Source organism: Diospyros lotus, chromosome 13 (genome assembly GCF_014633365.1).
Source record: "Diospyros lotus cultivar Yz01 chromosome 13, ASM1463336v1, whole genome shotgun sequence".
NCBI lineage: Eukaryota > Viridiplantae > Streptophyta > Magnoliopsida > Ericales > Ebenaceae > Diospyros > Diospyros lotus.
Window position 1 is genome coordinate 21,660,769 of NC_068350.1, and position 60,948 is coordinate 21,721,716.

Here is a 60,948-nt window from a genome sequence, read left to right on the forward strand (position 1 = left end):
CAATGAACCTCAAGCGTATCTGTCAAAACAAGGCTAAACGGGGGGGGGGGGAAGTTTTTGATAAAAAACAGAAAACTAAACAAGCAAGAACACAAGAAATCGAGATGTAATCAATTGCAAACCAACCTTCTATCCCAGTTTTCATCGCCTTCTCAATAAACAATTTGTTTAGTTTTAATCCTCAAATCAGAAATCACAAAAATCCTTTAACAACCGCCAAAGATTGGAAAGAAAACTGATAAAAAGATTTCAGAAACCTCTTAGTTCAATCTATCAGTTTTGATTCCCCTTATTGCACAGATTTGAGACTGATTGTTCTTGCTTCTAGTTAAAGCCTCAACCGAGCACAAAAACCTTGGATTCTCAAACAAAGACAATGCATGCATTCATCCAACCGGCATCAACACATACACAGATTTAAGAGAGAACAGAAACAAGAGAACAATAAAGTTAAAACTAAAAACTAGATTTCCATTAAAACCAAAGACTCAAATCGGGAACAAGGATGGTATTGCAACTGATTACAGAATACTTAGCCCTCCATCTTGACAAGAACAATGGGGAGAAGGAAATCTGGCTACTGTTCACGCCCTTCGAAAGAATTCCCTCAAAATCGGCCACTTAAGTTGCTTAAGTAGAGCTTAAGGATGAAACCCTAGGTTACTGCCACTTCACAGCCGATTTCGGATAGGTTAACGTGCGGACTGGGCTTCGGCCTCTTCATAAAAATTGTATATCAGGAAGATTAGATGAATTTGGGCTTTTGAATCACTTGATTTGGACATCGGACGCGCCCAAGATATGGCCTTTTAAAGAATCAGCATCTGTGCAGCTTTCCTAATTTGACCCAACTTCCTAGCCCCGACTTTGAAGTGCTATTTGAAGGCCCAAACGGACTCGGATTTGGACAAACCATACCATTCCAGAAAGCCCTAGAAGTTATCTACAATATCTCTGAAGACATCATCTTCATTCTGGAACTTTATCTTGGCCAAAATACTGAAGGAAGTACAAGAGGTTAAATCTGCTAAAATTGCCCTTACTTCTCTTTCTCCAATTTCCAAGATATCTCATTGCCATCAAGACGTTTCATGCCCCATATCATGCTCCCATAGCCCATAAACCTAGAAAAATAAAGTAAAATAGTGTGAAGCCCAATTCCTATAAAATAAAACCAAGATGAATAAAAAGGACACAACTAATGTGCAAAAAAGACTAAATTTGAGGGCTAAATAATATGAGAATATGTGTTCTATCACTGGTCAAATTCCATTGGCCAAACTTTGGCATATTTGCACTTTAGCCCCTTCAATTTTAGCTATTACCCTTTTGCCCATTTTCACTTAGCCCCTCAACTTTCCATAATTGCATTTAAGACCCTCAAGTCCTAAAACTTCCATTTGACCCTCGAAGATTCTTCAAAAAACTGCACTTAGGCCTGAATCTTTGTTTCGGACCTAAACCTTTTCATTTCTTCCTAAAACCACTGAAGGGTTGTTTCTCATGAAAAAACAAAGCCCTTCCAAGCTTCTGTTGACTTCCCGAAAGTCACTTGCAATAATTCAATTTTGCAGCCTAAATGGCAACTACATTTTAGTTGTACCAAAAATCGTTCTCGATCCGATTTCTTTTGATACCATAAATTTTATCTCAGGATGCTCGTTTTCCTTTGGCATCTCAGCTTCAAGGCACTCCCTACAGTCGATTCGATCATTCATACGATAATAAATTACCCCTATACCCTCAATTTATCTGAAATTATATTTTTACCCCAAGATTATTTACTCTTGAGTCCTTTTGAAATTCTCGTGTATTACAGGAATACCGATAAGATCACCCAATCAAGGGTATGAATGGATTGTGAGGAACAAGAGGCTAGAATTGATTAATTGAGATTATGGATCCAATATGAAGTCAAATGATCCTTGAAGTAAGTGCCATGGAGGGTGAGACTTAAGAGATAACATCTAACCTTGAGTTGTGACTACTAAAACATGTGTAGGGATCTCTAAAAGTTGTGATATGAGTTGTGATAAGTTGAATATATGGATGTGGCATAATTATAGAATCTATGAAGGTTTACGGGGGAGTATGGATCCAAAATGTGTCATTGTGTTATAATGTTGGATGAATTTCCAACAGATATAGACTTCCGGTAATGATGGAATTCCAATTGATGAAACTGGATGGACTTCCAATTGATGATGGATCTCCAGTTGATGACACAAGATCAATTGTCAAAACTCGTACCGGCAATAATGGGAGCATGTGGCTTAAGTACTGTGAACGTAAAGCCTTAGTTGATTTCCATGACTGCCACCAACTTGAGAGTTCAGCAAGATCTGGAGATCAAATTGGACGAATTTTGAGAAAGTGATAGTTAGTTAGAATAGCCGAATAGGGATATACGACTCAGATGAATATTACTTCAAGGATGAGGACAAAGGATAAGCAACTCCAATGAAACTTGAAATGACTTCCCCAAGCAAAATTGATTATGAGAAAGCAACTGTTGATGGATTTCATAGAAAAATTACAACCACCGTAAGGTACTCCCTAGCAAAAGCCAATGTAATGGTGAATGCCATGAGTAAGGAAATGAGTCCTATGACATGAAGTGGAATCATGAGTTCCAAAATTATGAAATTTACATTTGAGGCTAAGGTGATTTGAAAGATAATTTAGGCCGCAATTAAACCACCTAGCTATAGCTAGTATATTTAACGATTAGGTTAATGGTTAGTAAGTCTATGGTGATTGTAGAGCCGATGTGGCTACTGACTAAATGATGTAGGCTCAATAGAGGTAAAAGACAATAGGAATTTGAGAAAAGTTGGAGTTCTCTAGGATCACGAAATAATCCAGGATTTGGAGACATAGTACTGACATGATTATGGTCAATTGGTATGAAGATGATTATAGTCAAATAGCATGAGATGATGTCTTGGGGAATATTGTATTTGCAAGTCTAGCAACACAAATCTAAACAAATGTTGAGGACAAACTTGAGGATTCATCAATAAAAGTTCAATGGGTAGATGATCTCCTGATAGTTACGAGCTATCACGATTACGAATTATAGTCAAAACTATGGAGAGGGTGGAATCACTAAGGTAAGTGGAAAAGAGATCTAGAATGAGTTGTGAATTTGGGACTGGGTACAAAGTATTTGAAAGAAATTGCCAATAAGAGTTCATAAGTATGGATTAACAAATAGTGGGGTGTTACACAATTTGAATTGGCCATGGGCCAACGGCCTTTGACGCCTCATGAAATGGCTAGGACGGATGCAATGAGTCGATACCTTGTTGCATACCAATGAGCCAAAGAAAGGTAAGACATACTTGAGGAAGCGCAAGACAGCTTAGACAAAGATGCTCACTTCATGAAAAAGAATGCTGATCAAGGGAAACGACCATTAGAATTTGCTGTGGGGGATAAGGTATGGCTAAAACTTACTCCCCAGATTTGGAAGCAAATCACTAATAAGAAGGTGCATCGTGGGTTGATTTTGAGATTTGATGGACCCTTTAAGATAGTGCAATGAATTGCTGCTGTAACACCCTGCTTTTCCTGAGCGTGTCACTATGCTGGGTCTCAACATATAAATACATATTCTCTTTCCAAAATACATTTCTTAAACCTCAAATAACGTATTTCAAAGAGAAATCCTGCAACATATCATTACAAATGCGGAAGCAATAATCGAAACCTGATATGGTACATAATCAAATTCACTTTAAACATAACATAAGAAACCGTACCATAGTTTAACATCATATCCTCAATACTTAAATACATGGAAACTCGTTTCCCGAGATAATAACTAAACACCTCAAGTGCAATCAAATGATAACTCAACTATACATTGCCATTTCTCAACTCATCTAAAACATATCCGGATCTTCATGAACAAATAAAATACCAGAATAACCTGTTGAATCCATCAGACACGCCACTCCGTGCCATCATATCTCAACCACTTCCTTACCTAAGCTGCAAGTCTCAACTGGAACGTTTGAATGTTCCAGGGGCATAACCCAATTAGAATATAAATCTTCTAGTGAGGGTCTAAAAACATATACATGAATGCATGATGCAATAACATAAACAATCATATGCCCTAGTGTAACTTCTCTGGCCCACCAGCCCGGCACGAAACCCTAGGCAAAATCCCGACCATTTTGCAGGATAATCCTAACGTTATTCCATCAATTGCCCTTGGGGAATTACGGATACACTATCAAGGCGACATCCCAATCCCATGCATGAATATCAATATGCCAATAATATCGTGCCATGCAAATATCACGACTTTCCATGCAATATGACAAAAATGATCATAATAGAATGCATAATATAAGCAATCATATCATATATAAGTTTTTGGGATAAAACCACTCACAAAACCAAGTTTAGGATAAAACTACTCACCTTTACCAAGAAGTTCGAAATACCTCGAAAAACGTGCATCACCTCGATTTGCGTGCTCGACCTCGATTTTCATGCCAAACCTCAAAAGTTACACAAATCACTTTATCTCGAGCACAACAATCATATAAATCATATTTATTCACAAAATATCTCAATACCTCAATTTCTTCATTTTTTTCCTCTATTTTTCTCCCATTTTCCTATCTAAAATTCTAAATAAATACATTCTTAACTATTTTCTCAAATCTTTTTTCACAACAATTCATGATATTCTAAGAACTTCAAAAGAAAATTCCAGAACTTATCTCGAAGCTTTGTTTGCACGCAAAATGAGGCTAGTCATTGGGAAAATCGAGAAACTGGAAAGGCAAACACCAAAACATTTTGCACAATCCTCAAGAGCACATTTTTCTAGAAATTTTAGGATTTTTTTTTATTTTTCCAAGCCTGCACGCTCCCCCACATGCCACGCATGGCTTCTGTGCATGAAGCCCGCTCGTGAAGGTCACGTTTCTACCTTCTTCTCCGGCGATGGTACACTGGCGTTTTGGGATTTTGATGCCATCTTCTTCCCCTATTCCAGTGGATCAACATGGCGTATCTGGATGCTCGAAAGGATGATCGAAAGGCCTCCGATTTGTTGACCAAGGCCTCGATCAAATCGCCCACCTCATTTCTTCGGCGAGCTTCAAAACCCCCTCAAATGGCTACGAAAATGCCTCAAACTCTCCAGAATGGATCCTCAACTCATGAGAAACAAAAGCCCCTTAATTTGGTCCCCCAATTCATTCAAAAATGAGAGCAATTTGAAGCTCCAATCCTTTAAAACCCTCAGCCACTCGAGCTCTATTTATCACCAAAATCGAGCTATGAAACGCACTTGGCCACTCAATCCATTGTCTTAGATGTCTCCACCTCCCCTGGATCGACCTAGAAGCACCCTTATCCGACCACAAATGTGATTTGTAGGCCTCGACAATTCGGCCAACTTTTCGATCGATTTTCTTGAAAATTCAGCCACTCCTATGGCCGTTGTCGGTCCAACCTTGACCCTAAGGCATCCCCGACCATCCATCTCGCAACCCCTGTGGCCGAAATCGACGATCGAAGACTGGTAGTGGCCTCGTCGATTTCCCATTGCCCAATCTTTGCTTTATTGCACTTTTTCCCTACTTGTTTTGTCTCTTATGCTTTGGCCCATTTTCACAAAGCCCCTAAACTTTCCATAATTTCCATTAAGACCCTCAAGTCCTAAAACTTCCATTTCATTCCCGAAGATTCCGAAAAAACATCATTTCTACCTGTGACATCCAGTGTTACCGGTGTTAAGAAGATGAGAAAGGAAGTGAGAAACTTCCAAAAATGCCCTTAAGAAAGTGATGGATCTTGAGTATAATTGTGCTCGATGAGAGAGGCATTTTGGTAATTTGGATAGTGAAGTCCAATAGAAGGGTATTTTGATAATTTTGGAATAAATTTCATAAAGGAATTTAATTATGAAAAATTGGAAAAATGGTGGATATTCAATTATTTGAGAAAATAATTAATTTCCCTAAATTTGGTGAATTAATGTGGTGATGCCACATGGATAGATGAGATGGAACTTGGGAGCCAAGTGTAATACCCGGTATTACATGGTATTGAAAATAAATAATTTTCGACTATTTTGTCAGGATCACGGGTGGTCTGGAAAGCCCAAGAGTCAGTCCCGAGAAATTAATTAATAAAATTGTCGAATTGGCGCTCGGGAGTGCCCCGGGACTTGGGTGTCTAGGGAAGAGGGCAAGAGATTGGTGGGCGTCTTGAGATGAGGCCAATGACGTTGGTGGCAGTCTGACCGAGAATAATTTTTGGAATAAATTCTATATAAGCCCGAATGGGTGTTAATACCGAATGGTTGCAAGGGATCTCCTGGAAGCTAAGGGGACCCTAGGGGTGGTTCAGTTTTCTGAGTAAGGCAACCCTGAAGCGCTTTCGGGTCGAATAGAGTTCCCACGTAGGTGCAGGGACGAAATCGACATTATCAAGTGATCGCTGGCAATTAATTTCGAGAAATCAAGTTGTTGTGCGGATTTAATGTAATTAATTTAAGTCTTGGAGGGTCCAAGTGCAATTATGAAGTTGCCAAATGCAATTATATATATTTTTTTTGAAGTGGAGTATAGAGAAATGGGTGGGGGCATTAATATACAATTTATATATATATAATATATATATCTATGGAGGGATGTGAGCAGAGGCCATTTCAATTTTAAAATTCGAAATCAAAAGCAGAGAGGGAGAAGTGAGATCGCGAGGGAGAGAGCCTGGGAGATCAGTTGAGAGTGAGAGAAATGGAGAGAGAAAGCTTGGGCGATTGAAGGCCAGCTGGGGCTGGCCGAAGGCAGCGGCGGCCATGGAGGTCGATGGCAGCGATGAAGCAGAGAAGAGCAACAACCGGCGACTCTGCGCATGGTGGCGTGAGGCGACCTGTGGTGGTCGCAGTGTCTAGCGGTGTTAGGGGTAGCCAACGCGCAAGGGCTGGAGCAGCAGGAGCATCGGCCGGAGGAGCTACAGCACGCAGTAGTTACGCGCGGGGAGGCCGACTGTTGTGGCTGCTCGTGGCAAAGGCGACCGAAGCCGGCTGTGCGTGGTGGCCAGAGGCAGGCAGCGACGGCGGCAGAGCTAGCCACAGTAGCAGCCGGCGGTCTGGTGTGCAGCAATAGCCGGCAGCAGCGTGCGCAGGTGGCCGCGCGTGGGGAAGAAGAAGTGCAGTGCGCACGGGTGAAGCCAGGGAAGAAGAGAAAGGAAAATAAAAAAAAATAAAAATAAAAGAAATTGGGAAAATGGAGAAAATTGGTGGAAAAAATGTCATAAAAATCCAGAAAATTCGAGAAAAATTCTGGAATTTATTTAGAGACCTGAGAAGCATGCCGGAAGCTTGAGAATGGGATTTCGGGCATGAGATGGCAGTTAATGAGGCAACATCGGCATGGGTGATTGGTCGATTTTCCTTCCAAATTGGATGAGGTAATTAATTATTTCTTTTTGAATTAATTGCTTATGTGAGATGTTGTGGAATATTATAATGTGAAGAATTGTTTGGATTTGAACCCATGGTTGGGGTTGTTTGTAGTTGTTGGCTGGTGGTTCTTACGGTGAATAATAAACGCGTAGGCCCTAATGTGATGTTAATAGAGTTGGGGTTTTGCGTGTTTGCCTCTAGATTCGACCCGGAAGGCCGTAATCCTAGAGGAACTTGAGGTTCAGGCTGGAGTTCGTGCCGAGGCAGAGATGAGGATTCGAGCCAGGTAAGGGATGGCCCCATGTGGAGGTGGCCTTGCAAGTTGGTAAATATGTTTGATAATGTTTTTATTTTATATTGGCATGTAGTGGTTATATCTTCTGTCATGCAAGACCTAGTGGACCTATGGCCATATAGACGACTAGTGTGGTAGAGGCTGATAGGTTGATGCCTCAAACCTTAGTGGGTTGTGAGGATGAGTGGGTCTAGCCTCATTTGCATGCATTTGACATACATAAACATGATTATATTCATATTTACATGCACTGCACCCTTACTAAGTCTTTGTGACTCATGAGGTTTTACCTCATGTGTAGATGTTGCAAGTCCAAATGCAAGCAGGGATGGTGCTGGGAGGCTGTTGTGACAACTAGCTGTGTTGCCCGAGTTGTGTATTTTATTATCTCTTGTACGTAGCCATGTGGTGTTATATATGTATACCCTTGTGAGTAAATGTATGTGTTGATAAGCGTTAAATGTATTTAGTTGTTGTAATCATCATAGTGTGATAAATGATTGGGAGATTGTTCGTTGTATATGGCTTAGTTGGAGAAGCAGAGTTTCGGACCGAGTAAAGATCAACGAGGTATGTTCTCATAAATCCCCAATACTCAGCGAAGTGGTTGTTATGCTAGCTTTGTGCCTGGGTCACCTTTGGCTTGCTATGAGGCGAGCTGAAGAGAGGTGAAGCTCACTTGGGTTTCGGGTCTCGACCGTTGAGTTTTCTTGTTTGAGTTGGGACCGATCCCTGAGTGGAGCGAAGGGAAGGATGAAGCCTAGTTCCTACCTAGGGCATTTCCTGTTGAAACATAGTCCAACCCTTCAGTTGTGGTTTGATGGGTGAGTAATCCGGTCGATTATTTGCCGGAGGCGCCCGTAAGTGGGAGTGGGTCGTTACACCAAGGTTGGTGTCTTGGAGTGATGCATGGTATTATGTGGTCCAAGTAAAATGGAAAGGGAATTAAGTAAATGCAAAAAGAAATGATAAGTAGTCTTTCAAGCATTTAATGTTGAGCATGATTATGGTGAATTAAATAAATCCAAATGAAATGGAAAATTAGTCACCCATTAATGTTTGGAAAATATGAGATTTATTTAAAGGAAAAAGAAATGATTTATGTCATTCATTCTTGATGTGTGAAAATTGTCTCCATTTATTAAATGTTAAAAAATTAATAAATCCAATGGATGGGATTAATCTTTGAGTAGGATTGTGATCCAATGGTGGTGGATGGAAGCTTGTGGTTAGCATGGATTGCCAACTCATTAAAAGTGTGTTTTCTATTAAGGGTGAAGATTAAATCTTCCAAATTGGATGGATGAGATTAAAGCCTCCAAAGCACATGGATTGTGCTTATTATGGAAGGCTAGGATGTATTCTTCCAATTTAAGTGAAATCCTATGACTAAGATTTATTCTTGCCATGGAAATAAAATAAGTGAATTAAGGGGATTATTTTGGAAATAAAAGGGGAGGCAGAGAAGAGGGCTAAGCTTTTTAGCCAAGTGATTGGAGAAGGAAAGAAATAAAGAGAGATAGGAAGAAGTCTCTCATGGAGGAAAGAATGAAGAAGAAGATGAAGGAATCAAGGTAAGTTCCATTTTTCTTCTCTTTATTTTGGTTTACCTTGGGTGCAAAGTAAGTTGTTTGTTGGAATGCCATCTTAGATAGGAGAAGATGTTGAGGGGAGCTCTCTTGAGATGATGATTGGAAGATTTAAAGAATGAGGTAAGGGATAGTCCCATGAGATGGTGGCTTTGCAAGTTGTAAGTATGTATTTAAACTTTAAATGTGTGCATTGACATGTTGTTTTGTGTTCAAGGACCTATGGCCATGAGGTTGTGTGGGGTAGGGTAGTTTAAAGCCTCAAACCAAGGTGGTTGTGAAGATGTGGAAGCCTTAACCAAGGTGGTTGTTTATGTTTTTGTTCATACTTATGTTCATTGCACCCTTACTGAGCTTTGTGGCTCATGAGGTTTTATCCTCCCCTTGTAGATTGTTCTTATGCCAAGAGAAAAAAAAAAAAAAAAGAAAAGTTGCAAGCTTGTGGTTGGAAGCTCATGGTGTATTATTTTCTTTGTTGTAAATTTGTGGCTTAAAGAAGCCTAGGCATGTGATTATTTTATTTGTCGCCTTATGGCTTAGGAAAGCCTATTTGTTGTATTTAATCATATGTTGTATTTTTATTTAGATGTTGTTATGTGAGCAACAATAGGCTTGTGTAAGGCTCATGTGTGAAATGAAAGGAAATTTTGGATGTATGTTGTGTAATCATCAAAGTTGTGGTGTAAGCCTTATTTATGAAAAAATTGGAGGCAAATTTGTATAATTGCTATGTGCATTTAGTGTATGAATATTCTGGAAAATATGGGCTTAAAAGCCCAAGAAGAAAAAAAAAACAAGAAAACGAATGTGAAGGCAGCAGCGGCAGCAGCTGGGGCTCGCGTGTGGCCCGTAGAGGGCCACAACGAGCTGCTGGCAGGCGCGCGTGCACGCACTGGGGCGTGCGGCCGTGCACTGGCGCGTGGGCGCGCGCACGCGCAGGAGTGCGGCCGTGCACGGGGGCGCGGTCGCCCGTGCGAGGGGCAGCGCACTACGGGGCCCCACAAGGGCCCAGGTGCACCAGCAGGCCCCTCTGGCCAATTTTTTTAAAAAAAAATTGAAAATTTTGGGGCATTTCCTAATTGATTTTGGGCCTCGATGGAATTTTCTAAATAAAATAATTTTTTGGTTATTTTTTAGATAAATGCCGAATTTTTGGAAAATGGAATTTTTGAGTTTTTCCTCGAATTTTTTGGAAAATCAATGGGTTGATTAAAATGGTGAAATTTATGGAGCCCGGTGATATTCTTGGATGGAAGAAGAATTAAAATAAATAAGAAAATGACGATTGGGCAAGTGTAGTAAGGTTAAAGCCCAAATCTGCTAGTGGATCCTATGGGTGATGGAAGCGAATGACGAATCTTAGTTCCCACCTAAGGTGTTTCGTGTTGAAACATAGTCTACCCTTCACGTAAGGCCGGGCATGTCAACAATTCGGTTGATTGTTCACAGTGGCACCTTTAAGTGGGAACGGGGCGTCAGACTACCTCCCTCCGGTAATTTTAGGAAATTGTACTTAGGCCCGAATCTTCGTTTTGGCCGTAAACCCTTTTGTTTCTTCTTGAAACCATTGAAGGGTTATTCTACATATCGAATATGAATCTCCTCAAGGTTCCATTGACTTCCCGGAAGTCCCCTATGATTATTTAGTTTCTTAACCTAAATCGTAGCTGTATTTTAGTTGTACTGAAAATCGTTTCTGATCAAATTTCTTTCGGTCTCATAAATCATGTCTCGAGATGCTCATCAATACCATATTGATATCCCTAGACATATTGGCTTCAGGGCACTACTTGCAGTTGATTTGGTCATTCATTCGATAAGAAATTACCCTATGACCTCAATTTATCTGCAAATTTCACTTTTATCCCAAGATAAATTACTCTTAAGTCCTTTTGAAATTCTCGAGTATTACAGGTGCTGTGGCATATAAATTGCTATTACATGTAATGACCCGCTCCCACTTACGGACGCCACCGATAAATAATCGACCGGATTACTCACCTGACGAACCACAACTGAAGGGTTGGACTATGTTTCAACAGGAAACGCCCTAGGTAGGAACTAGACTTCGTCCTTCCCTTCGCTCCACTTAGGAATCGGTCCCAACTCAAACAAGAAAACTCAGTGGACCGAGACTCGAGACCCGAGTGAGCTTCACCTCTCTTCAGCTCGCCTCATAGCAAGCCAAATGTGACCTAGGCACAAAGCTAGCATAACAAACACTTCGTTGAGTATTGGGGTGAGAACATACCTCGCTGATCTCTACTTGGTCCGAACTTGGCTTCAACAACTAAAGCCACATACAACAAATAATCTCACAATCATTTATCACACTATGATGATTACAACAATTAGATACATCTAACGCTCAACAACACATACAATTACTCACAAGGGTATACATACATAACATCACATGGCTACGTACAAGAGATAATAAAATACACAACTCAGGCAACACAGCTAGTTGCCACAATAGCCTCCCGGCACCATCCCTGCTTGCATCTAGACTTACAACATCTACAAATGAGGTGAAACCTCATGAGTCATAAAGACTTTTTAAGGGTGCAATGCATGTAAATATGAATATAATCATGTTTATGTATGTCAAATGCTTGCACATGAGGCTAAGCCCATTCATCCTCACAACCCACCAAGGTTTGAGGCATCAACCTATTAGCCCCCACAACACTAGTCCTCCATATGGCCATAGGTCCACTAGAACTCAAATCATGCAAATGTTTACCATAACATGCAAATGCTACATAAGAAGTTGTAAACCATATTTACTAACTTGTAAGGCCGCCTCCACATGGGGCCATCCCTTACCTGGCTCGAAGCCTCATCTCTACCTTGGCACAAACTTCAGCCTGAACCTCAAGTTCCTCTAGGATCACTACCTTCTCGGTCGAACCTAGAGGCAAACACACAAAACCCCAACTCCATTAATATCTGGCATTCAACCAATGCCCTCAACTATGTTGTATATCGCAAAACAACCCGACAACAACTCAACCAAAACAACCCCAACCATGTCATAAACCAACCAACTATTCACATTTCATTAACTCCCATAGTGAAAATAAGTAGAAAATAATTAAATTAATTTACCTCAACTAATCGGGGGGAGAAAATCAGCTAAACGCCCACACCGACCTTGCCTTCTTGATTGCCATCATGCGCCCAATGCTCTGATTTCAAGCCTCTAGCATGCTCCTCGAGTTCCGAAATAATTTTCATACTTTTCCCCAATTTTTCTGGAATTTTTCGAGATTTTTCCCTATTTTCTCCTTTATTTCCAGATTTCTTTTATTTTTATTTTTTTTCTTCTCTTTTTTTTTTCTTTTCCTTTTTATTCTTCTTCTTCATCACGGCTTCTTCTTCACCTACTTCCTTTGTTCTTCTCTTTCTTCCATGGCGCGCACTAGCGACCGACCGTCGTTGCTGCTCATGGCCAGGCTGCCGATGCCAGCCTCCACCGCGAGTTGCCTTCTGCGCGCGCGCTTCCAACTTGCGCACGACCAACCATCGCTACAACCAACGGCCATAGTCGGCCATTGAAGCTTCCCACGTCGGTGCTAGAACTTCTTCAAGCTATCAAAACCGTCGCTCCAGGTTGCTGCTGCGTCGCCGGCCTCCACTACGGCCCTCGCAGGTCCGCCGCTGCTCTGCCTCGCGTGGCCATGGCCGCCATCACCACGGCTTCTTCTTCCAGCCATTGACTATTTTCGCCCTCTCTCGATCTCAGCTTCTCTCTCGCGCAATGCCTCTCTCGGCCATGCTCTCTTCCTCTGATCTCACGAGCTATCTTCCCCCCTTTGTTTTGATTTCAAAATTTGAAATGTTCCACAGCAACTCACTCACTCACATATATATATATACACACATAAATTACTTATTAATCCCTCCAATTTTCTATAATTACAATTAAGGAAATTTAATTACACTTGGGATTCTAATAATAGCACTTGGACCCTCCAAGGCTTAAATTAATTACATCAAGCCTCCCAACTCTTGATTTCTCCAATAATTAATAACTGGCATTTACTCGTTAAAGTCGATTTCACCCTTGCACTTCCACGGGACCTTCATTGCACTCGAAAATACCTCAGGGTTGCCTCACTTGCAAAACCGGACCACCCCTAGGGTCCCCTTAGCTTCCCGGAGGTCCCCTATGACCATTCGGTACTAGCACCCATTCGGATATATACAGAATTTATTCCAAAAATTATTCCCGATCAAACTGCTTCTAGTGTCATTAACCTTATCTCAAGACACTCATCAATCTCTTGTCCTTTTCCCTGGACATCCAAGTCTCGAGGCACTCCCTGTCGCCAATTCGGTAATTTTAATTAATTAATTTTTTGAAGCCGATCTTAGGCTTCTCGGACCACCCGAGACCCTTTCAAAAATTATTTATTTTCAATACCATATAATACCGGGTATTACATTCCACCCCCTTAAAGAATTTCGTCCTCGAAATTCACTTTACCATTCTCCCTGACCAAGACAATCACTTTCTCGGGCTACATGCCAAATTCCCATGCTCGAGAATTTCATAGCCTAACCATTTTTCACATTTACCTCGGGCTATACCCACCTCGAGGTTCCACCTTGGCTATTAGTCCCCTGGCTCTCGAGGATATTCATCAACCGAATACCTCTTTGGCCTCTAGCCAAACTACGCCATTGGTTGTTGGTCATGCTTACTGCAACGATGTCCATCTTTTGATGGATTTCTACTGCCTCTAAGCGTTGCTTTGCAATTTACTTCCCATTTTCCCATCAATCGAAATAAACCCTCACTAACATTGCATCACCGATCAGTCTACCATGATTTTACGCTGATCCCACACGGCAACGTTTCCCACTGCTAATCACTCATGGCCACGATTTTAAGTTGGTCCAACCAACAACGTCTTAGCACTGATCATCAGTCGCGATGTCTCTTCTAGTGCCCACAACACACTCTGACATCCATTCCACCATGGCATATCGCCATTTATTATGAGCATGCATAGTTTTGAGTCAATCCTCATGGAAACCTCATTACCGATCAACTAACCATGCTAACATTACATGGGAAGCAACCACTTGGCCCACCCTGCCAACTTCGACCATTTCATACATGGTCTTCTACCTTGACCAGCCGACCCTCATTTATCGATACGATTATGTATAATCGACATATCCAACACCATACCAGGCAATTTCATATTTCAATCATATGTGAACTACTCGAGTCCACCACAAACTTGGCGATGCACGCACCATTACATTCTCACCTCGAGCTTAACCATGCTCGGGCCACAACTTCTCCCAACTAGGAGTTCTTCGCATAAGCACACAAAGATACTTAGGCCTTCCTTACTAGCCGATATCACTCGCTAATAGGGGTCCCATACCCATACCAGGGAACTCTTCACTGAGCAACGCTTTTTCAATTCTCTACCCTATTTCATCTTTTACAATCATGTCCCATGCTAGGCCTTACCTTGGTTGTTTAACCTTACCACGAGTCATGGATCCTACCATTGCACTTAAAGGCATGGAACCCTTCATCGACTCTCATCATCACCCACGGTGCGTGGCATAAGTGATCGGCTTATTACCCTCTGCACAATCACTTATTGCACTGCACCTGTAGGATGACTCGTGCCTTTGGTCCACACCATAACAAGCTAACATGGTTACACCCCCACCCTTATAGCGGTCTTCTAGCCAAATTCACTCGCCCAGCTTCAATTTCATTAGGACCTTTCACATTCCACCACTTCTCAACAGAGCCTTATATTCTAGAGGCACGAAACTTTTCGGCCATCTTAAATCAGGTTCATTCTCAATTCGCAATAGGCACCTGACTTATACCATACATGAAGGTTCCCTTTGACCTCCTCGATAAGGACAGTACCATGACCATAATGCATTTCCTTCCACGATCGTTGCACCTCCACTCTTACAAGTCATCTTGACCCATACAACCCTAATCTTGGTTTAGCATTTCTCTACCATCTTGCCATTTCTTGGATGGCTTACTAATCCCTTGAAACTCCGGCTTCTCCTGGATTCTTCTTATATCTTTTGCTTTAACCGGCTCACATCACTCGGTGAGCGACCACATTGGTTGCAATGCCCCCATCATTAGCTAAGACGACCTCCTGCCATTGCTTGCCGCTACATCCAACCGCAACCGCGACTCCAGAGCCACCTACGCCACTAACCGACTGCTTTCACAACACCGCACGAACATGGCCAGCAGCTGCTCGCCGCTGCTGCTATCACCAAATGGCGCCTTCGATCGCCACCTACTACCCCCAACCGATCACCAATCGGCTCCACTAGTTGCTTTCTTTCGTACCAATTAACCCCCAACCACGAGGTTAAATCTCATCAATTGCCCACACTCTAAGGCATCCCTCTAGCTATATCACTCACAGCTATCAGGTGATTTCATTACCCAAACAGCATTCCTGGGAACCAATCTCGTCCCATAAGCTCTTCTTTCGAGCTCTCGTCTCCTATTGGCAACATCTTAAATTCGCCCTCAACTTTCATCTAACTAACTCGATTAACTCTAGCCGGCTCACTAGGCTCACAACTAACACAACCTTTCTCCAGGCACTACACTTGCAATCATCAACTATCAATTTGATATAAACTCCATCCATTGGAAATCACCCCTGCCATTTTTTTGGAATTCACACTTCCACTCAATGCCGTAGGACTCATCTTCCTACTCAAGAACTTGCCATCACGCTGACTTTCACCGAGTGATCTATCCTGTTAGAGTTGTAGTACTTTAGGAGGTTCATCTAGTGTTGTTGCCCCATACCCAACCTTTTTTTTGGAGAACATCTCAAGTTCTTCCCAGGCCACATTTCAACACTACCATCTATATCCTTGGTTACGGAGTAACACTCCTTCAAGCAGCACAATTTTTCCCTGACCAACCATCTTCTATTTCACTTGGATCTCTTGCTCAAAATCTGCTGGGTCTAGCCACCAGGACTCGATGAACCTTTATATACACAAAAATTAATAAGGCTTTACAGCACAGTCCTCGAGTCTCACGCTCTCACGATTGCCATTAGGTGCTACCACCTGGAAACTAATATTGTGTCAACAACTGGAAACCCATCCAGCGTTACATGAGGATACTTCCTCATTTTCGCATCGACACAATCGGGACTAACACTAGATTGTGTAATTGTGAGCCTTCATGGATTTCAAACCATGCCTTATCCACTTGTTCAGCCTGCCACAAGTCATATCATAGGATTAGAGATCCACATACTTGAAACTTTTGCACGCTTCAATAATCTCATCTCATGGTTAGCTTCCAACTCGTGAGTCTCTGTAACACCCGGTGTAACCGGTGTTAAGAGAATGAGAAAAGAAGTAAGAAAACTTCCAAAAATTTCCTTGAGGAGGTGTTAGATCCTTGAGAATATTGGTGCCCTATGAGAGGGGCATTTTAGTAATTTGGATATGAAGTCCAATAAAGGGTATTTTGGTGAATTAAAAATAATTCCTATGTGGAATTAGGTGAGTAAATGAATTAAATCCCAATTTTATATTTATGTGGAGATATGGGATTAAAAATTCATGAGAGGGTATTTTAATAATTTGGAGTGATTCCATAAAAGAATTTAATTATGGAAAATAGGGAAAATGGTGGATATTGAATTATTTGAGAAAATAATTAATTTTTCCTAAAATGGTGAATTAATGTGGTAATGCCACATGGATGACCAAGATAAAGAATTGGAAGCCAAGTTTGTGTCTTAGAGTGACACTTGGCATAATCTAGAGTGACATTTGGCATAATCTTGGAAATTTGAGAGAAAAATATATATTAGAAATGTGGGGCATATATATATATATATATGTGTGTGTGTGTGGAATTATGAGTTGGAGAATGATTTAATTAAATGCAAAAAGAAATGATTTTGGTCTTTCAAGCATTTAATGAGAGGCATGATTATATGGATTAAAGTAAATCCAAAAGAAAATGGTAAATGGTCACCATTAATGCCTTGAAAAATATGATATTTAAATAAATATAAAAAGAAAATGGGAAAATGGTCACCCATTAATGCTTTGGAAAATTGTGGGATTTATTTAAATGTGAAAGAAAGTGATTATGTCATTCAAAGTGGTCTCTCATGTGATGGGGGAAAATGACCAAATTAAATAAATAGAAAAGAAATTCTATTTTTGGGATTTCAAGACAAGATCAAGGGTGGAGATCTAAAAAGACCAAATGGCATGGATTGTGCTTCTTGTGTTTTCTCCAAGAGAGAAGTCTTGTTTACAAAATGGATGGTTGAGATTTAGTTTTCCCTTAAGCACATGGATTGTGCCTTTAGTGAGTGGCTAGGATGCATTCTTGAAATATGGGGGAACTAGTATAAAATGGCAAGAAGGGAAGTCTTCTCTTCCTTTGGCCATTTGGAGAAAAAAATGAAGAAGAGAGGAGATAATGAAGAGGAAAGAAAGAAGATTATGAAGAAATCAAGGCAAGTATACTTTCTTCTCTTTATTTTTTGATACGCTTGTATGCAAAAATTAAGTGGCTTGTTGAAATGCCATTTTAGGTGGGAGAAAATGATGTTGGAAGCTCTCTTGAAATAAAGATTGGAAGGTTCAAGAATGAGGTAAGGGATGGCCCCATGTGGAGGAGGCCTTGCATTGCATTGTAAGTAGGTTGCATAAATTTTTATGTATCTCTTTGCATGCTTTACTTGTACATGAGACCTATGGCTATGGGGGTGGGAAAGAAGTGGTAGGTTGATGCCTCAAACCATGTTGGGTTGTGAGGATGGAATAACCTAACCATGCTTGCATGCATTTGCCATTACATAGACTTGTTATGCTTTTATTTACTTTGCATATGCACCGTTACTGAGCTTTTGAGCTCATGAGGTTTGTTGGACCTCTTTGTAGGTGTTAAAAGCCTCATGGAAAAGGTGAAAATGGGAGAGAAATGACTATGAGTGTTGAAGGCTAAAGTTGTGTAGCCTATGTATTTTGGTTGGTAATGTAAAATAAATTGTATTTTATTTTGGTTTCATGTGTATGAAGCTTCCATGTTGTGTATGGTAGCTAAGAGAGGGAAAAAATTTGATATGTTTGAGGTATGTTGTAATAAATAAAAAAATAGATGGTTTGTTTGTGAAATAAGGCTTTGGAATGAGAAAAGTGGAGGTTTTGATGCAAATTAGGGGTGTTTAAATTTCTGAAAAATTTGGGGTGTAAAAGCCCAAGAAAAAAAAAAAGAAGGAAAAGAAGTGAGGAGGCCAGCAGGGTAACAGGCAGCAGCAGGGGCGGCAGGCAGCAGTAGGGGTGCAGGCAGCAGCGCGCGGGCCCGCTGGGACGTGCGGGGGTGCCGGGGCGCACGCGGGCCTGAGGGGGCGTGCCGGCGGCCGCGCAACCAGCAGCATGGCACGCGGCCTACTGCCAGGGCGTGCTGCCAGCGCACTACTGGGCCCCGTGCAGGCCCCGGGGTGCGCTGTGGGCCCTACCGGCTGAAATTTTTCTAAATTGATTTTTGGCCGGGAAGAATTTTCAAAATAAAGGGATTTTTCGGGCATTTTTGGAGTTAAATGCCGGAATTCAAAAAATGAAAATTTTTGAGTTTTTCCTCCAAAATTTTAGTAATCAATCAATGTATGGATTGAAATGGTGGACTTTGGAGCCCGATGAAATTCTTGGATGGAAAAAGAATTAAATATAAATAAGAAAATGGCAGTTGGGCATTTTCATGAGTTTTCTTTTAAATGCAATGCGGTGTGGTTGAAGCCCAATTCTATTAGTGAATCCTGGGGTTGAGAAAAGGGAAGGAGAAGCCTAGTTCCCACCTAGGGCATTTCGTCTTGAAACATGGTCCACCCTTCACCAAAGGTCGGGCAGGTGGACAATTCGGGTAGTTGTTCATGACTAACACCCGTAAGTGGGAGCAGGCGTTACAGTCTCGCCCTCCACGGCACTCACTTATCATTCTGGAGCCATTTATTGATTCCACCAATCGACCCATTTTCTCATGTTACCGCATGGTCACACTGGGTCTATTATCTCAATTTACCTGATCAATTTCAATCAAATTTAATCATAACCACATTAGCATCCTTTTGCAATGAGCATCGCCACACATCTTGTTTTCACACCATAAGATATCACCCAATCGATTCACGAACGTTCTGCTACCATGACAACAAAAGGCACTACCACGATACTTTAACCCTCACGAAAATTTAGGTCTGGCCTAGACATAACCTATAGCATACCCCAGGTCTTCGGTGTCTAATCGTCTTCACTGCAAACGTGTTACTCCACATAGAGGGCTGCAGTCCCTCCTGTGAACTAACCGTCTATATCCAGTAGTCCTTAGCATTAGACTCGTCAATAGTAGGCATCAACTGTAACGTTATTTCCACGCTAGACCCATTTCTTCTCCATGGGTTTCTTTCTCAACCATCTTGAGATGCTACAACACCTGAACCTTCACTAAGCCGTCTCAACACCGCTTTACCTAAATAAAGGGCTTAACCCCCCACTTGGGTGCAACGCCCTAACATCTCTTATTACTCGCAGCTGAGTTGCGGAACTGACCACAGCTTGCGTCACCCTTACTAAGGGTCTCACAGATCTACAACCCTTGACCATCTGCATAATCACTGTGTTGCCTTGTGCTTTAGGCGAGCCAACACCTGGTCATCATTACCATGTCACTTCCATACACTGGCCCAACACTGGCTCCCCATCGTGTTGCCCTGTGCTTCGGAGAGTCAACACCAATTCATCACTACCGTGTTGCTCCGTTACACTAGCCCAACAACAGTTCCCAACAGCACGGCTTAGGTCCATCATTGATTTGCTTTGCACCCATAGTGTGACTCTAAGACTTTCGGTCCCACCTCTGATATCGAACACGGCAAGGCTACCCCACCACACTCGCAGCCATTATCCTTACCAAGCTTCCTACTCGGCAACAAATCTATCGGATCATTACCGCGTTCCACGATTCTTCCTTAGGATTACTCTAGATGTCCTATCCCTTACAAGAGATTCTCGGTCTCACTTAACCAAATTTCCTAAGGTGCTGCTCTAGATCTTTAGCATCTGACCGTCACCTGCAGTTCACTAAATTGCTCAGGCCCATGGGCCACTTGCCCTCAACGCGAACCAACTCATTAGTTCTCTGCCATACGGTCCATAACATCAGATCCATTACCTCGAGCCTTGCACCTATAGCATCAAAGCTACTTAAGGCCTTCCCGAGCTACGATAGTTCCACCACTATATTATCAAATCCATCTTACTTGGTTATCCTTGCCTTGATAACTTCAAGCTCATACCATGAGCCCCGCTCCTCAGGACTCTACATCTCTTACTGCTTAAGAGACTCTCCAACCACTTCCACCTCTTAAGGCCTCATGATCTTACCCCACGAGATCATACCTCACGGCTTTCACTCAACATTTGAAAGCTCCAACTTTCCATGACATTGGATTCAAATCCATCATGATTCATTTCACCTCCTAGCTCATCACAAAGCTTGATTATCAATGATCTCTCAATCCACAACCGACATGCTGAGCCTACCTCAAGTTCTGGCACCCATAACCATAGAGCACCTACCATTACCCTCTAGGTAAATAGAGACCGCCCGTCTCTCCTTGCACACCCATGAATGCATTCAGTCACTACGCCGGGCCTGGTCCTTCCGCACGCCTCGCTCGGGTTCCCATAACTTGGAACTAAAATTTCGGGGCCTCCACATTGCTCACCATCCCCTGCCCACTTGGCATCCAAAGTTGGCATTTCTTGCATGTGCATAGCCCACGAATGTCCTATTGCCACAATTCACTACCCTCGGCCTACACATCACTCATACCCTTCATTGGGTGACCTCCACGTCTCCCATCAAGGGTCTCGTAACCTTAGGCGTCATCCCAACCCCAAGCATCACAATGGGGGTCTATTCACCTCTCATCTCCCAACCTTAAGCGTCCCACCAAACCCCAAGTGTCACCATGAGAGTTTAATTGGTCCCTCATCCACATGAATAGTCACTTGGCCTTTCACAACCAGGACTTCTAATCCCATGGCTCCCACACGCATATCTACGCATGCCCAACTCCTTTATCCCTAGTCTGGATTCCAACTCGACCCACTAGGGATTTTCCATCTCATATAAACACCCGCTAGGGTCCATTTTCCACCCACCTATCCTTTTTTAGGATAAATCCCATTTCATCATGAAACTAACTAGGGTCCACTCATATCCTGGGCACATCCTCTCTAGGATCATCATAATAATACGATCACATCGCATCACATACATCTAGCATCCTGACTCCCCTCAGAGTCCTTCCGGATTCTGCTTACGTCACGTCTTCACTGGCCATGACATACAGATGCATTACATGCACACTCCCCATAGAGCCTCATTGGGAGCAACATTATCTTACTTCCTTGCTGGAGCTCGTCACACAACCCTTTGATGACTCTTTTCCCTAAGCTCCGACCTAACTCTCACTTTAACTCACTCTACCCCAAGCGCACAAGCCTTACTGCACCACTTCCAAAGGGTAACTATATTCCCTCGAACATGCTCAACAACTCCCTGACATAGGGATGCTCCACTAATCCCCTCCCAGACTAGTTGTGCTTCGACTTCGTGTCCCCACACGAGCCTCAACACTTTAATCTCAAGGAGTTCCCATCCTTAAAACACTATACCATACACCCAAATTCCAATATTCAGGTTTTCTTGATGCCGACACCCACACTTGGGTTTCCGGCTCCTCTTACTTAACTTATATACCCCTTACGGGTATATCATCTCAACCCAAGGTATTTTTTCATTGCTAAAGTAGGAATATCCGAGCATAGCCGCAAAGCCATCACAGGCTTCAACGCTTAGACCCAATCCCTAGGGTCTTTAGACCACATGTCCAACTTTCAAGGTTATCAAATCAACCTTACATTGAAATCTCAAAATTTCAAATCAATCGTTCCCGACCCCAACTCAACAGCGAGGACATTCTGACTTACACCCAAATCATGCCAAACATCCTTTATTCCAAAACTTTGGCAATTACTCACATTAATCACTTAACCGACCATACATGATACCACTAACACGCTAGCTTTCCCCACTCTTATAGCTAGCCATGCTCTGATACCAACTGTAACGACATGCTCCCACTTACAGACGCCACTGGTAAATAATCAACCGGATTACTCACCCGACGAACCACAACTGAAGGGTTGGACTATGTTTCACCTCTTTTCAGCTCGCCTCATAGCAAGTCAAATATGACCTAGGCACAAAGCTAGCATAACAAACACTTCGCTGAGTATTGGAGATTTATGAGAACATACCTCGTTGATATCTACTCGGTTTGAACTTGGCTTCAACAATTAAAGCCACATACAACGAATAATCTCACAATCATTTATCACACTATGATGATTACAACAATTAGATACATCTAATGCTTAACAACACATACAATTACTCACAAGGGTATACATACATAACACCACATGGCTACGTACAAGAGATAATAAAATACACAACTCGGGCAACACAGCTAGTTGCCATAATAACCTCCCGGCGCCATTCCTACTTGCATCTGAACTTGCAACATCTACACATGAGGTGAAACCTCATGAGTCATAAAGACTCAATAAGGGTGCAATGCATGTAAATATGAATATAACCATGTTTATGTATGCCAAATGCATGCACATGAGGTTAAGCCCATTCATCCTCACAACCCATCAAGGTTTGAGGCATCAACCTATCAGCCCCCACAACACTAGTCTTCCATATGGCCATAGGTCCACTAGAACTCAAATCATGCAAATGTTTACCATAACATGCAAATGCTACATAAGAAGTTATAAACCATATTTATCAACTTGCAAGGCCGCCTCCACATGGGGTCATCCTTTACCTGGCTTGAAGCCTCATCTTTGCCTCGGCACGAACTCCAGCCTAAACCTCAAGTTCCTCCAGGATCACTGCCTTCCCGGTCGAACCTAGAGGCAAACACACAAAACCCCAACTTCATTAACATCCGGCATTCAACCAATGCCCTCAACTACATCGTATACCGCAAAATCACCCGACAATAACTCAACAAAAACAACCCCAACCATGGTATAAACCAACCAACTATTCACATTTCATTAACTCCCATAGTGAAAATAACTAGAAAATAATTAAATTAATTTACCTCAACTAATCTCGGGGAGAAAACTAGTCAAACGCCCACACCGGCCTTGCCTTCTTGATTGCCATCATGCGCCCAATGCTCTAATTTCAAGCCTTTGGCATGCTTCTCGAGTTCCAAAATAATTTTTCAGACTTTTCCCCAATTTTTCTAGAATTTTTCAGGATTTTTCCCTATTTTCTCCTTTATTTCCAGATTTCTTTTATATTTTATTTTCTTTAATTTTATTTTTATTTTTTTTCTTTTTTTTCTTTTCCTTTTTATTCTTCTTCTTCCTCGCGGCTTCTTCTTCACCTGCTTCCTCTGTTCTTCTCCTTCTTCCATGGCGCGCACCAGCAACCGACCGTCGTCGCTGCTCATGGCCTAGCCACCGTCGCCAGCCACGACTGGTAGCACCGCAACCACCGCTGATGCCAGCCTCCACTGTGAACCGTCTTCAGCGCACATGCTTCTAGCTTGCGCTTGACCAGCCATCGTTGCAACCAGCGGCCATAGTTGGCCATTGAAGCTTCCCTTGTCGGCGCTAGAGCTTCTTCAAGCTATCGAAACCGTCGCTCTAGGCTGCTGCTGTGTCGTCGACCTCCACTGCGGCCGTCGCAGGTCCACCGCTACTCTGCCTCGCGTCAGCCATGGTCGCCATCACTGCGGTTTCTTCTTCCAACCATCGACTATTTCCGCCCTCTCTCGATCTCAGCTTCTCTCTCGCGCAATGCCTCTCTCGGCCATGCTCTCTTCTCTCTTCCTCTGATCTCACGAGCTATCTTCCCCCCTCTATTTTGATTTCAAAATTTAAAATGTTCCATAGCAACTCACTCCCCGCATATATATATATACACATAAATTACTTATTAATCCCTCCAATTTTCTATAATTACAATTAAGAAAATTTAATTACACTTGGGATTCTAATAATAGCACTTGGACCCTCCAAGGCTTAAATTAATTACATCAAGCCTCCCAACTCTTGATTTCTCCGATAATTAATAACTGGCATTTACTCGACAAAGTCGATTTCACCCTTGAACTTACACGGGACCTTCATTCCACTTGAAAATACCTCAGGGTTGCCTCACTCGCAAAATCGGACCACCCTTAGGGTCCCCTTAGCTTCCCGGAGGTCCCCTACGACCATTCAGTACTAGCACCCATTCGGGTATATACAAAATTTATTCCGAAAATTATTCCCGATCGAACTGCTTCCAATGTCATTAACCTTATCTCGAGACTCTCATCAATCTCTTGTCCTCTTCCCTGGACATCCAAGTCCCGAGGCACTCCCTGCCACCAATTCGGTAATTTTAATTAATTAATTTTTCGAAACCGACTCTTAGACTTCCCGGACCACCCGAGATCCTTTCAAAAATTATTTATTTTCAATACTATGTAATACCGGGTATTACATTACCCAAGAGGCTAAAAATACATCCAATTTTTCATGTGAGTTTCTTGAAGACTTACTATGAAGACAACACACATGGTCGAGTGTAGGCTAAAAGGGCCCATCCAATAATTCGAGTGTAGCATGATCATGAGATTGAGGCAATCTTCGACCATTGCACGTTGGGGGCAAGCAAGAAGAACAAGCGTGTGTAATACTTAGTAAGATGGAATGGAGCTCCAGAAAGGGAAGAAAGTTGGGAAAGGAATACAACTCTATGGTAGTTTGAAGACATCATACAGCAGTACTTGTTTTCACTTCCAACAAGGTTTTCGGAACCTTCTGGTGGTGGTCTGTGATGTCTCTGGAAAGCTCAATGGAAGTTGCCCTGCTCTGGTGAAGTATCGTCGCACAAGAGGTAGTGTGCCATGATGGGTTATGGGCGAATGACAGGCTCAAGTGTTGGATGGCACAAGGTTGTCATGCCAAAGTGGTAACAAGCATGGGAGGGAATGCAACAAACATGCAGTAATGTGCGAGAGAACGGGCCTTGATGGTTGAGGCGCCCGCACACGAAGCGACGGTTGGCATTGCTAGCTTGTACGGATACGGCTAGACTCGATTGAGTGGGGCAAAGGCCACGGGGTAACCACGCAGGTCGAGAAACGCGAGGCACTCTAGCAGGTTGAGCAAGCCGAGATGTGCGAGACACGGGGAAATCCGCATAGCCTTGGTGGGAGGAAAGACCAACATGTGGGAGCAGTTACAACATCATGTAGGCACGACCCCACATACTCCTGCAATATACAGGGCACGTCTGCATGAAGCGCGCCCACGAGGGCCCTGCTCGCGCCCACAACAGAGGCAGTCGTGACAAGTGTCGACCAAGCGAGCCATGCAACCTAACAAATGGTTTTTCCATATCGTGCATGCGACCTTTATGGGTCTGAGGGGACGATTATGGGGTATAACTGCTTGTAATTTTGTACCCTGTATATATGTGGCTAGATGGGCAATTTTAGTAGCTTTTAGGGAGCAAAGCTTAGGCCATTCTTTGTTTTCTTGGATCTGAATATAAAGTTTAGAATTTTCCCGTATTCTTTGTGTGTGCTTCCATTTATATTGTGCATAAACCTCGGAGAGTTGTTGGCTGATCTAAATGAGCGAATTTAGAGTCATCACAAGGTTGTCAACTGGAACTCAAGGCTAGTCTTGTGATATTGGCCCTAGAGAATAGGAAAATTACACATTGTCCCGAAAAGAAATTACATGCTGTTCTAGAAAGAAGTTAGACACTCTCCCCAAGAGAATAGAGAAATTGCACGCTATTCTGAAAAGAATTTAGACACTCTCCCAAAGAGAATAGAGAAATTGCACATTGACCCGGAAAGAAAATTACACAGTGCCCTGAAAGAAATTTAAACACTCTCCCGGAGAAAATAGAGAATTTGCATAGTGTTCCAAAAGAAATTATACTGTGTCCCAAAAGAAATTATCCCAGATAGCACCATGGGTCCCGAAAGAAATTTTTCTCGAAAAAAAATATCTCTTCTTGGAAAGTGTGCCAAAAGTCCTTTATCCTCTTTTCATTGTGCTATTTATAAGGAATAGAGCCACATTTTTCCTTTGACATTTTTACCCTCAAAACCAAGCATATTTACTTTATTGATATTATTAATTATTCCTTTGTCATTTATTCATGATTTCTTCTTTGGGAAAAATATTCCCACTTCGGATTACTCATTGATAAATTCAATAATTGTATTTATTGATTTAAAATACGTCCAATATGAATTTATTATTTAAAAACATTCTTAAGTGGACGCTCGAATATTCAATGGCACCACAATCTTATAAGACAAAAATGTAGAACTTTAAAGGCAAAAATATGCTTTTAGCCTTTAAGAGAAATGTCTTTTAGATAATAGGGAAATTACACATTGTCTCCAAAAGAAATTACATGCTGTTCCAAAAAGAAGTTAGATACTCTCCCCAAGAGAATAGAGAAATTGCAGAGTGTCCCTATACTGTGTCCTGGAAGAAATTATCCCAAAGAGATCACCATGGGTCTCGAAAAAAATTCTTCCCAACATAAAATTCTCTTATTGAAAAACGTGTCAAAGTCATTTCTCTTCTTTTCATTATGTTATTTATAGGGAATAGTGTCACATTTTCCCTTTGACAATTTTATCCTTAAAATCATGCATATTTACTTTATTGATATTATTAATTATTCATTTGTCATTTATTTATGATTTCTTCTTTGAAAAAAATATTCCTACTTCGGATTACTCATTAATAAATTTTACAATTATATTTATTAATTTAAAATACATCAACTTTGAATTTATTAATTAAAAATATTCTTAAGTGAATGCTTGAATATTCTATGGCACAACATATCAGACAAAAACATAGAAGTTTAAAGGCAAAAATATGCTTTTACCCTTTTAAGAGAAATGCCTTTTATCTTGGTATTCCTTCGTCAGAATTACATTAGATTGAAAGCCCCAATTTTGTACCAGAAATTGCAGTTTGTCAAAATAGTGTCTTAGCATCAGAATGGTTGCATTAAAATGTCATAAATTTTAGCTTTTTCAAAATGGTGGGGTCAAATTGGTGTATTAACATAAAAAATAGGAGTATCAACATCCTCACCCTTTGACTTACAGAAAAAAACAAAAAAAAAATCACCCTTTGGACAGATGACCTTTTACCACCATAAGGATAGAATTAGGCATAAAAACGATATATCTCCGAGAGCCTCGTATATGCCCAGACAGCCTTCAGTTTTTGCCTGGCATCCTGACCTGATTGCACCCTCTTTCTAAAATTAGACAAAAAGCTTATTCTACTCTTAAAATGACAAAAATCATACAAAGGATTTTGGAGAGGAAATAACAAACAATTAGAAAGCAAAATCATTCTCCTTCCATACAACTTGTGTCATAGCTGCATGTATCATGCATCATTCACCGGATCAAAACGACAACGTTCTTCCATAAAACTATATATATATATATATTGACAGACAGAAAAGGAAAAACAGGCAACTACAAACTGATTACTACATCAATCCTACCATACCATCTCTATCCTTTAGCCTTGCAATGGTCAAATGAATGAACACTTAAAGCAGGTACTGTGATAGTCTGACCTTCAATTTCAGCCATTCAAATAACTGATGGCTGACAAGAAGCATCTTTTTCCGATGGCACCCAGATTGGTCGCTTGCCATCCCTGGCCATCCACATAACGTTCAACCTGCCATGCCATTGTACGTATTTGGAACAAAACAAAAGATCAGGTGATCGATCATTTTTGCACACCTACAGGAGCGGGTAAACAATGGAATATTAACGTACAGTTTCTATAATGGTTTCGCCTGATTCCACCCCTCCAATCAAGTATATAGATCCCTTCAAAACGGGAGCAGCAAAATATCCCCTAGACTGGTTTATTGGCTCCCCAGTCATCCATGAGCCGACACGAGGATCGAAAATTTCGGTGCTTGGAATCATTGCAGTTCCATCATAACCACCGATAGCATATCTGGAAAAGGTTGTGAGTGATCATCATCATATGTTCCAAAACACTGTACCAGCTTACTTTGGCTTTAGTCTATGTAACAGTCTCGAAAACATATAATTCCTCTTAGGTTATGTAGACAAAAGCAGAAGATGGTAACAACTTAGAAACGCAAAAAAAAAAAAAAACATTTAGGGGCGTTTAATAGATCTTCCAGTTTTTTGTTTTTTGTTTTCAGTTTCCAGTTTTGGTTTTCTCTTCTTTCTTTTTTTTTTTTAGCTCAGTTTTTTTGTTTTTATTTGATGTGTTGTGAGAAAAAATATCAAAAGAAAATAATTAATAAATTAAAAATAAAAAAGTTAGAATCAACTCGCCAACCCAGAAAAGTCAGCCCAAGCCCAGAAGTCGGGCGTGGGAAACTTGCCGCGGGAGACCATGGACCTCCCGGAGACTTGCATGCCACGATTAGTTAGCAACGCAATTAATCCACAGAGAGTAGAGCCCGAGCTTTGTTTAAATCATAAACTTTACATGCATGCTATAATTAAATAATATATGGATATGGAAGACAAGAACAGCTTCCCACAATTAACAATTATATTAAAGCAACCAAGCAGGAAGCAAGCATAGGTGGAAGGCGCGACAGCTCCCATTCCACTATATATCATAGTTGTGAAATTAAGATTCGAATCAAGAATCGAAATCCTTACTACATAAATCGTGAATTGAGAATCGAATCGAATCGTAAGATTCAATACACATTCTCAATTTTAACAATAAATAATATATATCCATGAAAAATAAATAATATGCCCACCATGATCAATTTTTTTAAATATAAATAAATAAATAAACTTCTAAATATATTTGCTAAGTTTAAAGTTATACCAAAAGATAAAAGTATATTCATGTTGCCTTTAAATTCAAATTGCACCAAACCAAATCACTTTTAAAATAACAAGCTAGAAAAAAAAAAAAATCCGCAACTATAAGGTTACTAATAAACTCTATTGTCCATAATCTTCTCTAGTTATCAATCATCTTCATCTTCAAGTTCAAGAGTATCGTCATCTTCATCATTTTCATCATCTTCTTTGTTTTCAAAGATAGCCAAATTGAACGAATATTTGATTAAAGGGCACATACAAACGAAGTCGCATGAATTGGATGAATTAGACGAATCATGCTATTCATGCGATTCACGGTTAATTCGTCCAATTCATAATTGAATCTAAAGGATTTTCGATTCACCCTATAAATTCGATTCGATTTCTATATGAATTGAGTCGAATCGTACGATTCAAATCGTGATTCGTACAATTCTAAGGGATTTTAGATTCACCTTATAGATTCGACTCGATTTCTATATGAATCAAGTCGAATCGTACGATTCAAATCATGAATCGTAAGATTCTAACAACAGTGCTATATATATATTATATAATATGCGTACATATTAGTGGGTTTATATGATTATAATGTAAACCCACTAATATATATATATATATATTTATATATACACACATATATAACAAACAATTAAGAAGTGGTGGGAAGGTAGTGAAGCAACCGTAAGGTGGACATGAGTGGCGCACAAGCAGTAATGGCCGCGGCAGACAGAAACGACTAAGCACGCCAGTTGGCAGCCGATGGCGAACCCGTCACGCACTAGACAGTTGACATAAGACTGTCACGTCCGAGACCGTTGTGCTCGAGACCGACCATAGCATGGGGAGGACATAGAGAATCTACTGCCCCCCTCCGGCGATGACAAGTTCCCCTCTCCCCTCCCGCGCAATGACATTTGACGCGAGAGACCCATATTCTCCCACCCCTCTAAGGGTCCCACGTAACACACAAATTAAGATAATTTTAACATTTAAAGATTCATCTAGAAAGATAAACATCATTTGTAAAAGATTAACATTATTTGTAAAAGTCCTAATTTTGGCAAACTTAAGATTGCTCCATGCACCTCTATAAATAAGCAGACCCTCATTACAGAAAAGATACATCTTTGATACTGGTGTGAATACTGCTCTTGGTTCTTTAACATCTTCAATGTCTGACTTAAGTATCAAAATATTTGCACGAGAACTTTTCTGGATCCTCTGATTATTGTCTTTCTTGCACATTTAGGTGGCCTAAAAACAATGTTTTCAGTCAAATAAATTCATTGTTGTATTTTAGCAATAATTAACACCATATATGGAAACGTACGAAAAGCCAATGAATCAGTTTGCAAAGCCCAAACGAGAAGCGCTACCAACCAGAGTCAGGAAAAAGCAAAGACCTAGTATTTGGGGCACTATCTCAAGATGCGAGATGTCCTCCCTTGCTCCACGAGATTGCCACAGGGTAACCTATTTCATGCCACTCGAGACACCCATTCTCAGGTTCGGCGAGGGACTCATTCTTCGATCTAATGGGAGACTCATTCTCAAGATCAGCTGGAGACTTACTCTTAGGACTGGCTAGGGACTCATTCCTAGGACCGGCTGGAGACCCACTCTTAGGATTGATTGGAGACTTATTCCCACGACTAGCTAGACACGCACTCTTAAGGTCGATAGACCCATCTCAACGATTACACAAACCAACTAAACATGCTCTCTCCATGGCACCATGGGTGGAGTATGAGGCTTTGCAATACCAACATGAAAAAGGAATGCGAGAAGTCCAAGAAGTGGCAAGATTGTTACAAAACATTGCCCTATGAGTGGCATTGTCGCCAACCTTGAAAAAGTTTGTGTCCGACTCAATCCCTCTCCAAGAAGTACAGGAAGAAAGTTCTCAGACAAACGAAACCACAAAGGACTCGATCACAGTCCACTCCTCGGAGGACTTGCGCAAGCAACTCTCCTTCTTATCAGATTCAAGGCCGGGAAAGGGGGAAGCCCGAAAAGGGCCAAGAAACACCCAAAAGGATTCTCAAAAGAAGAAGTATCTTTGACACTATGGGAAGCATGTTCACTGATGAAAACCAAATTCCACCCGGGAGTTTTTGTGAAAAAAAAAAAAATCAATGGAATTGGTGACTCGTCAACATTTAGCGCTAGCGAGATGGTGGATATGAAAAGGATGATCAAGGAAGTCTTGGAGCAGAAAAAGTTGTTGCATGTGTCAAAAGATCAACCTCAAAGGAGAATCCATTTCGCCCCAGCCATCATGGAGAAATCTCTGCCAAAGAAATTCAAAATGCCTCAAATATATGCATATTCAGGCAAGGGCGACTGTAACACCCCGCCTCGATGGGCGTGCCACTATAAGGGAATTCCCGAGAATTTTATTTTTTATATGATTATCACGCACGGTGCAGCAAGAACAACTTTCAACATGCTTGACACATACAACGATCCAACGAACAATCTTATATGCTTAAACAGGCCGGCACCCACGATGATTTCAAGAACAATCTTCACATGTAGATGAAATCCCGGAAACCCCAATCTTGCCCATTTAGCTAACAAGATCCATAGTCTCAAACTAAACGAGTTATAGTATTACGTAGCGGAAAATAATATCATAACATCAAATACCGTGACCTACCACGGGGTTCATACATAGCAAGATACGTATTACAAGGCTACAAAATGATAATAACGTTATCATGTGCCCATCCATACATATATCAAAATAAATATTACTGCCCCAAAACAATACAACAGCTATCACACTAAACTCTGTTGGCCCTCAACTAGCCACGTCCTTGCCCTTGTAGCAATCTCTGGCTAAAACGTTGAATGTTCCAGGGGCATAACCTAGATTAGATGATAAAACATCTAAGTGATGGCATGATACAGTTTACTGAATGCATGAATAACACATGAACATGACATATACAGAAAAATACCACATGTAACACGTCTGACTTGAGAAATCTATCCCACACATCTTTGGGGTTGACCTTGCTGCGACATTCTTAACCCCTGGATGCCCATCCATGTCACCTAATCATTTGGATTAACCTTGCCTTATTCTCAAGAAGACCCCATCCCGATAACAATGACATAAAATCAACACCTCGATGACATGAGAAAACACGTACCATGCACCGACTCTTTCATAAATAAAATAGTTGATGCAATATTCCATATGACCAATATGCATACGATTGCATAATAATGTAAGTAAAACACTTATACGATATATCCCAAGCTCCGGAGGGTATAATCGCTCGTTGGACCTGTTCCAAACACATGCAATCCTAAGCTCAGGAGGGTAGAACCGCTCACCTGAACCCACTACACACACCAAAATACTTTCAAGACAACGGTAAGACTAGAATCGAACCACTCACCTTAATTTTAAAAAAGTCAATTTTTGCCTCGAAAAGCGTGTCACACCTCAAAAATCGTGCAATCCTTTCGTCTAACAGCCAAATTATCTTCTGCTTACCATTATGACTATATAAATTAATATTTCTATTTTTTCCATAATTTTCTCAATTTTCCTTTTTTTTCTATTTTTCCAAACCTTTCTTTCCTTCGAAAATCCAAAATAAATACCTAACACCTAGTTTCTCCAAATATTTTTGCATAAACCTTCCTAAAATAATTTTACAAAAATAATAAAATTAATTTCGGATTTTTCCCGTACCTAACGCGCCAAGAGAGTGGCTGAGAGTGAAGTCCGCGCGTGAGCACACGCGCCCTGTCTTCTTTAGTTGTCTTCTCTAACGACAGCCACCGGCGACGGCCTCCAATGGCCAAACAAACTATATGGCCTTGAAGCTCTTCTTGAGGCAAACCTATAGGTACCCTTAGATGGCCGGAACAACCACCGGAAAACCCTCAAACGCTCGGTTGCAGGCGCGACTCCGGCTAGACCCGATTTTCTGGCCAGCTTCTTAAAACCCTCTAAAACATACACCAAAACCTCCCAAAATCTACAGAAATCCTCCCTAGCACTAAAGAAACAAAAGCCCTCTATTCTTGAGGCTCGATTCTTGCTAAAACGCGATCAATCTACTTCGATTTGATTTGAAACCCTCGGCCATTCAAACCCTATTTATACCCGATTTCTACCAAAATTTCGACCATTCATAAGCTTTCCTATACCTTAAGCCTCGAATATGATCATTACAAGCCTTAAAATCAAGCTAAATGGAAACCAAATTGCCTCGAAATTTCCTACCAGATTTTGATTTTCTTTAAAAATTAATTCTCGTGGACCACACCGTAAATCTCAGCCAATGGCTAGGTTCAATTGAACCATCATGGCCTGGAGATCATTCTAATGCCCTTTGGTAGTTTCGACAATGGCCGCCGCAAAGTTGGCCAGTGATTTGCAGGTTTCACACCTAATTTTCATTATTTGCACTTTCACCCTCCAATTTTTGGTATTTCTCGATTCTTCCCTTATCCTTCAAATCCTGGACTTTCCACTTATTCCATTAGACCCCACAAGATTAGAATGTATCACTACACCCTTAAAAGTCTAGAAAAACCCTCATTTTGACCACCCTCTATCAATTTCTAGATTCTGCACTTTGGCTTGAATGCCCCTAATCGCGTAATTTCGACCCAACACCTTTGTAAATCTCTTGTTTTTAACATCCCATGACTTTTTGAACATTTTTACCCTCCAAGTTTCGTCTTGGTTTGGTCACTTACCTTTTTGTTCAAATTTTGAATATTACACATTGATCCGAAACTTTGATAAATTTTATTTTGACCTCAAAATTTTCAAAAATACATTTGATATTAAATATTGAGTATTACAACGACCCTCACAACCATATTTAGAACTACGAGTTGCTCATGGTGTTGCATGGATAGGAAGAAGAAATTATATGTCGAGTTTTCCCTCTAACTTTGATAGACCATGCTCGAGCTTGATACAATAGTCTGCCTAAGGGCTCTATATCCACTTTCGAACAACTGAGATATGAATTTATCAAAGCATTCGTCATGAAAAATCAAAGGAAGAAAGACATGACTTATCTTTTCAACATCAAGCAAAACAATAAAGAGACCCTTCAACAATACATAGAAAATTTTTACAATGCGAAGCTAGAAATACAGGACTTGCAAGTTGGAATAGCAATGGCAACCGTGTTTCAAGGAACCTAGTCCACCTTACTATAAGAATCTTTGGCCTTAGACTAGCCAACTACCCTAGTAAACCTGCTTGTAAGAGCCAACAAGTGCACACTTCAATCAGAAGTTATAAGAACTATCAGAACAAATGAGGAGACATAAAGAAGAGGCGGGGAGTAGGGACAGATGCACTGATGAAAGGCGGCATGATAATAGTAGAAGAGAAGAAAGGCAAAATTTGTTGCTAGACAATCAATCAACTAATCAAGTTATCTATGTGATATCAGGGGGAGAAACAGTGGCAGGCCACATTTCGTCATCAAAGAAAGCCTATGCACAACAGGTTTATCAAGTTAACTCCATGATGCCTATATAAGACAACGAGAAAGCTATCACCTTTACGCTTGTTGACCAAGGAGAAGTTATAATGCCACATGATAATCCTTTGGTCATCTCAACTGTAATCGCTAAACATCCGATTGGGAGAATACCGATAGACAATATACTCGAATTGTTTTGAAAAGATAAATATCTCCATGGATCGCCTGAAAACTGTCCACTCTCCTCTATTCAGCTTCACAGGAGAATCAATCCCTATAGCTAGAGCAATACAACTAACAATCACATTGGGTATAAAACCCCGGAGTACTACCAGATAAGCTAATTTCATAATAGTCAAAACACCTTCAATGGCATACAATGTTATAATGGGACATCCACTCCTAAATGAAATGAGAGTCGTAATGTCTCTAGGATATCTTCTAATGAAATTTCTTATAGCTAATGGAGTCAGGAAAGTCCGAGGAAGCCAGAGAAAAGCACAAAACTGTACAAAGAAGAAGGATACAGAGGAAACTCTCAACTAAGACAAATTAGTAGACCTGTCAGAGAAACAATTGGGGGGGATGTAAGAACGGCTGGTGAAGGCAGGTTTGATCTGAAACGGAAGCCAAAAAACTCTTCGAGAGAACGATGGTCTTATCCCAAGTATAAAGGCTAAGAGCTTCAGGAGCTCGTATAATGATGTAAGAAGACCAGAAGATAACAACTTTCTAGAGAGAGATGGAATAGAGAATGGACCTAATGTGAAAATATATTCCGGGATGTCTTTTGGTGAGAAAAGAAGAGACACTGGCTGCTGGTCTTCAATGCAAGATAAAATGGAATGTGGTTATAGGGTAAATGGTAGTTATCGAGAAAGCATTGGCATCAATTGCCTAGGGAACTGGTTTAAATCAAGGAGAATGGCTGAAGATTGACAGCTTTTACACGCAGCGACGGGATTGAAGTAGAATACATGGACAATCATATTTCACTAAGTGTTAATGATAGAATAACAATGGAATCCCTAAAATAAGGTAAGCAGAGCCACTGATAATGGCAGAAAAGAGAAACACTCTTAACACAATGATTTTAGGTTCAACATCGTTTCTCACTTTCAATTTAAGACACTCATAGAAGCTTAGCAAATCAAGTTTGAAGGAGCGATGATCCAAGGCATTGGCGAGAGTCGCCAAAGGCAAATGCATCATATCGGGATAGACCTGTTGAGGCACTTCGATCTTAGAAAAATCCGTCTTAGCTCAAGCCCGAGTCTAAATAGAGCGAAACCACCAACGTAAGCTTATCTGCGCCCGAATGCCCATTCTCTAAAGAATCCAGTGCCCCTGAGCACTCAACATCTAATCTATCTCTGTTTATATCCTTGACCACAGCCCAAAATCTTATCGCAACCATGGCATTTCTAGCTTGTGAGCCATTGGGCTATTCTCCTAACGTTGCGCCGCCAGTAAGGCCCGCGCTTCTTGGAATCCCATTTTGTCGCTCCTTGGAGGCACATTGGTATCCTTCCTTCAAGCAGATCATTCTTTATTCTAGATGCCTCAAGTTGTGCCTTCATATCTTCCACCATCCACTCGACGTAGTGGGTTGTGCCTTTGAATGGCTGTCGAAGCCTTACCTCAATGAATGATCTTGTTTTAGTGTCGGCGCAAGGTCATGAATCCTAAGAGAATAGTTTTCTCCATCGAGGCAGGTAGACACGAGAGTGGCATTAGTCTTCCGTTTGACTTAATAGTCGAAGCAAAAACTAGGGGGCAATTGTTGTGCCATAGAATTCCCGAGCTTCCACCTAAGGGTATTTTAGTCATTAGACGCCTAGGGGTATCTTAGTCAATAAGCCCAAGGCGAGCGAATCCCAAAAGTGGTCCCGAGCAAGGACGCATCTTCCAAGAAGAAGCCAAGGTCAAATAACCAAAAAACCAAGCTAATGGCAAAAGGGTAAATACCCTAAGCTTGAAGGGCAAATTGGTCCAAGGCAAATAAGATATAAATAACAAGTTCAAAGGGTCAAAAGGGAGGCCAAATTCTCTCTCTCACGGCAAAGAAATCAAGCTCTCGTGGGAAGGAGGAAACCCCTCTAGGAGAGCATCTCGCTCTCTCGGCAGCATCTTTGTGAGAGGCTTAAAGCCTCTCGGAGAGGACTCCCCCTCACGGGAACCCCTGTCACTGCAACTCCCTCTCGGTGGTCTCTTCTCAGAAAGGAAGATGGGCTGTTGGTGGTGTTGCGTCCCTCGGAAAGGCCCTGATCTCCCAGAAAGCATCTCCCCGTGCATCCATCCTCGCGACCATCTCCATTCTCGCCTCCGCCCTTCTTTCAGTAAGATCAGGAGTGGATCCATGCATAGCTCACAATTAAAAATAATTTTTTAATATAAAAAATAATAAATTTTAATAATAATTTAGTCAAAAAAAAATTCAGCCCACCCTAAAATTTGTAATGTTTAATTTTATACTTAAAAAAAAAAAATTAGCCTCCCCCCATATAAATTTCTGAATCCGCCCCTGGGTAAAATTCTCTCGACGAGGTCTCTTCGAGAGACCTCTTGACGAGAGGTCCCTCTCGGAAAGCCCTCTTCCCTAGAGGTCCATCCGCGCAAGGAGCTATCTGCCCTCCATTCTGGCCTTCTTCCTTGTCCAGCTGGTTCGCTAGTCTTCTCCCCTGCCGAATTGCATATAATATATATATGTATGTAATACATGTATGCGTGCTGATATATAATAGCAGCCAGATAGAGGGATATATATATATAATATATGGCATATATTTATATATGTATGACATGTATGCTCATGTGATGGCCATAGAGGAGGCTTTACGAGCAGCAATGGCCTTATATAAGATCAGGTCATAAGGCACTTATATAGTAAGTAGGAAACACCCAAGACCGGCCACTTGACTACATACATATTGGATGATACCCTATAACATGCTAATGCGATATGCTATTCATATTTCATAGTAATACGTATGATAAAGCGGGGGACATTTAGCGACATCTTTACCCAACTTGGGGCTGTGCCCGGACAGGTCTCTTAGGGACTGAGACCCTGCTTCGACAGCCTGCTATGAGGCTTACCTTTTCCCATAGGGCCCCGTAGGTTGACCGGCCCTTCCGAGGGGGAGGGGATTCTTCTTAAGCTTGTCCAAATGCTACTAACGTGGAAGTACATCCCTGGTTCTCTGTAACAGTAGCAAGATTGACCCTCTCTGGCTAAGAAAAGTCTAATTATTTTATATTCAATAATAGCATGCTTTGCTTATCTATTGCATTATTTTCTTAACTGTACTAACTTAAACATCGGAGGGCATACGCAGGTGAGGAATCGCCATGTGCCTTCTAACCTGTTCCTGTGAGTGTAAATATGCCCCAAGCACACAAGAAGCCAATCCTGAGCGATACCAAAGGTGCCCCCAGGAGACCATACACAGCCCCGGTCAAGATATTGGGGACCAAAGCTACCCAACGCCCATCTCCACTGGCAGGCTCCTACCAGCTATCCACCTCGTTTTGCCTTGGTTCCAGTTTTCTCGTATTACAAATTATATTGTCATAGTTTCCAAGTTACAATATTTATAGTTTTGTTTTTGAATATTTATTTTCTTTTCTTTTTCTTCCTTTCTTCCATTGCTAATGGAGTACCGACTTTACAAGTGACCGTTGTAGGGCTCCACCAAGACTACACCTCTTTGGGAGCCAGCAGTAGGGATAGCAAGGGAAGAGGAAAAAAAAAATAAACCAAAAATTGTGAAAACAACTTTTTGTTGTTCTCATTTTTCACAACAAATTCAAAATTTTTGAAGACCAAAGTAACTAATCAAGCATCATTTCCAATTTTTGTTTTCAAAATAATAAAAACAAAAATAAAAAATTGAAAATGAAAGACTTGCCAAACTAGCCCTTAATTAAGTAGTCTGAAATTTCTACGAGCCGATGTTGCAATGTCACTTTGGGAGTCAATGAAATGATTAAAAATTTAAAGAGATGGACTTACATCTTTTCATTCAAAATTGCTAGTGAATGGCATCCCCTCGGTGTGTTCATACTCCCAATGTTGTGCCATGAGTGTTCTCTGGGGTCAAACCTTTCAGCAGACCTGAATAAGAAAAAATCTTACAACCGCTTATAAGACAATGCTACTAGAGAGAGGTTATGGTTCACTTGAAATAACTACATAACGGAAGATTCAGTTTTCATAATTTTCCTCAACAGGAGAGATTGAAGATATAAAGAAACATTCTACCTAAAATGAAAATAAGTTAAATGAGATCGTAAACAAGAAAAGCTCTTCTCACTTCAGCAAGATTGATGTTCTAATACCACATCTAAAAGGCAGAAAACTACTAGGGTTAACAGAGAAAAGGGGGATTTGACCTGTATCAGACTTAATAGTTTATTTCCATAGATCTGAGACTCTGCACAATCTGGTATACTTCCCTACACATGCTAAATAAGAATCGAGAAGGAAGATATGGAAAACTAGTTGATGCACGGGACTGATATTTTTCAGAAAGCCACTTTATAGTACATGGACATTCTTGTGTCTTTGCATGCGATCGCATCCATTTAGTTCAATGGGATAAAGTGGGTTTGAGATCTTACTTTAAGTAATTTGTCCCGTTGTATCCACCAACAGCATAGAGTGCACCATTAAGTTCTGCAGCAGCAAGAGCATATCTCTGGAAAAACAACATAATCATTAGAACAGCCTACAAGTAAAAATCACTTTAAGGTTAACAACTTAATGCAAATTTGCTACTGCCAGAACATATAGGAGGCAGATATATATAAAAAAACAATACTTGCAATTGGTTCATGATAGTCCTGGAAGATTAATATGAAGAAAACCAAACAAAATTTCTTGGCATGTAGAGATGACATTCATTTGGTTAAGAAAACATTCTGTAGAGATGACAATTTTACTTGTGGCAGTAGCGGGATCAATATTATTTGACCAAGTTTGGGACAAGGATCTGGAATTTCCTGAATCTTTCAGGTGAATCTTTCAGGTCCAGAATAAGGCACAGAAAACTTGCCCTGCCTCACCTAAGGTAGTACATAAAATTACAAACATACTATTTATGTATAATATCCTTGGGGCTTCATTTGGATCTGATCTCTCTTCTCGATCAATCACCAATCGCTCAATCCTCTCCTCTGTCTACAAATTCAAAAATCTAAGATTGCTATGTATATTCCTTATCCATTCACCTTGGTCCTCTCTTATCTATAGATCTGAGTTCTGTCCATTCATTTACAGATCTGAGAATCTTTCCTGAACCTCTCCTTTCTGTATCTCACTTTTTCTTCTTCCTTTTCTCTCCAGCTGATTGTCATGCAGACTTCTACTCTCTTTCGACCATCTCAACATTGCCTCCATTTTTTCTACCGCCCCTCCCCAAATAAGTCATCTACATATTAACATATCACCCTTTTTCTTTTTTCCTTTTTTCTCACCAAGAGATTGACCACTTTTCAGACTCTCATTTTTCTCAGCTTGGCAACTGATTGTCAACCTGTATCTCTGCCTCCACTTTTGCTCGTCATCTCTGGTATTCATCAACCTATATATTCATTTTTTTGTAAGTGATTGTTTATTTATTTATTATAAGATTGCATTAAATCAGGTTTACAGACAAATTTGGAACAAAGCGAAGGGTTGGGGATATTTGGATTTGGAATTTCTACCTTGACAAGGCAGTGGGCAGGGTGCAAGGCACGAGTCGGGAATTGGGGCATTGGGGTTGGAGATGGGGAGAGTTTAACCCAGCCAGCCTCACTCCATTAGAATTCCAATGGCATGGAAACCAATGGAGAACTGCTTTTACAAAATATCATATGATCGATGAAATTTTTTTCTAAATGTTCACAACCTTGATGGACATAAAACTACATGCTTCTGGGCCACTTACCAAAAAAACTATATTCCCCCATCACTCTTTTCTAATGTATGGTGTATTTCAGCTACAACTTTTCATGTTTACATCCCATCAAATGGACAAATCACTATTATTATATTAATGGAAATATTGCATGTAGATAGATAATGAAGAAATTGTATGCAATTATTTACTTAGTTGAATACAAAGTACTCTTGCAAAGATTAGCTTCCAAGAAACAAGGGAAGATTTATATGCAGTAAACCAGTACTATGCAGCCCAAGATTTATATAGGAATTACCTTCTGTAGCATTGACCGTGTAGAAATCCAGTGTCCAACATCTATATCAAACATTTCAACATCAGCAAAGCTTTCAGTCCCATTTCCACCACCAATTGCAAAAATTTTGTCATTTAGAGTAGCACCAGCTAAGCATCCCTTTTTGACATTCAATGGTGGACGCATAGTCCACTGATTATTGGGTAGATCATATGATTCAACTTCATAGAAAGAGATCGACAAGGTTGGTGATATAATTATATGCATTACACACATATATACATGAGAGAGAGAGGAGGGAGTGCAAGGCTGCACAATAATACCTGTGTCAATCCATAAGCTTCCATCTCCACCACCAAATATGTAAAGCTCATCCTTCAATATTGCAACAGAGGCATAAGAACGAGCGATATTCATAGACTGTAGGGGCATTATCACATCATGCATGGGGGAGTAGGAATCCAATGCCGATAACAATGACTTGCCATCGTAACCTCCCACAAGGAATATCAACTCGCCAATATCTTGTTCACAATCATTTTGTGACTCCATATTCATTTCATCAACCTTTGTCGTTAAAGGAAGTGATTTAGATTCCAAAGTCTTACACCTACATTTGAGACTTTCAATTTCTTGCTCTGCCTCAACCTGTAAAAGCCAATACGAAGCTTTAACATGTATGAATAAGCATTTATGATACTATAGAAGGAAGAGACAAAGATCCTTCTCCTCTCAAATAGAACAGGTCCATGTTTGATCCTTCTTTGACCGTAGAAACTTATGTTTTGGTCTTATCAAATTAAATAATGAAAAATAAATTAGATGAACACTTGCATCCGTGAATCTTATTCTCCTGGGCAAGTATATTGCACCATTTCTTTGGCGTTTTATCTATGCAACTTGGAGCCCACCCAGATTTCCACACAATGTCCTTGATTTTCAACAATTCATCTTGAAATACTCCAATTTCTCAGCCTCTTCGAAATCCATCAAGATCTCATTGTTGAAATATTTGAAGATTTAATTTGTGCTAAAAAAGAAAATAGAAGTCTCTAATGTTTGTTACCTATGCGATAAAATGTTCAAACTCTCTCTAGGTCTCAAGAGTGAACTACTAAAATGATAGATTGCAAAAGAAAAAAAAAAAAAACAAAGAGACTGCAAATCACAAGAAAAGAATCTCCAATAATAGTTAAAATTTCGCAGACCATTCAAAGAATTCCATGGTGGTCAATAGAATTTCACAAGTGCCAAAGTTATGGTAACCATGCAAATGATGACCTCATGGTGTTCCACCAGGAGCTTCTTGGAAATGTAACAGTCAAAGAACAAAGAACAACGCAAATAGCATACCCTGTTCCGTTGGTTATCTGCAACAGCTAGAATTGCAGGAAAGTCAACTTTTATCTACATGGAAACCTAATAAAGTCCATAAAATTTAAATTTTTTAACTCAAGAACTAAGTTCAACAACAACTAATTACATCATGGGGAAAATGAAACAAAAATATATTGTTATGAAAGAACCCAGTTATAATATGGGCATAACTTATGCACAAGTGTCTGAAAATTGAGCTAATTTGGGATGCAAAACAAGTGATTATAAGAGTAAGAAACAGACAAAAATTAACATTGGCAGACATCACTAAGTTTAGAAACAAGGATAAGGATCACTCCTTTTTTTGGTCAGCATGCTTCATAGTAATTAATTTCAGTTGCTTCAGAAGAAAATCATTGTGTCTTATACATGTGGTCAAATTTATGTACCTTACTGGCCTACTAGCCACTGTCTTTTCTCCAATGATCCTCAAAATAGTTTCACTCCACATGTATTGATCTCATCCATATGTAAATGCAAATTAAACTTCCCTTGATTCTAAGAAAATTTCCCCTGTAGGTTTCCCCTGGTTGAAAATAATGTTTTCCACCAACAACATTGTGTTTCTTTTTTTTTCCTTCAATTTTCCCAACTATGGAAAGACACCATGATAAAGAAATTAGTTTTTTTTCTGGCATCAGTATTAACCCAGAAAAAAATGGATCTTAGGGGGGGAGGGGGGTAGAAGAGTTCAAAATCTATGAAATAACAGGGCATACCAGCTTATTCTCCAGGCAACTCAGCTTTTGATTTTGATCTATTTTAAAAGCCTTCAATTCTTCCATTCCTTGGATTAACTGCATATGTGGACAGCAATAATAGCATGTCTGTAACCAAATAAAATATAACAGAAATGCTAGATATGGAAAGTTAAGAGGTGGATAAATAATGGTATGACCAAGTACCAGAGTTATGACAGAAGGATAATCAAATGAGTCAAAATTTCTTTTTTCATTCCCTTTTGCAAAACTGATTTGTGCCTCTGTAACATCATTATGCCATGTGCGCACATCATTTACGGGAGTGGCATCTTCTGCCCTCATTGAAGACAGGTCTGAGTACTTCCGATTATGAGTCAATTCTCTTAGCTTCATGTATATAAGGTCCTCCTCTTTCTTCATCAGTTGCTCATCTAAGAAAATTTTCAATTGATGGTCATCAGCATTTAAAAATATGGCAATATCTGAAGAACCCAACTCAGTGGACTTATACAGATTAGGAAAATCAATCTTTAAGACTGTTGTACAAACCTTCAATTTCATCCCTACTATCATTTGAGGGTACATTTAGGAATGGATATCTCCACCTTGTATTCTGAGGAGCCACAGTACTTGCAGCAGTAGGCCGGGATGATAGCAAGGACATCAATTTACTTGCTTGAGCATGGTCTAGCTCAAACCAAAAGTGGCTTCCATTATAGTAGTTGTCACTAATTACAGGCTTAAATTGTTCTTCAGGCAGTGGTTGGCACTGCAACTGGACACGAATTTGAACCTTGTTGTGAAACAACAGTAGTACTGAGCCTTTGACCAATCCTGATATAGAATGTTTCTAGACACAAAACTCAAAAAACTAAAACACTGGAAAAGAAGATTATACCTGAGCTGGATACTTCGTTCTATCTGAACCATCTGTGGTCCATGCATATGGATCAATATTCATTTGGCCTGAACTAGCAGCCTCAAAGATTCCATAAAGTTTTCTGTTACTGTAGTTCAATAGAAATAATGCTAGGCCTGCATCAATGTTCTTTACGTACATAAAGTGTTCAGCTGGCAAGCCTGTTAAATATCAAACATGTACATTAGCTCAAGCATGAAATGAATAAGCCGAATTGTCTCTTAGGACAACAGAGCTTGTCAAAATTGCTGTTTTGTCATGCTTTAGCAATAATCATGTTACTCAATGAAAAATAAATTCATAAATGGAAGACTGATATAATATACACCAGTAATAGAAGCACGTCCTGAACTAACAAAAACCATGGTACAATTGGAAGAGAAATGCGCTTCTAGTGCCAATTTAAATTTATGAATGAAAGCAAAATAACAAGTATAATTTACAAGTGGGTTGTAGATAACTGACCAAAGAGCTGTTTGGAAAGACATTCCTTTATGGTGGTGTTATTGCAGCCAAATATGACACCACCAAGATGATTCTTCATCAAATTTCTGTTATTTACATGGCTGGTTGCCGGAATTGAAGCAGGAGTTGCACTTCCACTAGGTATGAAGTTCTTCCTTTGTCTTCCTGTCCCCATCCTGCAATCCAAATAGAAGAAACTGTTACAACTCTGCAACTGAATAAATTACTCAAGCCATTGGAGCAAATATGTGAGCATCATTTATGAAATTATTAGAAGATAAAAGTTTTTGACCTATGTTAGATTACCACCTCCTTAACCCCATAGTCAAACAGTAATTTATGCAGTCCCTTCATCTTACTGCTTTTTCTTTTTTGAAAAGAATACTCCTTTAATCTCTTCATAATGAAAGAAGTAAAATAACATATAAGACCCTTGCACCGCACGGTACTCCAGTAACAACTCAATGAAACAAATTTACTTCGTGATGGTTTCACTTACCTCATATTTCATGAGTCTTGAATATGAATAAACAAAAAATATATCATTATGTAAAGAAACTATTTTTTTTAATTTTTATGAAAAGAATCAACATGTGTAAAGCTTTAGATATAGTGATTGCACACATTCTCTAATACAAGTTAAACAAATGGAAAGAAAACTTGGCAGTCAATCAAAATTATCCAAATATTTAAAAGGTGTATAAGATTTTGAGTAAACATCATTTCTTATACCATAATAAAGAAAGTACGTAAGACAAAGGATTAAAGTAAATTTAACTTGGGTATTGTTAAGAAGGAGGAAAAATCCAATCATATTTCATGCTAATGGTTTTCAGAAACATATATACACACCTATCACTCGCATAGGCATTTTCCTAAGTCTAATTAAGAAGTTTCCCAATTAGATAGTTTCCTAAACTAGCTTAGGAAATTATGTACAGAAAAGGAAACAAACTACAGCTGCTAATACAATCAAATCAGAGACAATACAAACACCATATATACGATACAAACAATATTAAGAAATCTGCTAATCTGCTCGTTTTCTAACACTCCCCCTCAGGATGGTGAGTGTATATCATGCATTCCTATCTTGCTCAATATCTTGTGACACACATGACTTGGCAAACCTTTAGTCAAGACATCTGGCAGCTACTCTCTTGTAGGAACAAAGGGTGTGCAGATCAAGCCACACTCTAGTTTTTCTTTAATGAAGTGCCTATCTACCTCAATATGCTTGGTCCTATCATGTTGAACTAGGTTTGGGCAATGCTGATGGCTGACTTCTTATCATGATAGAGCCTCATAGGAGCTGACCATTTGATTTTTAAATCTTCCAAAATAATTTTCAACTATAGTAATTCACATATACCTAGAGCCATAGATTTGAATTCGGCTTCAGCACTAGACCTAGCCACCACATTCTGTTTTTACTTCTCCAAGTGACAAGATTTCCACCTAGGAATGTGCAATAACCAGAAATAGACCTCCTATCAATAAGAGACCTTGCATAATCAGCATCAATGTGTGCTTCCAAAGACAATTCTCCTCCTTTTCTAAACATAATACCCTTACCAAGAGTCCCCTTAAGGTAATGAAAAATCCCGTGCACAAACTTTAGATGGCTTTCCTTAGGGTTATGCATAAATTGGCTGGCCACACTCACTGCATAAGCAATGTTTGGCCATGTATGGGATAAATAAATAAGTCTTCATACTAGCTTTTGATAGGATTCCTTATCAACTGCACCCTCTTCAAAATCACTACTAATTCTATGATTTATCATTTACATCCCATTAGGCTATCCCAAAGGGGAATACAACAAACCCCAAATAACAAAATACAACCATTAGCATGGTACAAACTAACCAGCCAACAAACACCCCCAAAACCTTTTATTCAGGTGAGCTCTATACACATCTAACCCAACAGATCATGCCTTACTAGGACCCCTCTCATCCTTTGTTTTACCTGCACCTAGAATGATATAAAGAGAAAGAATGAGTCGCAAGGCCCAGCAAGCATAATACAGTGAAATGTGTCATGAACCTTGGAGATAAGCTAGGGTATGAAAGGAAAATCGAGAATATTAAGAGAAGAACTTGGAGGAGAGATCAGTTGGGAGGGAGAGAACAGTAAGAAGATAATGATAAGAAACGCCAACTATTAGAGTATCAATGCAAGGGTTTAACCGGATTTTCAAAAAACCAATGAAATGGCAACGGAAACATAAACCAAAAACACCCTTGCAAGACCCGTTTCGATGTCCATATGCTATTCAAATCTAAATCATGCCATAGGGGGTTTAGTAGGTATACCTTTCAACACTTGAAGGCCGATGTAGAGGTTGAAATTCTTCCGGTGGCAGCAACTTCTTGCTCCAAACAGCTCTCGAACAATATTTTGATTAAACCGAACCGACTCGCGAAAGCATGGAAGGCCTAGTCAGTCCACGCTCTAGCGAGATGGTGAATCCCAACACTCTCTCTTTGTGCTAGACAGAGAAAGTAAGGAAGATTAGGGCTGGAAATGAAAATGGGTTTGAATCAAAGAGACTTCTCAAGCTTGATAGTCTCACTTATCAAGAACAATAGCTACAATAGCTATGAGGAAGCAAGAGGAGCAATGGAAGGAGGCTAATCAGAGAGGGTTTAGGCTCTCTAGGGTGAGAAGGATTCGGGCTAGGGTTTTTGGGAGAGAAATCAGAATGCAACCTACTTCCATTTCTTCTCTCAATTGCTTATAAATGAAACAAGCAAACCCTAGCTCCCAAATCACTCACACAATAGACAAGGTGTAACGCCCCGTATTTTTAATATGTTAAGAAGCTAAATACAACTATTACATGCTATGTACATCACCCGGGAGCTACGGGAAATTCTTTGTCAACGGAAGTAAGGATTGAACCCGAAATGCTGAAATAGTTAGGATTTCCATAATGTTACCTTAAGTCAAGTTCATAGAGTAAACACACACACACGCATCTTCATAGCAGTTGTCCTGTTTCTCACAAGTTCCAAACATACATCTCACACCCTTATAGAGTTACAAAAGCTTCATACATACATCCATACATTCTGTAATCAAAGTATCGTAGCTACTATTCACAATACAATAGTCATGCTACAAAATCATATACAACGTTTCAAAAAAAGGCTTAAACAAAACATCCACCACCTCCTTGCCACTTGCTTGAGCTTGCACCTATAGCACCTGGCACGTCTGTTATACCTGGGATGTTGAATATCCCAGAGGTATGAAACACCCAAATTAGACAATAACGTCTAGGTGAAATGGTTCATGAAGAAGAATATATGTGTGCAAATGCAATATGCAGTACGAAACCTTCCCTTGTGGTAGCAAACCTAGGGTGTTGCAATCACCCCCGCAGTCATCATGGTAACTCACCGCAAGAGCACGAGATCCCCCATGATGTCCCAACAAATAGCCACAGTCACCAAAACGACATGATGTATGAAAAAGCAAAAAGAATATGCATAAACCAATAAAAATATGATATGCAAGTCAACATCCACGCATAAGTGAAGCAACAGATGCTCAAGGCGTCACAAAACATGCAAAAACCACTCACCTTAGCTTCTTACCCTTCGGTTCACCATTTATGGTACGAACACTGTTCACCGAGGCTGTTTCTGTAGAAAACGTGACCTTTTTGTAAATCAATGTTAATTATTTTTGCATAGGGTGGTGGAGAATAGAAATAGGGGTAAGCTTGCAAAATTTCAGGACTAGAGGGGTTTTCACGCGCCCGCACGCTCAGCCGAAAGGGTAGCCACGCGCGGCCACTCACAGCAGTCCAGGGTGCATGTGTTACACGCGCTGCTGCCCCCTTCTGACGGATTTTCGGGCTGCCGTTTAAAACGGCCATATCTCCCTCATCCAAGCTCCGTTTCGCTTCCCGTCTGAACCTACGGACTCCTCTTTCAAAGCTCTACAAGATTATGCTAAGAAATCAGACTTACCTTTTGATTTTTCAAGCAGTTGCGGGCATTTTTCGGCAGCTATCTGTTTTCCGATGAACCTCTCGTTCTCCTTCGTTCCTTCACTGATTTCCCTCATTTTTCTTGTAGAATCTCCCCCTCTCTTAAGAACAGAATCCACACTTAGAAACCTCTCAAATCCACAAAGGTTTGGCCCAAACTCCTCATCGATTGCTCAAATCTTTCACCCAAAGACCCTATTTATAAACTTTCTCAACCAATCACGTGTCGCCACTTGTCCCGTCATTATGAGTCTTATCCGCCACGAGTCATTATGAGGCTTTATCATGACTCTCAAGTGGCCCAATAGTTTCTTGCCACTTGTCCTTAAAGATAAGGTTTGGAGACTTTAGCAAACTTGGAGACTAAGTAAGATTTTCTGGTCAATCACGCGATGCCACATCAGGGGGTCATTATGAATCATCATGTGACCTTATCTTATCTTCCAAGTGGCAATGGTTGCTTAATATATGTTCTTGAGGATAAGGTTTGGAGACTTGGAGGCTAAGTCTTGGATTTCAAAATGATCCAAAGGTGGATTTAAATGTTATTTGAAATCCAAAGCTGAATTGAAATATAAACTCACGTACGTACCTTCTCAACTATTTATACCTTTGCCCTGCCACCTCATGCTTTGATTTATATGCCTCATCATGACTTCTAATGGTTAGTTGGCCCAGTTCGTTATTCCAATGATCTAGCTACAGGTTTCAAGAACTACACCTTGCCCCGAACTTTTCGGGTAATTTGCACTTAGGCCCTTGCAACTTAGTCCCCAGACCATTTTTCATTGCACTTTTTGGCCCCAAAAAAATAGATAAATTATACTAATACCCCAAGATTTTAGGTAAATTACACTTTTACTTGAACTTCAATATTTACGATTTTTCCACTAGCTTAGAAACTGAACATTTGTCTCAAGACTTCTATAATCCCTTGAAATGACCTATTTCCTCAAGTATTAGAACCTAATAATCTCAGATATTACATCATATTTGAGTTTGAAAATCTAGGGTATTACACAAGGGACCTCAAAATCAGGATGGGAACATGGAGGAGACCAGAAAGACACACTCTGTGCTTCCCTCGTCTGGTTTGGCCAAGGGCCCAACCTTTCCACCTCACGAATCGACAAACGATCGTAAAATCCATCAACGCAGTCGACAGAAACTGTCAGTTTTGTCCCTTTTTTCCAGAAATAACATTTAGGCCCGCTATTAACTTTGAATAGCACTTTCATTATCTCATAATGACACTAAGGCCCCTATTAACTCTTAACAACATGTCTGTCAACTCTTGACGATTGCTCCTCATTAATTTGATTATTGAACCCGATCCGTTAACCCTTAATGGCAACATCATTAACTCTTAATGACAATTTCAGCCTTAATCGCTTAGTCAACCATCACACCTAGATATGCGTGTGACCTTCTAGGCTCACTACTAAGTAGCAATCAGGAAACGTCAACCATTTTGACGTTGACTAAACACTTTTGGTCTACAACGAGGATCTCTCCATCTCCTCGAAGTATCTCGAAAGACCCTGAGTGACAACTAGCATTATGTCAGGGCGATCCTACCATTAATGAAGTCTTACTTCAGAATATAACCTATTTAGGCTTTCGATTCCCGCGTACTATAATCCATCCATCAATTATCATCTTGATCGAGTGAGAGTCATGGACTGATCAAACTCACTAACTCGATTACTATTCCAAAATCAGTGTGGTGAGATTGAGATGGCACATCGGAACTCTTTCCGACATTAGAACACTTTCCAATCAAGTGTACCCTGGCCAGGGGTTTCTACAATCAAGACCACCACGATTGCATAGGATGTTCACCTCACGTCGGAGGTCGATGGATCCCATTAGCAATCATCTGTGTAACGCCCCACTTTTCTTTTTCCAAGGTACACATACAAAGATGCATGATGACGCTAGCAACCACATGATAGTCAAAGGGCGTTTATGGAAGCCTTTGCCAACGGAAGCAAAGGATCGAACCTGAAAACTTTATAAAAACAATAAGCTAGATATTTAAGGCTTCCATTATGTGCTTTTAACATAAAAACCACCTAAAAAGCCATAATACAACTTAGGAATCTAGGGATCATTTAGGGTCCTTTTTACAACAATTAAAACTCACACTAAAGCCACAGTACAATGCTTTTACAATTAAAACGTAGAATAGCTAGCTATCCGAGAACCACTTCCTTTCCTTTCCTCTGACTTGATTCCGAGGCACCTATCACGACTAACTCACTTGGAACGTTGAATGTTCCAGGGGTATGAGACACCCAAGTTAGATAGTTATATCTAAGTGAGTGCAACAAGAAGAGATAGCATGTATGTAAATGAGATATGCAAAATGATATGCAACCGCCTGTGTGGTAGTGACGCCAAGGTGTTGCAATCACCCCGCTGATCAATCATGTTCTCACATCTCCATGACTTTTCACCAATCTAATATGAGATCCTGACTTCAGCTAGCCATACACACCAAGTGATGTATGACAAAGAAAGAGGAAATGCTTGGTTTAAAGGAAAGTCATGCTTATGCAAGTAATCACCCTTACCCGTGTGAAGACAAAATGTTCGGTATGTATTATAAAGATGCAAGAAGCACTCACCTTGCTGGTTTGGAAGCGCTAAGGTACTGTTCACAGGGTTCGGGAATGCTTTTCTGCAAAAATAACATACTTTCGAAACTCAAATCTAAAATATTTTTATATAGGGTCCTAGGAATAAATTGAAGGACCAAGTACACAAAATTTGGGGCCAGAAGGGCCCCTCACGCGCCTTCACGCTCTAGGGGAAGGACCCCCACGCGCTGCACTCGCAGCAGTCAGGTGGCATGTGAGCTGCACGCGCCGCCCCTCCCGTTTTGACCTCTTATGGTTTTTTAGCCCATTCTCCCTCGTCCGGACTCCGATTTGACCTCCGTTTGAACCCACGCGCTCCTTATTCAATTCTCTATCAAATCATGGAAAGAAATTAGAATTAACTTACTGTTTCGATACTGTTTGGCTCCTTTTACGGTGGCGGTCCAAATCTTCCGGCGAAGCGTTTCTCCACTCTATTTTTGGGCAAAACTTTTCCTCTCAAACTCACTTCCTTTTTGCTCTTGATTAATGGTGAGATTGGCCCTTCTAAGGGTTTAGTATTTATAGGCATCTATGGCCAATCCAAGTGTGCCATGTGTCGCTTGCCATGTGTCACTTGGATAAGGTTGTAATAATTACTTTTGTAGGATCGCGCCACGTGTCCCTAGTGATTTATGCCATTTCACCCCCTTGCGACATGTGTCCATTGAAACATGTGCCACCACATGTTAATTAGGTTTTTCAAGATTCCTCATAATTGCTCATGATTATGTTTCCTAATTAAGTTAGCTTATTTGGTTTCCTTAACCAATTAGTTACAAGATATTTTGAACTTCTTTCAAATAACTCCTTAGCCCAAAACTTCTTTGCACTTATATCACTTGAGCCCCAAAACTCCTTAAACCTCTCCAAAATACCTTAAGAAGATGCCCCCCCGTGGTAGTTTTCATGATTTTTCGGAAAATCCTTCATTTGTTCCTCGACGATTACCCAAGAACTTCATATGTATCAACCGTATCCTTCGATTTCCAGGAAAATGTTTTACTCCTTGAACAACAATGCCTAGAAAAACATCGGGTATTACAACCTGCCTCCACATGCCACTACACAAGGACCACACAGTGCATCTCCCACCCGTTAATCGGATGGTTCTTAGAAACGGAAAATCCCTGGCACCAACACATAAGACAATTGTGTTGCCTCCGGTCAAATGATCAGTAATACAATCGAAGCTTGTGATAGACCATAGATCCTCTCAGCCATGTGATTTATCACATACGTCACATTCAGTAAGTGTTCCACTAACACTTACCCACATGTATACTATATCCATCTCATGGATTATGGCATGCGACTCACCATCCTTTATCATTAACATCTCATATTAATCAAAGGTAGTATCTCATATGTCAGTCCGTACTTGACTAATCATAGTCCCCATCTGAGAAGTTTAAGAACTGGGAATTATCATTAAGATATCCTTATTGCAAAGGTCAATTGTCACATATTCTTAATACTTTAAGAATAAGACCTTTAATAGGAAATCCAAGGACTCATTCATATAAATGATTGGAGAGTTGTGAATGAAGATGTGACCTAAATATGAAAACATATTTTATTATATATATTGCAAGAATTACATCATTAGTCAAATATAAATGCCAGATGCCATCTAAATCTAACATTAGGGCACCAACACTAACAAATAAGGGAGGAGATCACCGAGAGAGAGAGTGTTGACTATAGGATCGATTATCACATAAGAAACCTCACTTCTCATAACCAATTCACAATCTCTAGAAACCAAAACATATATTAGAGTAAATCAAAACATTAACAGAAAGTAAAAGAGGCAAGAAACTTATCCTAGTTCAGGCATAAAATGCCCTACATCCAGACTGCCGAAGCTTGACAGAATCCACTAGAAAGCAATAGGATACAACACTTTCTCTCGCACATACTTGGCTGTGAACAATAGCCTTCCCTCCTGAGAATACAAGGACCGAGCCTTTGCTCTCTCTCAATTCTCTCTAGAGTCCATGCTAGATAAAACAAAGATAAATCAATGTTGAATACCTAATAGAGAACGTATCTGTCTCTATTAATAAGAGATAGAGACAATTACAACAGGGACTAAAATGCAAATATAAGAAATAAATGGACTGCCCGAAAACTAACTTATAAAAGTTATTTCCGTTACATTTTAAACTCATAAAATATAAAATAAAAATTATTTCTAACTACATTTAAAAAATCTCTCTCGATAATTTGACTGTTAACTAATGAAAATCCTAACAATTTTCTCCACCATTTGCATAGTTAAGTCGCCAATCTTCAATCTTCCAGGTTCTGCTTCTGCTTCCTTTCTGTCATCTTCTGGCTTCCCTCTAAGCTTGATTGCTTAAACTTCCTCAAGCTATGTTGAGTAGCTTCATGCAATGCTTCATCTTGGTTGCTAGAACGGCCTTGATGAACATATTTGTTGCATTGTCTTCTCCTGCCACATTTTCTAGCTTCAGCTTTTTTTTTGTCAAGAATCTCCCTGATGAAATGAAGTCGCACATCAATTTGTTTTGTGCGTTCATGGTGTGCCTGATTTCTTGCTAGGTGAATTGCACTTTAGCTGTCACATGTTAGGGTTGTATCTATCTACCTCCCTAGCAATTCTCCTAGAAGCCCCTTTAACCACATAGCCTCCTCTATTGCCTCTACTATGTTAATATATTCTGCCTCAGTGGTTGATAAGGCTACAACATGTTGTAAATTTTCCTTCCAACTCACTGTGGCATCCCAAACCTTAAAGACATAACCTATGGTTGATCTTCTCCTGTCCTGATCCGCTACATAATCTACATCAGAATATCCTAGGATTTTAGCTTCTATTTTCTTTTCTGCTCCACCACAAACCAAACCATTGCCGAATGATCCTCTTAGGTACTTGAACATCCACCTAACTGCACTCCAATGAGCTTTCCTGTTTGCCATAAATCGGCTAACCACGCTCATGGCATGTGCAAGATCTGGTCGAGTACAAACCATCCTGTACATCAAGCTTCCTACCGCACTTGAATATGAGACATTACTCATTTCTTCCTTATCTTCCTCATTTGTTGGAGGTTGACTTGTTGATAGCTTAAAATGCTGAGCAAACGGAGTGCTTATAGCTTTTGCTTCAGCCATCCTAAATCTTTGGATTAATTTCCCTAGATAAATTTCTTGTGACAGTCCTAGGGTTCTCATCTTTTTATCCCTCTTAATTTCAATTCCCAATATCTTCCTTGCTTCTCCTAGATCTTTCATTTCAAATGTTGACTTTAGGTCCAGCTTTTAACTGCCGGATTTCCTCCCTTGATTGACTTGCAATCAACATATCGTTAACATACAATAGGAGGTACAAGGATATGCTATTTGATACTTGCTTAAAGTATACACAGCAATCATATGAACTCCTAACAAAATCATGTTCAATCATGAAAGTATCAAATCTTTTATACCATTGACATGGGGATTGTTTTAGTCTATATAGGGATTTCCTAAGAAGGCATACTTGCTGTACTTTTCCTTTAGACTCAAACCCCTTAGGCTGCTCCATGAGAATCTTTTCATCTAATTCTCCACGTAAGAAAGTAGTCATGACATCCATTTGTTCCAATACCTCATTATAATCAACTCCCGCAACCTATGTGAATCCTCTGCATATTAGGAAATCTGCTAGTCTGCTCATCTTCTAACAAGTATAATGTGAATTCATGATATCAGACAATAGGGATAGCAAGTTAATTTGGAGCATGTGTGTGAAGTAACTGTATGTGTGTGTGTGTGAGAGAGAGATCCAAATCAATCAATAGTGTGTGTGTCTGTGTGTGTGTGTGTGTGAGAGAGAGAGAGAGAGAGAGAGATCCAGATCAATCAATCCCTTCAAATCGCATTTGCTCATCCATTAATTATTCACAAATATGTATATGTGTACAAAAGTATCCTATTCTACCATTTTTACAATTACACAAACAAAAGTTATCAATTGAAAACTTTATAATTAATGGAAGTAAAAATAGTATAATAGGATAATAATCTGAACCACTTACCTCTGTACACATTGCTAACATAACTCATAGTGCTGTTTTTATTCAGAAAAAAAAAAAAAGCCCAAAAGAAATTAATTAAAAATAATACCAAGGCCTCTTTTGTCATTTATAACATGGTTTTATTTAAACATGAAATTCATTCATATAAGTGCCTATGAACAAACTCCTTTGCCACACCCTTATAGTTCAGTACCTTGAAAACGTCCAACCAAGGGTTACTACCCATTTGTAAAATCTAATAATGTGGTCAAACCTCAAAACTTACAGAAACATTTCTATGTTCCTCTTAGTCAACAAAAGAGCATGCCAGAAGTGCTTAATTTTTGGCCCATCCAATAAAGAGATCGAAGGAACTTGTTTGCCCATAAATTCACAGGTAAAACCCAAACTCCCACATATACAAATAAGAAGTCACAGACATGGACAACTGAGCAAGGAAAAACCCAAACCCAACGCCAATTTTACTTGATCGCCCCATTCACATTCAATAAAGCCGTATAAATCAAAACAATCAAATTTAGAATCCAAAGGCCAAAATATAACAATGCCATCAAACAACAAAGTAAACTGAAAATGAAAACTGTAAATTCTAAACCCCAACAAAACCCAGAAAATATCTAAAAGCGCATCATCTGAAAAATGCAACAAGAATCTTGTTATCCTACAAAACAAATTCTACCACGGTACATGTTAACCATATATACTACATTGATTGATACGTAGAAATGTGTATAAGTGAATGATCATTAAACGTGTACATGGAAAAGAGAGGGGGATTGTGATTGCGAACCCGAATTGGCGAGTGAATGGAAGCAAGCTTCCAGCGATACAAAACTCACTGGAAGCGCCAAATGAGTTGGGGAAGCTACATATAAGGGCCCGTTTGGGTGCCGTTTGGGTGCATTGGGTTTATTATCATATAATCATACTATATTGTAGACGCATAAGAAAAATGCAGGAAGGATCAAGCATTTTCAAGAATTTGCCATGGCAATTTGGTATTTAAGAGTTAAAAAAAATCATTCTTACTCACATTTACAAAAGTCTACTTGTGATAACTTGAGAGCTAAGATGGAGCGAGAGTCGCTGATAGAATTGAACGTCAATAAATGATAATAATTTTACAATATAAAGAACTTATATGTAAAAGATAATATCTTAGATTCAGATATCTAGTTAGGGTTTGGCGGACATCAAGAACAATCGAGTCGATAAATGATGGAAACTTCGAGATACATAAAATTTGTACAAAGATGAAATATATAGGGTTGAAGGATAATAAAAGTAAATAATAGACAAAACAGTCATTTTAGCATAATTGATGTGCAAAAACTCATAATTAAATTTCAAAATAAATGTAGAAATAAATTAAAGAAATAAATAATTTATTTTAATTATTATTATGATATCATAATATATAAAATAGGAAAAACACATAAACATGGAAATGGCCCACCCAGCCAGGCACAATATCGTGCACGAGGTAGGCCTGCAACTGCAAAAAGGGCCAGCCCAAAACATTTACACGGCATTTTTAAGATTTAACAAGAAGACAGAGCATCTCCGTAATTTTCACAAGTGATAAAAACCTTCCTTTATCATTAAAATTAAGAGTAAAATGATTGGTTTATATTTGATCATTTAAACAAGTTGTCTCCTTGCTCGTCAACCCGAGCGCCTCCACCTTCTGGGATCATCGACTAACTCTTCAGCCACGTCTTCGATAACTTCCCTCAAATGCTCTGACGCCTCCACAGCTTTAGCTTCTTCTCCAGAACAAAATTCAATGACAAGTTAAAAGAATTGTCTGAAAACAAAGTTAATCCAACGAACTCCAATTGCATACACACACACTCTAATCCATATTACTGATACTGAACTCAAAAAACAGCACCCATTTGTGCCTCAACAAGGGCAAAACGATGGTCATCAATGCACCCATAATGTAAGTTGTATTTGATATGTCCTACAAATAGCAGACAATTTAGATATGGGGCAAATCCAAGTGATAGATATGGGTCAAATTTATAAATGGGTACTTGGTCAAGCACCTACACAAATGGGCCGAAATCAACAATTCAAATTAAAAAGGACAAAGGAAAGACAGAGCAAAGTTGAAGACCAAATCAAGATTGAGTGGGGTACACCCCACTCTGTCATGGATAGCTCAAGCCTTTAAGAATGCCAATTGATCCATTGATGATGAATAATTCGCCAGACAACTATACCATGGGGCAAACCAAGTGAAAAGAAGGACAAAAGAGCCGTGGAAGCCTCACCACTCAGCTATGACCGAGTGAAGGGTACCCCACTTGGTCATAGCCGAGTGGGGTACACCCCCACCCGATCTTCTATGGCAATTGCAAGGCCCTGACAACTTTAAACCCCTAGCAAAATCAACAAAAAGAAGGAATATCATCAAACAAGAAAGAAAAGCCAAAGAGAAGTGGAGCATACCTATTTGCTTGTCTCCATGGTTGCACCATTTTCCAAGTTCAACCGTGCCATCTGTCATCCCTGGGAGCCTCTATTGTAACCAAAAAACTCTCCCAAGGAGTTCCTCAAACCAAACCCAGGAGCCTCTTTCCAAGACCCTCCCAAGAACCCACAAGAATATTCTAAGTTTCCATAGAATATGCCACCTGAGAAATGTAGGATGGCCGCCATGTGTCCCGCTCTCCCTCCCCCATAAATCGGAGAGCCACCTCCTCTCTCAAATAAGTTCACCTCTGCTCTCAAACTGCATTCTTTGTGCTCGAGCACTCAAAGACTAAATTAAACATCAGTGGATTTTTGCAAGGACAATCATCCACCCCTAACCAGTTGTTCGTCTCAGCGGGTCACTTGGTCATCAGCAAAGCACTCGACAATCAACAAGTCACCCAGTCATCAACCAACCACTCATTCATCAATAAGTGACTCATTCATCAGGACATCTGATCATCCCTAAGACTCTCCAGATCATTTGCATTTAGACTGCCAGGTCTTCTAATCATCGGCAGCTAGACTTGCAACCCTCAAGATTATTATTCGAGATCATTTTTTTCCCACACAACAAATTCATTGTTGTATTGAGGCAACAACAATTGGTGTCATTTGTGAAAAACAAAATGAAAAGTCAAACAAGGATTGCTATTGATGGCAAACACTAGAGGTAATAGACGAACTCTCTCCCAAGGTGTGAAGACTCACCCACCTCCGCAAGACTCTCAGCACCTAATCAAAACACACCTACCTCCGCTAGACTTTCAGCAATAAGGGAGTACTCAGCTAACTCCCTTGGATCCCCAACAGCTAGTGAGGACTCACTCAACTCCAAGAAACCCTCAGTGATAGATGGGGACTCAGCCAGCCCCATCGAACTTCCAACATCTATTAGAGGTTAATTGGTATGGTCATCATGATTAGCCAGGCACTTCACAATAAGCCCTTGCCATGGTCTCTTGGACAAAATACAAAGCACTGTTGCAACAACATATTGAGGGAATGGAGGCACTACGAGACATGGTAGGGATACTACAAAACATGGTCATTAATGTGGCGTTACCTGCAACACTAAGGAGATTCATACAAGAGGCTGCCTAGCCAAGGAGAGCTTGGCAAGGAGATATGGAAATCAATTCTTAGTTGGAAGCCACGTCTGACACTCACTCTTAGGCCTCTTCTTGCCAAGGAAATCAGTCAAAACCCTTGCCACGAGAAACTAATGCTTCTTGACAACAAAATAGTGAGTGCAAGCAAAATTATCGAGGAGTAGGAGGAGATAAGTGAAGACCATGAAAGGGAAGACATCAAGAAATTGTGGCAAGCACGCTAACAAAGGGAAAGGAAAGCCCTACTGGGGTTCAACACCAAGAAATAGAAGGGCAGATAATCACACTTTAATGAGAATGTAGGATAACATGAAAATAGTGGTTTAAGATATGCTTGAACAAAAGAGATTGATCATAATTGTGGAGGAACAACCAAAAATAAGGTCCTCGTTCATTAAGAACATATTGGAGAAGTCACTGCCGAAAAAATTCAAGATGCCACAAATTACCTCCTATGCCAATAAAGATGATCTCGATGGTCACATTTAGAATTATGAGTCCTTGATGATACTTCATAGTTGGGATGATGAAATTATGTGTCGGGCATTCTTGTTGACTCTAACAGGACACACTCGAACTTTGTTCAATGATTTACCTAAAGCATCTATCTCCCCATTTAGGCAACTAAGGGTGGAATTCATTAAAGCATTCGTTATTAACAGTTAGAAAAAGAAAGACACGACATATCTCCTCAACATTCAATAGGGAGGTAAAAATACCCTTCGTCAGTATGTGGACATAAGTGATACGGTTGACTTTCCTACAAGAATCGCTATCTCTTGACCCACCAAAGTCCTTGATAGATCTATTTGTCAGGGAAAATAGATACATACTCCATATAGAAGTGATGACAATTGTGGGGGAGGGGGGGAAATGAAGATAGGGAACAAAAAGAAAAGGAGCGAGATGTTGAAGAAGACCCTAATCTGTGACAAGAGAGGGCCCGAAGATTGGATGCAACCAGGCCCCAACTTAATCACTATGCTTGACTTACTCAACCTTGGTCTACCATATTAGCAACCATAGAAGAGTCGGGACTACAAAAAAATCAGCATTTAACGGCAATTTTAATCGCTGCAAAAAGATTTAGCGACGATTTCAAAACCGTCTCTAAATTAAGCGTTACGGAGCATTTAGCGGTAGTTTTCAGCAACCACTAGAGTAACCGCCACAAATTATATTTTTTGCGGTGATTTTGAAACTACTGCAAAATAAGTGATTTAGCGACGATTTTGAAACCGTTCAAAAATTTAAAAAAATTTGAATTTTAGCAACAGTTTCAGAACTGCCGTAAAAATTAACAAAAATAAATTTTTTAATTTTAGCAACTATTTCAAAACTGTCGCAAAAATTTAAAAAATTTAAATTTTTAATTTCTTGCCCCCTCGCAAGCTTGGGAGGCCACACCTCGCGCTCGACCACCCGTGCCTAACCTCGCATGCAAGCGCAGGCTCGTGCGCACTCCCAACCTTTACGCGCCACGTGGCGATGCTGGAAATTTACCTTCCCCGATTTCAAACCCGTGACCTCTCCTATGTGTGTGCACGTGCGAGACCATCTGATCTACAAAGCCTCCTTATTATATATCCATGCATATAAATTATATACTAAGCCAACCACTATTTTCCAGAATTATATTTTATATTTTTTAATATAAATTAAAAATATTAATTAATTGATTATTTTTAAAAGAATAAAGGAATAAATTAATTGAATTAAATTAATTAAATTAATCGATTAAAAAATAAAAAGAAGATTTTATATATGTTTTTTAAAATTATTAAAATTTTGTTAAATTTCTTTTTATTTGTTTTAAATTAAATTTTTTAATGAATTTTTTGATTAATTTAAATTAAAATTAAAATTTATTTTATGATTTTATATTTATTTTTATTGATTTAATTTTTAATCATTTTCTTAAGAAATTTCAAATTTTTAATTAATTTTGCGACGGTTTTGAAAAATAGCCGCAAATTTTAATTTAATTTTAATTTTAAATTATTTAATTATTTTTTAAATTTAGCAACACTAATGTTAATTTAATTTTAATTTTGAATTATTTAATTATTTTTTTAATTTAGCGGTGGTTTTTCAAAAATTGCCACTAAATTCATTTTTTTAATGAATTTTGAGACGATTTTGAAAAGTTGCCGCAAATTTTAATTTAACTTTAATTTTAAATTATTT

At 39.9% G+C, this 60,948-nt stretch overlaps 1 protein-coding gene across 1 annotated transcript; it reads right to left on the reverse strand.

Moving 5' to 3' along the window:
- Positions 1–27,851: 27,851 nt before the first annotated feature.
- Positions 27,852–56,055, reverse strand: LOC127788951 (uncharacterized). Its single transcript, XM_052317670.1, has 12 exons — positions 55,959–56,055; positions 44,478–44,653; positions 43,992–44,173; positions 43,643–43,886; positions 43,298–43,524; positions 43,112–43,189; positions 41,339–41,663; positions 41,037–41,236; positions 39,459–39,535; positions 38,851–38,952; positions 28,312–28,498; positions 27,852–28,210 (listed from the first exon to the last, which is right to left on the reverse strand). Exons 2-12 carry the CDS (start codon positions 44,650–44,652, stop codon positions 28,112–28,114), a joined length of 1,896 nt encoding a protein of 631 aa, XP_052173630.1. The 5' UTR covers position 44,653; positions 55,959–56,055; the 3' UTR covers positions 27,852–28,111.
- Between the last annotated feature and the right edge of the window lie 4,893 nt (positions 56,056–60,948).

Coding starts and splice junctions, on each gene's coding strand:
- LOC127788951 (XM_052317670.1), bottom strand. CDS start 44,652: ATGGGGACAGGAAGACAAAGGAAGAACTTCATACCTAGTGGAAGTGCA. Junction 41,664..43,111: donor GTTGCCTGGAGAATAAGCTG/GTATGCCCTGTT, acceptor TGGCTTTTACAG/GTTGAGGCAGAGCAAGAAAT. Junction 28,499..38,850: donor GCAATTTTGAATGAAAAGAT/GTAAGTCCATCT, acceptor AACCTTTTCCAG/ATATGCTATCGGTGGTTATG.